The sequence below is a fragment of the Seriola dumerili genome, unplaced genomic scaffold (genome assembly GCF_002260705.1).
Source record: "Seriola dumerili isolate Sdu_G_001 unplaced genomic scaffold, Sdu_1.0 BDQW01000050.1, whole genome shotgun sequence".
NCBI classification, from domain to species: domain Eukaryota; kingdom Metazoa; phylum Chordata; class Actinopteri; order Carangiformes; family Carangidae; genus Seriola; species Seriola dumerili.
The window spans coordinates 2073920-2146008 of record NW_019174305.1 but is presented as its reverse complement, the minus strand read 5'-3'; the positions used below and the strand labels follow the sequence as shown (position 1 = coordinate 2146008).

General features: G+C 41.3%; 2 protein-coding genes across 2 annotated transcripts; one reads left to right on the top strand and one right to left on the bottom strand.

Annotated features, from left to right (window-relative positions):
• Positions 1–23415: 23415 nt before the first annotated feature.
• On the top strand, positions 23416–45681 carry frmpd1 (FERM and PDZ domain containing 1). The gene is made up of 15 exons (XM_022739914.1): positions 23416–23516; positions 25103–25266; positions 30112–30214; positions 30350–30395; positions 31657–31761; positions 33741–33836; positions 34270–34395; positions 34521–34640; positions 35359–35495; positions 36831–37050; positions 37170–37352; positions 38530–38674; positions 38777–40090; positions 42068–43125; positions 43822–45681. Exons 1-15 carry the CDS (start codon positions 23416–23418, stop codon positions 45586–45588), a joined length of 5685 nt encoding a protein of 1894 aa, XP_022595635.1. The 3' UTR covers positions 45589–45681.
• Positions 45682–50813: 5132 nt separating this feature from the next.
• On the bottom strand, positions 50814–69295 carry LOC111217914 (N-alpha-acetyltransferase 15, NatA auxiliary subunit). The gene is made up of 20 exons (XM_022739943.1): positions 69139–69295; positions 63666–63750; positions 63471–63575; positions 61260–61417; positions 60446–60580; positions 58697–58850; positions 58147–58266; positions 57945–58040; positions 57612–57718; positions 57325–57397; positions 56966–57135; positions 56699–56851; positions 55867–55995; positions 55516–55729; positions 55158–55351; positions 54960–55068; positions 54767–54865; positions 54425–54568; positions 53452–53549; positions 50814–53253 (listed from the first exon to the last, which is right to left on the bottom strand). The coding sequence occupies exons 1-20, from the start codon at positions 69190–69192 to the stop codon at positions 53056–53058; spliced, it is 2595 nt and encodes an 864-aa protein (XP_022595664.1). The 5' UTR covers positions 69193–69295; the 3' UTR covers positions 50814–53055.
• Positions 69296–72089: the final 2794 nt, after the last annotated feature.

The window sequence follows — 72089 nt, the reverse complement described above, 5'->3', positions numbered from 1 at the left end:
GATGTGATGGACCATTGCATTCAGAGTCAGGCTGGAGCTTTAAGCTCCTAACAAGCCCATGGAGGTTTTTCAGTCCTTATTGTAATTTACAGACAGAGATATTTCTCTGGTTATATTCACTCTCTGATAAGACTGTCTCATCCATTTATTCATTAAACAGACTACTGACAGTTACATTTGGACTCAATAACATCTTTATTCTCATTTTTTCTTCAAGTTATAATGAAAATGTACTTTGAACATATGTGTGTGTGTGTGTTTTGCTATTTGAAATATACAGTAAATCATTGATGTCTTTAACTGATATCACTGTATTTCATAATTGCACACTTCTTTTATTGCTATTGCCATTAAATAAACTCACTGCGTGTTTTACCCCGTTGAGTCATCCAGTTTCATTCTGCCTTGTCTCACCTGTTATGTCTTGTTTAACACTTTTGTTATCACATAGCACATGCCACCAGTGGGCACTGTGAGGCTGCTGGGTGAGGTGCCTTTATAGGTAATGTCTTTTTGTACAATTCAAGACGGACGAGACACACACAGACATGTTTAGGCTGTTGAACCTAATCAGATAAGTTCGACAAATGGGTCCGCGCTGCCGTTCTCCTCTCTGGTTAAAGCCATGCCAGTCAGTCTCACTGTACACTGTAATGTTTAGCTGGACTGAAAACATGCACATTCTTGGCACCTTCATGCAAACTGCTTCTCTGTAACTTAATGAACCCAAGTCTCATCCACCAAACCTGCGACATCTATGACGTTTTGTGGTGGTGACTAATTCAGACGCATCAGTCAAGATACTATTCATAAGTGGTGTTTGATTAGCTGTGCCCATTCAAATCATTCCAGGTCTGTAACAGAAAACTGTGATGGCAGATCCATCAAATGATTTTCACTGAGCCTGTTGTTTTGTCCTCTTTCTTTCTTTTGCTGAAAGACTCTGACAACATATCAGTAAATATATAGGACAAGTGAATATATAGATGTTTCAAAAAATTTCAGGAGATGTGTATTACCTTGGAAATGTTTGTTAATACTGTAGTGAAACAGACCTTTAATGTGTGATTGTGTGGTTTAAAAAAAAAAAAAAATCTCCAGTGATTCTGACTCTCCTCTCCTCTTCCATCACGTCTCATTTTGAATCAGGAGTAGGTCCACCATCTAGTGGCTGCATCTGAAACATATCAGCTTTCTTAAAAATGTACCCACTTCATTCTAAATGCAATGGTCTTAAACGCAGAACATAAAATAGTAGTCATGTTGCTTCTATGGTAACACAAATAACTCCAAGCCAGTCATTTGAAGTTCATCCATACCGTGCTAATGATGCTAATAAGGCTAATGACAAAGAGGATCCTCTGTTCTCCTTTCATGTCAGCCACAGAACAAGAACAACATCTCCCTTCCTTAGGACAGTATTGAATGGATTTTGGCTTCAGAGCGTAGCTCAATTCGCTTTGAAAAACTAGGGTTTTTTTTTTTTTTTTTATCATGAGAGAGGAAGCAACTGGAGCAAGTGAAAGAAAGCGGGAAAAGGATTGTTTGGAGTCAGAAACACATTTCAAAGGCTTCCCCAAAAACAGCCTGCGAAATCTGAGATGAAACCAGCTAATAAAGCGCCACAGTGCAATAAATAATGCAACAAGAGGAAACAACATGAAAGATCTTTTCATCTCCATATAGAGAGGAAAGGGGAAAGGAAGCAATAAGAATGTGTATACGCTCAGTTCTGTAGTCAATACAATAGTTTGTTGGACTTTTCTTTGAAACTTTGGAACATTTGGTCAAGAGGAGAAATGTATTTCTGGTTTACAGTGTTGACGATGTGTTCAATTAAAGCTGTGGCAAAAAATGAAAAAAAAAAAAAGACAAACTAAAACACGTTTTAGTTAAGCCTGAGTCACAAGGGACAGAATGACCTTTGACTCCTGCCGTCTGTCTCTTCTTCTGTATGTACTGATCTTCAAACATCCTCGCTTGTATGCTTATTTTCTCTTTGTTTGATTAGTCTTGAATTTGTTCTTTTTGTCATCAGTCCATGCGGATAAAATCCTATCTTTCCCCTCATTTTGGCCCTAGAATATGCTTCTCCTCTCACTGCAGCCCGTTTCCCTCCTCCAGTTGAAAAGCAGAGCCAAATTCTTATGACTCAGTACAATCAACAGGCCAAAAAATCCCCTCGCACCCACCCAAAATAGTTCTGTCCACCAGCTGACAGCCAAGGACAGAGATCAAACCGACCACAAAGCGCGGGGGTCGAAACAAGAGCAACAAAAGAGTTTCCTCTCCTAATCTCTGTTAAATTAGACTAGACGTGCGTAGCAGTGTGGGCTTCCTGGAGAGGATAAAGGGGCTTGAGTAGTGACTGGAAGTGGACTGTGTGGTTATGATATTATTAATAAAGGCGGCATGGAGGGTGGACAAGTGCTGAAGCTGCATGTGTGTGTGTGTGTGTGTGTGTGTGTGTGTGTGTTTGTGTGTGTGTGCGTGCGTGTACATGCATATGTGTGTTGGTGGATGAAAGTGACAGAGAGAGAGAGAAACAAAAGGAGAGAGAGGAAGCAGCGGTACAGTTGTGTAACACTGACATCTTGTGACCAGATGTGCAAAGTGAGTCACTAACTTTATGTTGGACCACAGAAGGCAGTTGATTCCTGTTACATTTCCATTCCCTGAGAGGATTGCTATACTCAGACACCCCAACTGAGAACCATAATTAACACTGCACAAAATAAACAAACAATTTCCTCAAAACTGTGTTAATAGATTACCTGACTAACTATTACTGGTGCACTACTGTGTGGTCTCTTCAATTAATTAAAACTACTTGACACAATAATTTACTACCAGAGATTCTTATCTAATTACGACTTGCACAGACAGGGGCAAGCAATATGGATAAAATCCTGTATCATGATATATATACTACTCTGGAATATGGAGATCAGATAGCCAAGGCAGTGATGTGTTTTTGGCCAATCCAGGAAAATGTCTACCTGATAAATCATGGTACCTCATATTATGATGCCAAAATTATAAATATCCAGTAACATCATAAAACACTCCCTCTCACTGACTTGCAATATTGCCCACATTCAGATTCAGCATATGACACCTCTAATTTGTCCCATATAATTTTGATTTATGTTACATGTTTTAGTGGCTTTAAGTTTGGCCCAAACCACAACAGAACTCTGAAAATACAACCAGCTGTTTTTTTGCTTTTCCAGTGTTTTACTTATGTGCTGCTCTCTGTATAAGCGTATAAAACACAAAATTAAATAATAAAAAAAGATAGATCCACAAGATTTCATGATTATGAAGGACCTAATTGATAGTGTATTTTGTGGTGCAAATTCCCTTTGTGGTGGTGGTTGTCAAATTAAACATTTGTAGTGTGGTGAGTGGCAGTAAAGAACTGACGCCAGTAGGAGGCGACAGAGGACAATTAACGGAGTACCTATCTATCTATCTATCTATCTATCTATCTATCTATCTATCTATCTATCTATCTATCTATCTATCCGACAATGTTGGTCTATAGTATTTCAGTTCCAAATAAAAATAAGATAGCCTACTATAATAAAGATAGCTGCCATATTTGTCTTCCTCTCTAATATAATTTCTGAAGGGAGGAAAGTTACTGTAAATCAGCATTAGGTCTTTGTTCGTACAGTAGCCAGCCTCTTGGGGTCTTGACGCACGCACACACGCACGCACGCGAGCACGTGCATGTAACCTACAAATCCCTACACCAAGCAGACAGACAGAATGAGAGGCGCAGGTGTGTACTGAGAGCTCGCGGTGTGTTTCACAGTTTTTTTCTTTACGAAGCGATACACTCGTTATCACTATCAAAACTTTATGCGCGCGCGTGAATGTGTATATGTGTGTGTGTGTGTGTGTGTGTGTGTGAGTGAGTGAGGGAGAAAGAGAGAGAGACAGAGAGCGAGTGAGTGAGAGAGAAAGAGAGAGAGAGACAGAGAGAGAGAGAGAGATGGAGGAGTGTTGAGGGAGTGAGAGAAGATTACTGTCGCTTAAGCCTCATGCCTCTCACCCGTTCGCATCTCACCTGCTCTGGGACTTTATCAAACGCACCTTTTGATTTCGTACAGGCAGAGCTCCGTGTTCCTCGTGCCGCCTAAACGCCAGGTGATATGGATTAACTGACTTCCTCACTGTCTGAGGAAAGGTTCGGCTTTTTTTTGCAGCGCTTTTCGAAGTTGTTCTACATCCAGGACGGTCGGGACGGCCCGCCCAACGCTCAGGAGGGGATTAGAGAGGAGATACCCGCTACTCAGTAAGGTCTTTACACCTCATTAATATACAGCCAACTAGACTGACTAACAACCACACATTACGTGCCAAAAATAGATGTTTGTCAATAGAAATTTTATTTGTTTCCCTTCAGTACCTCGCTGCAAGCTAGCTAGCAAATGACGGTGCTTTGGCTCGATGAACATCATTATATTTCTAAAGAAAAGATAAAAAGCTAACTTATGCTCAGAAGTGTCCCATTTAAAGTTCATCAATTAGAAAAATGGCAACCACCTTCTAATGTGTGCTCCAAATGAGAAAAGTCTCATTATCAATAAAGTAAATACAAGCACCTGCTCCTCCACCCCCCACCCCCGCCCTCCCAAACTAACTAAATAAATAAATAAATAACTAAATAAATAAATAATGTACTCCAGCTAGGGGAGTGCAGGTGAAAGGTGCTACCCATTCACGACCTCACCTGTTTAAATACACCTAAGTTATATTATGAAGGAGGGGTGCACCTTAAGGGGAGGAGACAGGTTGATAACAGGGACTTTTAAGCTTAATTGGCTGAGAAAGGACTGGAAGGTATGACGGAGGTGGACCTAGTGCTCCAGATGTTTCACTTCATTCAGTTTAGACACAGACTGAGGCATCCCCTGGCTCCTTTCAAAGCAAATGACTCAGTCATTTTCTATATTCAACTTCTGCTTAAGAATTGATGAACAGACTAATAGTACGTAGTCTGTGTGAAATCAAAATGTGTTTTACTAATGCATCACTGCAAGCAGGAACATGCACAGCCACACAATCAAACACTTATTGTGTGTGCGCGCACACACACACACACACACACACACGCACACACACACACACACACACACAGACACATTACTACATGCATTTTACAGTAAGATGTTGCTCCAGATATTTTGCTGCATCATGCTTCAGCATCTTGAAACACAGTTCACTGTGTTGCTGCCATTGTAACATGCCAATATGGAGCACATTGTGCTGTTGTGTAGGAGGCCTGGCTCCATCTGCATGTGAACTGTATGTGCACAAATCAGTAGGTGTGTACAATCTATACATGTATCTGTTTTTCATGAAGAGATACGAGTACAAAGGGAACTCTGACACTCGGCGCAGAATTGAAACAGAAGAAGAAGAAGAGGAAGAAGAATATGAGGCCGGCAGCGTTCTGACGGCCCTCCCAGGCTTTACTAATTTATGATGTTATTTTTAGGCTCGGCTACATTTTTGATGCTTCGTATTTGTCAAGTTTAATACTGAGAGAAAACTTGGGGTGTGTCTGTCAACCTCTTTGTACGTAACTACGTGCCAGGAAAAAACAGGACACACTCATACAAGCACACTTTCAGACAATGTGTGTGGATTCTTAAAAGGCCCTTATATAATAATAATAACAATAATAATAGTAATAATAATAACAATTATGTTATTAGCATAGCATGTTTTAAGACCAACATCAACAAAGTGCTTTTTATATAACTGCATGCATACACTCGCACACAACTGCAATGTTCAGCTTTAGTGCCTGATGAAACCAAATTTCCCTCAGCTCCTTATTCACTGTCAGAGCCTCAAAACTTTACATTCAGTGGTAAAATAAGAAGCAGAGTCAATTTTTTTTATTTCTTCAAACTCATTAAGTTACATATTGAACTATTGACCCCAGAACTCAACATCAGACCTCACATTGTGCTATACTTAGGCTACTTTTGAAACCTGAATATTGTAAGAGGTAAATCCTTTTAAAACGTTTCTCAAAACATCTCAGGATGTGAAAGGGTCAGAAAATTTTCCCAATGAGCAAAAGCTAGAGCCGCCACCAATAAAAAAAATGCAGCTTTCCCTGACTTATTACTGCACAGTGGTCAATCAGAAGTAAAGATGAACTGCTCTAATGAGGTCTAAAAGGTTTTCGGTCAACCTTAATCTCCTCTGCCATAAAGACAGCACTTTCGACCAAGTTTGGCTTCAGTCTGAAACTCCCGATTAAAGGGTTTTCCGACAACAGCAGAAATAGTTCTTTAAGCACTTTTAGTGCAGTTGGCCTATCAGAGGTTATCCATCAGTTCTTATTGGACAGAGATAAACAATAAACTGATACCTGCCTGCTGATTCAGTGAACCTTTACTTTAGATTTTACCTCCATGGATTCTGAAATGTGCAGCTGTGATAGTGGCAACTTAACCCAGTGTAATACCTAAGTGTGTAACAGCACACATCATTTATAGTTTAACACATATCTCAGTTTAGTAGTTATAGTGTGGTACTTTTTTAGTATGGGGAAGGGAAGGGAAAACAAAATGAATGCAGAGGATGGCTTGTTCGTCATTTATTTAAAAAAAAATGTAAACAATAAATCTCATTGTCCATCATTCTTATTCAAAAGTCATTGCCATAGGGTCAAGCAAGAAACTGAATTTCGATATCAATCTGTCAGTAATGCTTCAGCATTATTATGAAAGACTCAAACTTGCATACCCACAAATACAAAGTAAATACTATGTTATTAAGACAAGTGTAGTTGCTGACTTGTTGTAAATAAATCATTAGGGGCATCAGTGCAGTTTAAGCTTACTGCATTTACTTCTACAGTTTATGGTTGTATACTCAGTCAAGAGTCACTATTTGAAGTTTTGCACAGTTACATAGCTTTATGTAGACATGGAGATTCATCCATTATGATGTGAGCAACTGCAGTGAATAATAAATCCATCCATCCATTTTCTGCTGCTTATCTAAGCTCGGGTCTCAGTGGCAGCAGGTCAAGCAAAGTAATCCAGACGCCCCTCTCCCTAGCAATGATTTCCAGTTCCCCCTGGGGCATCCCGAGGCGTTCCCAGCTCAGATGAGATATGATCTCTTCTGCGTGTTCTGGGTCTACCCCAGGGCCTCCTAATAGTTGGACGTGCAGGGATCTTTACCAAATGCCCAAACCACCTCAACTGGCTCCTTTCATTGGAAAGGAGCAGTGGCTCTAAGGCGGCTATATCTCTAAGGCTGAGCCCAGCCACCCTCAACTCATTGCAGTGGTCACAAACCCTGAAACACGGGTGTGGGAGGAGTTCGGGGAGGCCATGGAGAAGGACTTTCAGTTGGTCTCAAGGAGATTCTGACAAACCATCGTCTCAGGAAGGGGAATCACGGCTTAGCCCAGGCTTTTTTTAGCAGGGCACTAACTCAGAGCAGGGATATTGTTGACCAGTGGAAAGACCACTTTGGGGAACTCATGTGCGACTCCATCTGAAGACTCGGGGTAAGCCTCATCCATATACTTGGCAGATGTCGCTGAGGTAGTCAAGAAGCTCCTTAGTAGCAAGATTCGAGGAGTGGATGTGATTTGCCCATAGATGCTGAAGGCTCTGGATATTGTCGGGCTGTTTTGGCTGCCACACCTCTTCAATGTTGCATGGAGGTTGGGGACAGTGCCTGTGGACTGGTAGACCAGGGGGGTGGTTCTTCTTTTCCAAAAAGGGGGCCGTGGGGTGCGCTCAAACAATCAGGGTAACAGTGCTCAGCCTATGCCAGAGTGCTTGAAAGGAGGCTCTGATTGATTTTTGAACCTCGGATTCAGGAGGAACAGTGACGTTGCAATAACATTGCAAACAAATGCACTCTATATAGATTATAATGTTTCATAGCCTGGTATTGTGTACAGTATGTTGGCTCAGTGGCATGGCTTTCTGGGACTCTTGAAGGAACTGAACCACTGTTAGTGAAATTTTTTCCATCTGTGACCAGTGAAAATGTCTGCTCTGAAAAACATTTGCTCCTGGGTGAATAGACCTTTGTTTGTTTGTCTTCCTTGAGACATAAAATAACTTAAGTTTGGTTGAACAATGTTGGCACAGTTTTTGTGCAGTCTGCCAATCTGTGTCAGTGTCAGTGTAATGACTGAAAACCCATAATACTACCAAATGATGGATCTGAGGCTCACCCAGCCCTGTTTTCTAATTTCCGTTTGTCGTACCGTTATGCAACGACTAAGGCTTATTATTTTTATATTGACTAATCTGGAAATCTAATCTGAAAACAATGAAAAATGACAGTATCACAGACCACAAGTCTGACAAACAGTCCTAAACTCAAAAACGTTAGACCAAGACAAGCAGCATATTGTCATATTTTAGATGAATATGTAGAACTATCAAATGTTTGGTGGGTTGGTTTTTGCTTAAAAGTTAATTGTAATGACTCAAATAATTGATTAATTGACTGAGCTAACAGACAGCAGCTGTCTTACAGCCACACTTTCTGCATTGAACTGGTACTGAAAATATATTCTGTTTATGCAAATATGTAGAAATTGTTATATATATATTTACTGTATTGTTTTCCACTTCATTTTTTCAGAGTATCTACAGAGTGTTTGTTAAACAGTGCCAGAAACTTAATTTCTGTTCTTGACAGGCTAAGATAACTAAGTAAATAGAAGCATAAAGAGGCATGAGAACTATTTTTCAAATGGCCAGCTATAACATTTGGCAAAAGGACACATCAAGTAAACCAGTGTCAAAAATCACCCTCTTTAATGGACTTAAGTTACCAGAACCAGTCTAACTGCTCACATGTCAGTGGATTAATTACCCTACTGATCAGTAAAGCCAGTGGCTGTGTGTCTGTGTCTCACTGACTAATGGCAGTTGATGCCTATGATGTCTGTCTCTGTCTTCCCTCTCTCTCAGTATTATTAGACAGAACAAGATGGAAGTAGCTAGAGATTCACTATCTAAAGCTGCTTTCATCAGTCAGTTCACAACAGGATTTGTGGAACAAATAGATAGGAATAGACTTTGCAACATTAGACAGACAAAAATACACATGAATGAATATGATAGCACTGGTGTTACCTGGTATCCTATTTTCATGTTTGCCGTAAACATCCATTTACTCTATTGATGGAGTGGAGAATCGAAGTTAAATGTGTTTTCTGAATCAAAGCCAGCCGTCTGCCCTCTGAGACTCAATGCTCATTATAAATTGCAATGAATCAGCTAAAGAGAGAAATACAACACATTATCTAAAACCTTCGTTCTGTTTGGCTCTGTGTACAAAACCAGTAAAACAAAAGACAACAACTTTGTCCTAAAGTGGAATAACTTTAATGTAGGTTACATGTACTGTACTTGACATTTTATCATGTGTGACTTAAGAGACACACAACCACACATGTATACCCACTGTTACACAGCCACCCACTGTCTGTGTCAATTAAAAGAAAGACATTTACCTGAAAAGGTCATTAGGTTACAAGGATTGTGTGTGTGTGTGTGTCTGTGTGTCTGACTACATTGTGAGCTGCTAATTGGATTGGGTCCCCTCACTGCCTTTACAGTAGTGGACATACATGTGCAGTGTAAAATACAGCTAATTTAATTAATCAGACTAAAATGTATATATCAAAGGTTGTAGAATAATTTCTCATTTATTTAAAAAAAAAAGCAATATTCTGTCACATAGACAGTTTCGATACAGCTTTTGCATTTGCTGTCTTTTCCAGGAAAATAATTGGTGAACAGGGAGTGACGTGTTTTGCAGTCAGAGTCCTGTGTTTCGTGGATACCTGCAACAACCCCAACTTCCTCCTAATTCGGAGTTTGTAGCTCTTTATACTGTCACCTGACTTCCTTCTTTGCTCCCATTGTAATTACTACAGTCACTACTACAGATCTGCTTGCACAGTCAATTAGTAAACTTGTTTTTTACAGGAGGACAGTTTTGGTTTGTTGATGTATGATGTATGAGTGGAGCCCCACTGCATGTTTTGTTTTTAGCTTTGACCTGTGTGGTGCTGGTCTAAGTGCAACTACAGCTTGTGGTTAAAGATGAAGGACAAATAAATAGGGCACATACTTGTATGTGCATGTAAAAACAATAACGAATCATCCGCATATTGAGATCACTCTAAAAACATTTGCTGGTCAGCCTTCAGATTTATCCACCAAAGTTAGACCATTTGAGTCTCTGTAACAACCAAAACTTTGATAACAGCATTCCCACTGTAGCCTTTAGGTCTTTGCAGAAGTCATTTCTCCTGTTAACCAGAAAAGATACTTGCAAATGGTCATAAACTAACATGAAGTAGTTGCATATTGCTTGAAAGAATGAAAGCAACATGTGCAGGAAATTAGCAAAATTTTGTGAATACAGCTTTACACTGCAAACAGTATTTTTAAAATCTGATTTTCACCTTTATTTTTGTATTATGAATTTGTTTTTATTATTGTGGCCAAATTTATAACTTGTCTAGTACCTGTTAAATTAACGATTAGAGTTTGTCTGAGGTTTTTTATGAGGGTGGCCTGGAATGTTGTTAAATTCCACCCCTGGAAAAGAAGTTCCCAGATTTTTTTAATAATATGGTTCTAGTTGTAAGTCGTATTTCCACATAAATAGAGTATGTGAAACCCAGTTACTGATAATAGCTAAATTAGCTTCATATATGAACCCCAGAATCATTCCTGAGTAATATTTGAAACTCAGGTGTGTGACACAAAGACATATGTTCTTTAGGTTTCCCTACCAGTCACACCCCTCACCCTCTTCTTGCTCCCTTCTTGTATCGCTCACATTTCCCTTTCTCATCGTTCCTCTCGTTGCTACCTCATGTGTTTTCTCTCTCTCTCTCTCCCCCCATGTCTCTCCCTCTCTTTCCCCTCATTCTCTGTCTTCCTCTGTGCGTCGGTATGCCTGTTAGTTGTTGTTAGAGTGAAGCGGCTGCATTATCTAGATACATTATTGATGCACGCAGCACTCTGACCAACGCGCACACACACGCGCGCACACACACAAACTTCATCCACTCACTCACATAATAAAAACATACATACACTCATAAAATCCAGCACATCGTTGCACATAGACACAAATCATACACACAATCACAAAGAGCATGTGCCTCGATTTGTTTTTGAATGTGAGCGGCTGCAAGAGAGAAAAGAAGAACGGCAGCACACGTGCATGCTGCTGTTTCCTCATGGCTGAGAGAACACAGCTGATTCTCCTCTGTTTTTAAGAAAAAAATGAAGATGTCATGCTGTTTGAAATGCACACACCAAAATTAAGCAAACACCCCATTCACAGCCACATGCTGAGCTAATAGTTTAGCGTTGTGTGTGCTTGCTTAACACCCTCTAATACTTTGGGAGGAGCTGGAGACACGGAGGAGCTGCAGGGAACAATCAATCTTTAAAAATAGCTAAAGAATGATGAAAAGAGACGGATTCAGAAAAGCTGAGAAAGACAGCAGGAAACAGTGAGAGGAGGGAGAATTATGAAAGAGAAAAGTACTGAGGGGTGAGAATTTGAGTGGTGGGAAGGCAGAAATGGGAGGGAGGAGGGGTGGGGGACAGAAGAGTTCCCAGCATCTCTTTTCCCAGGGCTTTGTAAGGGCCTCATTAAATATGGATGGTGTTTGGAGCAGTGCAGGGGCAAGTGGGACTCCACAAACAGCACAAGCAGCCCGGGCAGGCCCATCCTACTGCGATGGAGCCCTGCTGTCTCTTTTGCCTCGTCTGTCTCTGTCTTCCTCCTCTCATCCCACGACTCACTTCTCTGTCTTGCCCCTTTCTTCCTCCCTCCTTCGCTTCCCACCCCATATCCCTTTTCCGACCTTTCTCTCTGCCGTCACGTGTGTCTGTCTATCAAACTCTCAGATGGGAAAGTTTGTCTTTTTTGCTGCCTGGCCTGTCTGTTCTTGTCTTTTCCCTTCATTCATTTTTTCTTATCCTCCTCTTTGTGTCCTCCTTTCATCCCTGCTCCTTTCCCTCCCTCTATGTGCCCCTCACACTCTGTTTCTCAATCTCTGTGATGATTACCGAGTTGTTTGATAGGTGCATGTGAATGAAGAGGGAAGCACCCCTCCATTGTTAACTCTCTTCATCATAGCTTTCTCATCCTTTCAGAAGAAAATCATGTGTAGTGCACGGAACAGTGATATAACAGATAATAATACTTCTGCACTGGCACTTACTTTTCTATATCCTTCTACTTGTGTATGTGATTGGCCATCCATCAAGCTACGGAACGGTCTTTCCTCATTCCTATATGAAATTATACTGACGATGATTGAGACTGCAACCACCCTAACTCTTAATTCTGCTCTCAGGAGATGAAGACGAGTCACCCTGGTCCTCTTCAGCAGAGCGATGGACAGACAGAGAGCAGAGCGGGACTGTAACTGGCGCCTTCATGGAGCCCTGATACACAGGGCAGAGAGCAGGTGTGTGTATTTCTGTCTTTCTGAACCAGTAATCACAAATGTGAAACAGATTGTACACAGAAATTAAAATGACAATATTAGAGCATTAAGAGAGCGTAAGGAGAAAGTGAATTAGGCAGGCAGTCTGAGTTATAGTTTTAGACTAACAGGTCTGTTACCCTAAACAGACCTGTAAGGTTGAGGGGAAGCTCAGTCTAATCTGGCTCAGCGGGAGTGACGCACAAACGCACAGCCTGCAGACACACACTGTAATCCCATTTGCCTGCTCTGTATGTTATTGTGTATATCCATGTGTGTGTGCATTCAGAGCATTATGCTAGAGTAGTGCAGCAAATTGAGAGTGAAAGTTTCAGCATATGTTTTCCTGCCTACTAGAAAATATGTTCATTTACCAGAGGGCTGTCACAGTTTGAAAAATCAAGTTCAAACAAATTTGACATAACACATAAATCGTTCAAACTAACTTGAACTTGAACTCCGGCTTGGTCAAAATTTAATATCTCGATACAGCTCAGGCCAGATTTTGGGTGTTTTTTTTTCTTTTTTTTGCAGGGGACTCTAACACTTTAACACTTTTTAATAATACACAATTATATTATTGTAGTAATTGTATGTTTTTGTATGTTTTTTTTTAAAAATATATAATTATATTACTGCATTTTATGTTTCAGTTATAAGTGATGCTGCCACTAAACACCAGTTCAAAGTTGTCAAGGTGCAATGTACAGTGAGCAAAGCAGTGAAATCAGGGTTGAATATTAACTATAACCCATATAGCATATTTCAACTCAAGATGACATTTATATACTACAGAGGAGTCACATGGCGGATGTATGAGTGGACGGATTGTTGTTACACAGGAGTTTTGTATCGCCACATATAAGCCACAACAAAATACAAAATTGCTTATATGCTTATTTTAAGATGATTAGTGGCTACCATCAGATTTTTGTCAGAAGCCATAGATAATTATGAATTGATTATCTGGAGGCTGATAGAACTGTGATCAGATTCATGATATCAATAACTTACATGGTTCGTAGTGGTAACCAGCACCACTTGTGATTTTTAAATCAGCCCCACCTTTTCAGTCTCTCACCGCCTGCTGTGCATGCACAGTCACATGATTATTGCAAATGTGTTGTTCATACAACCCATTCAAACAATATTAAGGTGAGCAAATGGGTGGGGAATTTATTGCAGAGGAAAAGTAAGGCTAGGGTATGCTAGACGAAACTAGCATGATAAACTACACTATACATTACAAAAACTGTTTATGTGTGAAATGCAAAGAGAAGAATATGGATAGAGGGAGAACAGATGACTACATGAATGAATGTACAAGAGAGCGTGTAAGTGTGGGCAGTGGAGGATAATCTATAAACTCTGCTGCAGCCCCATTATCAATGTGTGTGTGTGTGTGTGTAGTTCTCTGCAGCATTTGTTACACTGCCCAGCCCCAGTCTCAGCATTAAAGGAAATCCAATGTTTCTGACAGATGACATCAAGGTTTCCTGCAGCAATTTTATAGGAGAGGTGTGCCAACTGAAATAAAGGCCGTCCAGAAAGAAAAGTTTTATACATTTGGAAAAGCAGAGGCAAACGGCTCAGTCAGTGACCGTGAGGTGAGGGTGTGTGAGCACAAGCGGAGGAGTGCAAGCAGCACTGCAGGTCAAAAGCCAGGCTGAAATTAGCTTCATAGTCACCAGTCGGACCAGCTGTACCCAGTATGGTTTGAATCAAGTTAAAGTTTGATTCATTGAAATAAGATGTGGCCCAGCTCAACTCATTATTTATTCACATTATAGTTATGATTTTTTTCAGTAGGTCTGTGACAATTGCATAAATGACTCTGATCAGAGAATTATTATAAAGAAGACCACAGAACTTCAGCTTGACTGTCTCATGTCTGGAGGAAGAACCACCTCTGTTAACCATTTTCCTGGGGAAACCCTAGACATGACATCATGTTGGGATATTTCCAGTGCAGCTACAATGGAATTTGACTGGAGAAATACCGAACCACACTGCACCTGTTTGGTGTTTTGGTAACTCATATATATGTATTATCTTTTCACGCAGATAAAATCTAATCATCACTAAAGATATATATATATATATATATATACAGTATTTACTAAAATGTTGTTAATGGAGATGTTATGATGTGAACCACTGTGATGAAATATGTTCAGTATGTGAAAAAATTGTGATTTCAGCTTCAATCGTGACTTGATCAGACCTTGGCAGCGCCAAGTCTCAGCTGTGTGGGTGTGGACACAGTAACACAACCATGACAGATGAACATGCCTGGTGTGTAGAGGTTGTCCAGTTCATTCAAAACTAAAATATATTTCAATCAGGGGAGACATCATTTCGAATTAACGAATAAACTTTTATTGCCATGTACAAAACAAGAGAGGAAAAATGAGCGATGTGAGAGTCTTTGGTGGATTAGACCAGATCATGATGTCATCATATGTCTAAAGGGGATGAGGCTGTGTGAGTATAGGAAACCCGCCAAAAGAAAAGAAAAAGTAATGAACAATGACAAACAGGCTCCATATATCAATCCTTTGCTTACAGAGGACTTCTAGTGAAATAGGTAATGAGAAGGCTATACAGAGAAATACATGCTGAAAAGAGAATAATTATGGTTTCATTAATTATATTCAATAATTGGTGAATGAGGTAGCATTCCTCATGAAGTGAAGATGACATCGCTGTAGGTCTGAATAATCTTATGGGGAGGCAGTTCTGTATTAATTCAATCAATCAACCAATCAATCAATCAATCAATCAATCAATCAATCAATCAATCAGTCAATTCTGAATAAATGTGAAAATTAAAGATGTGGTTGAACGCGAGAACAAATTCAAGCTCAGTATGTGCAACACAATGAAAGGCAAGGACCAGACTGAGATGAAGGTCATGAAACCAATAGAAATTAAGGTCAGTATGCCAGCTTAAATAAAATGTTAAAACAACCTTATGGTTCAACAAACAAACAGAAATTAAGGTCAGAAATGACAAACACAATGATGAAGCACATAAAAGGTCAGCAAAGACCAAACTGAAATAAAGGGTAATAAAAACAAACAGAAATTAAGGTCAGTAAGTCCATCTGGCTAAAGGAACGTTAAGGTCCAATGACCAGAACAGAAAATACAGTGTTGATGGGGTCACACGACCATGATTCAGCATGTAAAACATAAAGGTCAGGGTAAGGACCAAACTGAAATAAAAGGTCGAAATACTAAACTGATTCAGCTAAAATAAAATTAGGTCAGATAACCAGAGAGAAGTTAAAGTCAGCAAAGGCTAACAGACATGAAGGCCCCACAGCCAAACTGAAAAGTTATGCATGATGTCACAAAGACCATGCTGAGGTAGAGATGATGAAAATTTTTATAATAGTATATAGTATAGTATATATATAGTTTATAAGATTGTATAAAGTATAAATATGCCAGGGACAGCCACCAANGAAGGCCCCACAGCCAAACTGAAAAGTTATGCATGATGTCGCAAAGACCATGCTGAGGTAGAGATGATGAAAATTGTGTTTATAAGATTGTATAAAGTATAAGTATGCCAGGGACAGCCACCACCAGTTGAATGGCACAAGCAGTTGTAATGACCAGACCACCACCAGTCACAATGTATGCATGACTTACTGAGGATTGGGATCACAACCTTGATGAGACAGCGCTGATGTCATGCGATGTAGGAAAGGTTTAGAGATGCCTTTCTGTAATTTAACTCAATTCTGCTGAATTGAAAATAAACTAGAACAAGAGGGTCAAAACATATATGTTAAATGATCCAGCAAACAATCAGGAATGTATTGAGTTTTAAATGCAGTACGTCATTCAATACAAATGAACATGCAAACTGTGATTGTCGAATAAGTGTAAGAACATGATCCTTGATGAGGAGAAACCGGCAACTGCTGATTGTCACGTGACGCATGCAAAGAATTCCCAAAGCTGGATCCAGATTTACATACTTATACAGTGCAAAATATGAGGGAGGCCAGCACTTGCAAATCATTGTCCCAAACCCCTACCCAAAAGCCATGAATGGAGGGCATCCGTGGAAAATGCTGAAATGAATCAAAGGAATACACCAGCACATCTTCAGGGAAGTGAGGCCATTCAGTGATGAGCAGATGAGACCAGATGCACAAAAGAGCGAAACCGTCATCTGGATGGGATCATGTGGATTGGCACTAAAGACGCCATGTCAAATAACAGGAGATGAAAGAGTGCCTGAGGATAGAGTCAGGGAGCGAGAGCGACAATATAATATTATTATATTTATTTATTGAAGTCTGATAGGGGATGCAGAGCACCTAAAAATGTGTATCAGTAAGGGCAGAGATGAGCCTGAGCTAAACTGAGGAGGATCTATCAGGAGGAATCGTAGCATTGTAGCAGATGAAGAATGAAAAGGATCTTGATCTCTGAGACACTTTTTGTAAAATCTGTGGACCACTGTGGCAGCCAAAGTCTCATGCAGCATGAAGTAGCATATTACTTCAGAATCCACCTACACTGAAGAAATTCGGCAAGATGGGCGAATGAGGACAATTGCCCATACAGAAATGTAACATATGGCATACAGCCCCATATCAAGAGTTATGTTGCTATACATTTTCCCCATCTGGATAGTGAAGACATAATTTACATGTATGAAATACCCACAGCAAAACTTAAACAGTTATTAAAAAATCTACATGATGACTTATATTGTATAAATGTTGTGACCATTAATGTTAATGATATATTTTAAAGAATATGAAAGCAATATAAATGAAACATTCTACATGCTTGTGTATGTTTTCTTATCAATTTAAAAGATACATGTCTATCTTATACAACTTATAATATCAACATTTTGACAAGCTTTAGGATGGATGTATATAACATATGTCTACAATATAAGCATACATATGCTACATGGTAGACATATATGTCAATATATGCAATAGTTCCAATTCTAATAGGTTTCATAGAATTTAACGAATACAGTATGTTTACTTCATATATATTTCATATATAAATATTCAATATGTGTACATATATTACATTTAAATATGACTGAAAGCATCAGCTTGATGTGACATGACATGGCTTGACATGAGGCCTGGAAATGATGAGCAGCTTGCAAAGTACGAGTGTGATTGGGCGTGAATGCTGCTGCAGCGTGGAGCCTGGGTGGTGGCGATGGTCGTCTAAGATGATGCAGAGCTAAAGCAATGCCCACGGTTTGCATGAAGTCAGCCAGGGAGTGTAGTCTGCGATGAAGTGACTGCGAGCAGGTGCGGCTGGAGCAGCTGAGTCTTGCCTCAGAAGAAGCGGATACCCAGACGGATCACACTTATTGTCTGAACTATTGTCTGGTTCAGAAAGAGGCCTGAGGCTGAAGAGAAGTTGAGACGCAGGAAATCTGCTCATCTGTTGGAGCCACTGCACATAGAGCAAGATGAGTGGTGCCGCCTGCAGAATTGGATGCGATCTCCTGCGGCATGCGTGCTGGGATTCATAACCTCTGTGAGAGGATCATGATCATGGCGTCAGACGGGGGTGAGGAGAATGTATGCCGTTCGAAGCAATACGCACTGAGGGGAGAAAAGATTTTGAAGTTTGACTGGGACAACGTGATTGGCTGGTTGAGATTGTGGTGAGATCTGATTGGTTACCGACAACACCTGAAGTCATCTGATTACAAGAAGTGGCTGAGAGAGAGCGGGAGAATTGTGAATGGAAGAGGCAAAAAGATAGTCTTCCTGATTGAAGCATAAAAATGTCAGCCTTTCATTATAAAATTAATTATGGATTATGTTGGAAACGAAAGATGATGCACAAAATAATATGACAGCATAGTGAGACGTTGTTGATGTGTAATTCTCTTGTGTTGGAAGCACAGAGAAACAAACAAATGTGAGAAATCTGATTCCTCCCAAAGCTAAACAGTAATCTAATAGAAAGAGAGGGAGAGTGACACACAAGCAAGGGATTGCATGGTGAACAATGGGACAGCGGCACAACAATGATTTAAAGAGACAGTAAACAATAATTTAGATAAAAATCCAGGATCAGTGGGAAAAGCTTTTTTTTCTCTTAATTTTCCATGGAAACTGAACAACATGTCAAAGTAACAGAAGCACAGGGCAAACCTTAGTGCCTGGTTAAATGAATAGTCCAAAATTTAGGGAAATACAGTTGTTGGATATCTCTACATAAGATAAAGAAAATAATATAACAGGCTTATAAATACTGAAAGCAGAGAGCAGCATCTCTTTAACACTTTCACAATATGTGCACACTGTATCTCATTTCATTTATTTAATAAATAAAACTGAAATAGGTACATTAACCTGAAAGATGATTCAGCAGACTTGAACTTATTTCTTGCACCTGTCCTCTCTGTGTTGTTGCCAGATTGGTTTTGTGTTGTAATTCTGCCAGCAACAATATCCAGGTCAGTAGGTAGTGCAAGTACCTGGCAGCACATGCTGTAGCTGTAGATCCTTTATAGAGGTTGTGCCAATGATTCAATTTGTTTGTCAAGATAAACCTCCACTTGTTTAACTACTTGGATTTTTCTGTTATCTGGTTTTACTTTTTCTAGTTTGTTCAGAAATCTGCTATATGAATAAAGTTATTATTATTATTAGTAGTAGTAGTAGTAGTAGTAGTTTCTTATAAGATGATTAACAAGATTGAAAAACAAAAAAAATATTTCTGCTACACAATTTTCCATATTTACCCTTGCATTACTGGATAATGTCTCTCTTGATGATTTAAAAAAGCAGAAATGTTGAGAACCATTATATTAAAGGTCTGTTTTTTCTACATACATTTTATAATTATGGCACAGAATAACAAAGAATATAACAGTTTTGCACCAGCAGCTCTTACTCTTTTTTTGCCTTTACTTTTGACTGAGATGCAGCGGCAGGACCGTGCCTGTATCTCTGTACTGGACAAACAGAGATGAAACTCAGCTCCTTGCAAAAGTACAAGCAAAATGTGTTTCTCCAAATGTCAGCTCTTCACTTTGGAAGTTTTCATTCAAACTCTGGTGCAGACCAAACACTGGACCAAGACTGATTAAAATGAGGTTTTTGAGCTGTAAACTCAGGTCGTTTTGACAGTTCTGACGGTTCGTTTCCTGGACCCACCACAGGACTGTGTGATCAGTGTTTTATTCTCTGTCCTATGGGAGTTCCTCATTAAAAGCTCTATCCTTCACTACTGTTACAATACAAGATATCTTGTTTTGAGCTGTCCATCATTATTTATCAGATTTGAGTTACAGTTACAGTTGCAGACTAATTATGCTCACAACCACCCACTTCTCTGCTGGCCCTTTGGCTCTAATCCACCAGAGAGGAAAAAAATAAATGCTAAGATATCTGTAATAAGTCAGTGTGGACATTAAACAAACTACAGCTTAAGGGCAACAGTGTTTTGTTCTTTGGTGAGTGTAGTGAACTACAGGTGTCAATAGAAGCACACAAGCCTTCTTTTCCAAATCTTTCCACATGCCTCATAAATCTCTCAAATGGACAATGAGACAAGAGAAAGAGAAAATGCTTAAAATCCAATCTTTGTATTATGAGAAACCAATAGTGATGACTTGAAGAGTCAGCAATGGATGCCTGATGCAAGAATATTTATTTAAGTGTAAGGTTGAGAAATGCAATTTGTCTTGTGATTGATGTGAGAAGGAAGTACAGTATGATATTTCCTGCATCCTCTAATATTACACCTTAGAAAAAAAAAAAGTCTGGCAACATTTCCTGTCTCGTCTTGTCTCATCATGGACACTGTGGTTGCTGTACAGTCTCAAGTCTGTTTCTGTGGTCAGACCTCTGGGCTTGTACTTCATCAGTATAGTCAATCAAAGCCACTTAGGAAGGTAAACACGTTTATGGGATTACAGGGGATTGGTTGTGTATGAAGGCTTTGTCCCAGTGTTTGACATTTGAAATGCACAGACATTTGGCTGTAATCCATCCCAGATTATCCACTTTTAGGAAGGAAGTAACTCCTCTGGAACTCCGCGATTTCAGAGCTTCGGGCCCGTTACGTCTCTTTGTATTTGTGTATGTATTCGTTTCACTCATGAGGTCACCGTGCTGGGGAGCTAGTTGGATTATTCTGACCCTAACAAACCTGAGTACACTGCATTGTGTCTCTGTAACCTGAGACGTGAGATACCGCGAGCAAAGCAAACAGGAAGAGTGATGTGTGGACGAGCTAGAAGTGAGGGGCTGAAAGGATGAAAAGGGAGAGAGAGAGAGAAGCAGGAGAGGGGCATTCACAGACAGATGGATGGATAATGTGCTTATGACTCAAGATCCCCCAGGAGACATTGCTGTCTGGCTGTGTCACTCACCACTTTCATCACTAAGCCCTCCCCCTTTCTCACCTTCTATCATCACTTGTCTGTTTTCTCTCCTCCTCTCATTCAGTTTCCTGTGCTTGTCACATCATACTGTGTCTGATGATGCACTGGACATATTGCTTTTCTTTTTTTATACAGACACCTAACCCTAATCCTCCCCTCCTCTCATCTCCTCTCCTCTCCCCTACTCTACTCTACTGTACTCTACTCTCTTGCTCTCCCTCCCCACCCTCTTGTTTCCTCTAATGGATGGTGCTAATGCCCATCATCAGCGACGTCCTTCTGGGGGAGATTCCTTCCTGCAGCTGCTCACTGAGGCACACAGCGGGCCTGCTGAGATCATTCACTCATTCATTCCATCCATCACTTCATAAATGCGTGCATTGATTCTGCTTTTTACCCTTTTCACAACACTTTTGCATGCATTCATATTGTCATCCTTGCATTCATTCATCCATTCATCTTTTCATTCATTAATTTGTCAATTATGTGCTTAATAATTAATCTGTCCAATGACTCATTTCTTCTTAATGAACGTATACACCTTTTTCCCACTGTGATTAATCCATTTCTCAAATAAATGAGTCATTCATTCATTCGTTCACTTGCTCATTCACTCTCTTTCTTTTCCATCTATCATTCATAGTAAGGTGATTCTACATGAACGCTCACTGTCAGAATATCTATTTCCCAGTCAGTCTAGTAGATTCAGGCTTTGATGATGTGAAAGGGGTATCAGGTATCAGCTAATGACCAAGTCTTTGTATGACTGCCTCAGTGTGTGTGTGTGTGTGTGTGTGTGTGTGTGTGTGTGTGTGTGTGTGTGTGTGTGTGTGTGTGTGTGTATGTGCGTGTGCGTGTGTGTGTGTGTGTGATTTGTGAGAGGGAGATTCTCCCTTTGAGAGCAAATAGTCTAGTACTTTAGTATTTCTCAGTGATGCACCATTAATCACTCACTATAACGAGAACACAACTTTGTTTTGTTTTGTGTAAGTGCTCCTTGCCTTCCTCACTGGGAAATGCATGTTCAATTGTATATTTGGTGTTTAGATTGATAAATCTCTATTTGTTTTTTTGTATAGGTTCCATTTATTTTCATGTAAATTTTTATACAATACTCATATGCGCACATGTATATTGGAAGAGTGACTGGTTGCTGTAACCATTCCTCCTGTCCGTTCTGGCAGTGCCTGTGTAGCACTATTACAGCGTAAAAGATGAGGGATAAAAATGTATTCCAACGTTAAGCTAAAGCTGACCCAAGGTGTCAGCAGCAGATTCTTTTCTTTTGAGCGTGAAGTTCTTCATACACTGGACCTTCGCTGACATGAGACTGTCCGTCAGTAAATAGTGGCACAGGAAGCCGCTGTTTGTTTCCCGTGTGAAACTCAATATTGTTTCTTTTATCTATGATAGTTTCACAACCTTAACCGCATGTTTAACCATGACAGGGGGCCCCGGTGGCTCACCTCGTAGAGTGCAAACCATGAAGACTCAGTCCTTACCGCAGCAGCCCTGGTCTAAGTCAGGCCTGAGGCCCTTTGCTGCATGTCATCCCCTCTCTCTCAACAACTTTCCTGTCTCTCTCTCACTGCAGCTAGAAAAAAGGTAGCGACCAACCCCCCACCCCCTAAACAAAGAAAAAAAAAAAAAAACATGACAATGAAGGTGAGTCATACCTGCCACTGGATTGATACACTCCTATAGGCTGTACTTTTGAATGCATGTGGACCACTCCTCGATCTCTGACATCATGCTTGAGGGTAATCACAGTCAAGGACAGGTAGTGAAAATCCAGGAAGGATTCAAGGGTAACATTTGCCAAAGCCTGTAGGCCTTATGTGTCTGTACGCTAGCATGAAATTATCTAAAGTGTTGCAGGGTTCCACAAGGACCCATTAACTCACTACTATAGGCCCATGCATTAGCCTGACTAAACCACACTGACACCAGGGGAAACCCAAGTCCATTACATCCATCTCACCAGTCACCACGGCCTGTCAACAATCATTTATAAAAAACACCAGCCTCACAGCAAACATAAGAGGGATCCATTTGAAGGAGACACCATCGTTATTGTTTATTAGGGACTACTGATATTGATTTTTATTTAGATTTGAATGCAAAATGCAAGTAATTGCCTCATAACTCTGGCTAAGCGCATCTTAGGCTGCATGAAACCACTAGTGACATCATTGTTGGCCTCAGCCCAAGTCTACCCAGAGGTCCTATTTCCAAGCCTAATGTGTGAGTGTGTGTGTGTGTGTGTGTGTGCTGTGTCTCTTAAGCACTGTGGTTTGCAAGTTCTTAAAATTGCCGGGGACATTTTGATTGTAAATATCTGATGAAGCCAGAACTTACTCTTTGCCCATTTTCCTTTTCATTACATTATTTATCATATGAATTTATTACTGATGTGGAGCCAGTTAACCTCTTGTACAGTATGTATGACTCCTTTGACCTTTTCTCCCATGGCAGGTAAATGGAGGCGCAGGACAGGAGCCGCTCCCCATCCCGTAGGACCAGCCGGGTGGAGCAGGTGGTGGGACGATGGCTGAGACGGTCCCGAGACTTAGGCAGCAGGTCTCACTCTCTGAGCAGGTAAAGCTCTTCTCTTGTTCAAATTCACTAGATTAGATTCTCCATTTTATCTGACCTGCATGTCGTTGGACTGGGGGGTGGAGCCTGTGTGAAAATATAGAGATCCTGTCCACATTAATTGAGCCAGAAGTCATTTTAATGAACTTTTTCCACCTGTGCTATGTTTTGCTACTGTCTCTTGTATCTCTTATTTTTGTCCTTATTTTTCCAATATAAACAAATATGAAGTTGTTCACACAGAACTGATCAAATTGCCAGAGCAGAATTGGAAATATGGTAGTAAGATTGGAATTTACTGAACTGGCTGGACCACAACAGCGGGGCCAGCCCTATAAACAGAAAAGTCACTGACTGACTGACTGACTGATGAAGTTACAGCAGCTGAGTGTTGGAGTTTCCGTACTGGTCATTGCTCTTTCAAAATTTCAAAAGGATTTGGCACAAACAAGCAGTGTTGCCAACTTAGCACCTTTGTTGCTAGATTAACAGACTTTTCAGACCCTTTAGCAACTTTCTTTAAAAAAAACTTATCATGCAACGACAATGCAATGACAACCTAGCATCTTTTGGGTAAACCTTAGCTACTTGCCATAGAAGAGATTTGCCAGATTTGTTGACCCTAAAGTGTTTGGTCAGCCATCCCCTCCGCAGGCACACATCTCTATGCTGACCGAACAGCAGATGATGTTGATGAGCTTCTAACTCTCTCTCAGAGTGATCATTTTACAAGTAGCTGAAAGTGCAGTACAGTTTAATTTATGTGTATGGTTATTTTGTCAGATGACATAGTTGTAAAACCAGCATTTTAGCGAGCATCAACCTCCGGGATGAAAAATGAAGCCAACACAAAAGTACCAAAAACTGCTGTTCCTCCAATGACCACTTGAGTCTGGCTCCAGAGGTGAGTCAGTCCCCATAGCCTCTCATGTTAAAATGCCCGACAGCAGAAATAAACATGTTTACAGCCTGGTACAAAAAACAGTCTCTTTAGCTGAAGTAATTTCCCCTTAATGACAACTGTACAGGGAGTGGATTTTTATATAACTCATAGTTATGCACAGCTGAGGGCGTGGCCGCTTTGAGGGACAGGTGGGACAGCGCATGCTTGCCACAAACCCGGCTCCACACACGCCCCACCACTTTTCCCTTTTTCGGATTAGCCGGGAGTTAGGCGGTGTCAGGCACTGCCAAGATGGCGATGGCGGAGCAGTTCACTGAGCTTCAAAACTGCTCTTCAGAAACCTATGGGTGTTTATGGATTTTAACAGGATTTTAAGCAGGAAGTGACTGCTGGTTAACACGTAGTCTTAATGGGCTTCGTTTCAGTCATTATTTCATACTTGTTCCATTGTCTGACAATAGAAACAGAAAAACATGTAAATGAGAACAGCTTTATTGTGTGTATTGTTGTATTATAATACTGTATATGTGAGCACAGAGAGAAGGAGAGAAGCAAACAGATAAAGAGCTGAAGTAGGCAGAATGCAAATAGCCTTTGACGCGGTACAGCCATACACCAAGTTTTGACCGAGTCTTGTTTTTCTTTCTGTCCGCCTGTTCCTCTCCAGAGACCGGGTTGCATTGGATGGGAAGACAGCAGAGTCCAGTGGCTCTGATCAGAGGAATTACCCCTTCCGCTTTAATGTTCAGATTCAACGGGACGAGACTCTTAACTCCCATGGCCTCACTCTCTCCTCCCAAACCCCCATTGTGGTACAAGAGGTCACCCCAGGTATGACGAGACTCAAAAATGTCAACATAAAAGTGGGAAAAGGAAAATTGACATTATAAAGAAAAATCTCTTAAATTTGTATGGAGAAAATATTACACGGTTATTGACAGTTCAGCTCCTCCTAAACCCAGCTGTCTGTGTTCTGACAGCTGATGTTTATAGCTGATAATGATGTACAAACCTTGTTGTGTTTAAACGTGGTTCTTCTGTACACAGCTATGTAACATTCTTGTCCCTAAACCCAATGCAGCGCTCACCCTGCACAACACAGGAGTAGAAGACAGCACACAGTATTACTCAGTATCAGGGAGATAGGTTTAATAGCTGACGCTGCAGGTTCAGCTGAGCAATGTCTGCTTGGTGCCTCTCCACCAGCTCTGACTCCTTCTCCCACAGAGATCCCATTCTAACAGCCAAGAGCCAGTTTCCATTGCCAGGGTCTGCAGTGTGTTGGTCTGCCTTGTCAGTACCGTCTGTCCAACAGGCACAGCTGCTACTATTCACCTGGGCGCCCAAGGGAGCTGCCCTCCCTGCAATCCAAGTGAAGGCGGAGTAGCCCAGGAAAAGAGAAGCTGTGTCTCCACATCCTCCATAAAAATGAATGTAACCTGGTGAGGAGTTCAGCAAATCTATAGCACCTCGTGGCACACCACTGTACTTCTGGGTGCCTGTTAAGGACATCCCAAGGGTCCCTTTCTGGAGCAAAACTGGCAGATACTTGACTACTGACATACTTGAGCGTATTGAGTGTATTGTGCAGTAACAAGAACTGGAAGCATTTTCACTTAAATAACTCCCTGCAATCAGATGAATTGAAGCAGAACTCTCATTTGCTGGTCTGAAAATGAGGATTTTTAAAACTATTTAACCCACCTAAATACATTATTATTTATTTTTAAATGTAAAATCAGACAAATAGCTTTACTGTACAACACTGGCATTTGACAGACCATCCTGTTAAATATTTTCACTTCTTCTAAGAACAGAGCATTTTTTCATCTCATTCTGCCTGTTGTCTCTAGAACAGGACTCTAATGTTGCATAGAATAAATCTCCACAGCCATTGAAACGGTGGAGCTGTGCCAGACCACTGCAGGCCTCTGGCCAGTGTACAAAACAAACTGTAAAAAGTGGAACCTCCAAGGGAGGCTGATACATGCACACAAAATCACATTAACAGAGGAAACGTACTGTGGCTCTGATGTTGTGTACGTGTGTGTGTGTGTGTGTGTGTGTGTGTGTGTGTGTGTGTGTGTGTGTGTGTGTGTGTGTGTGTGTGTGTGTGTGTGTGTGTGTGTGTGTCTGTTTAAAGCATCTTTAGGATAATGAGGAAGCAAAACAAAAAAGAGCTTTTAGAGCTAAGAAGAGGGACTTTTTAGCCCTTGATTGAGGCTCTCAGGCAGCACTTCCTCCCAGGCTTTACACTGTCCCCGAAAACCTCTTCCAATCAAATGCCTAAGGTGCTTTGTAATGTAATACATGGGCATGGTTGGCGTTAGGGTTGTGATTGGGCTCTATGTAAAGGAGGTGTGCGTCACAAGCTCAAGTCAATCAACAAGTCCTCTGAACTAAATACATTTACAGGCTGTGTCAGCTGTATCTCACGGTACAGCTCCTCTAACTGGTTAAAATCTAAAACATACAGTATAAATACAAGGTCTTTATACTTTTTGCTCACAGGTATTTTGTGCTGCCCTATTAATAAATCTCACTAACACACAGACAAACAGTTACCCATGCTGACCACAGACGTTATTCCCTGGCTGCTGAAAATGTTGTCGCATTTAAATCAGAGCTGCAGTCTTACAGTCCCTCAGTCAGTGCAGGATTATTCTCCTCTCAGAGGTGAAGCCCTGTGTAGTGAACCAAATTGCTGTCTCTGCTTCTGTCTCTGTTTTGTTTCGCAATGTCTTCACTTAATCCCTCTCATATTTTTTGGGGATGTTCTGATACCGCTGCCTTAAGAAATGGTTTTAACAGCTGTATACTACTGACCCTGTAAGGATGTGCTCTGATTGCTATCATTATCGTGTTACAGGGCTCAGTAAACCCTTTGTAAACCATGAAAAGATACATGGATGAAATAGATGACTGTCAATCCTCAAATCAATAAATAAATTAATAAATCTAGGATTAAATAACACTTAATACACTAGATGTCCTAACACAAGTGCCACACCTCAAAATGAATGCCTTGCATATTGTATTCATTGCCTTTTTACTGGTTGGACTTTCCATTGTAACATGTTGCCAAATTGCCAACATTTTGCTAACGGCTAATGTTACACTATTTACCAGAAATCAATTCTTCCACGCGGCTCTTAAACAGCAGTTACACAGTGGCTGCACAGCGCAACTTCCTGTGTAGGCTGTTGTTTTAGAGCAGTGAATTTACTTCCAGGAAAACTGCCATTTTATCTGGGTGTGAAACTATGAAGGTTATTAATAAATTCCATGGTATCAGATCAGTGCATAGACTTGGGTATTCACTGATACCCAATACTGTATTTTTGCCAGTATCAGGGGCATTTCCAATACTTGTCACTCTAATATTTGTCATGATAAAGTGTATTGTTCTATATTGTGATATGTCCAATTTGGAAAATGATATTCATTTTTATTAGTGTCTCGATAAAGTTGAATCTTATTGTTTTGCCAGTCAAGAGCTGAAGATACATTTCACACACCCCACAGGTAATCATCATGAATACAGATATAAAAAAAGAAATCTAATCTACAGTCATCAACACATTTCTAACTCTTACAATGTATTCAACCAAAACAATGGCTAGATCAGAAGTTACAAAATCTGCTTCACTTTTGTAGAACCAGTCAATAATATTGATCTGCTCGCTCTTGTGCCCAAACCACATCAATATTTGAAAATGAACAGATGATAGCTGCCATCTACAGAGTGGGATGTTTTTTTGGAATAAGGAGATGTTTATGTTTGTATGGTCTGTGTTTTTTTATTTATCATATCCAAAAATACTGACCTACTGTAATACTGACTGCTACACAAGCACTATTTGATTTTTTTGCAAGCCAGTCATGTAAAAATGATACATAAGTATTACTCATACATAGTGTTTATCACAGTCTGCCTATATTTGTACTGTGAAGTGCAGCTTGCTGCAGAGACGAGGACCTGAATCCCCCTGTGGTCCAGGGGCAGATTACCTCGCTTTCTCCTGTCTGGCTAAAGTCTGCTCTGTCACCATCTGCTTGTGCCTGTCTCACACACACACACACACACACACACACACACACACACACACACACACACACACACACACACACACAAACACGCACACAAACACACACACACACACACACGCACAGACACACACACATACACACACACACACACACTGTTGCTCATGTCTCCAGTGGCCCGACTGAGCCTTGGCTCAATTTTGCCTCTCTCTGTCTCTGGCACGAGCTGCAGCATCTTGACAGTGAAATATGAATCCATTATTCAAAAGCTTTTTCAGAGCTATCAGCTTCCAGTGTCACCTGTGTTTTCTGTTCATTTGGGATGAAACAAAAAGCAATAGCTTGTTTCACAATTAAATAACTGAGCAGTGAGTGGTTACTTGATGTTGTAGATAAAACGTTTGCTGAAGGTGATGTTAATGATAGTAATCAGGGGAGTGATAGGGGGAAGAAACTGTCATTTTTCTATACACAGTGTTTACACAGGTTCCATAATGTCACATAATGTTCAACATTTGCACTGTAGTAAAGATACCTAAATAATCTGATGAAAACTATGGTAAAAACCATGATCTTTGCTTTCCTGCCTTGAATTGCAATTTGATTTATGCACCAGGGGTTTGTCATTCAGCACTGGTGTGGTACACAAAAATACTATCACACATTATCACCTGTCAGCGTGACGTCGCCACAACAGACGTGGAGCGGGAGCGAGTGTGCTGGGTCTGTGTGGGATTGCACTTTTAATATTCTCCCAGGATATTCATTGTAAAGAAATAAACAAACGTAATAAAATGTAAATTTTGCATAGATGAAAACAAATCTAGAGCTATAGTAGTTAGTATAAACTGAAATCTTTACAAAATTCAGCATATTGGTATGAAGCACTAAAATTTAAAAACATCTAAAATTGTGAAACTCAGCAGCTTTAATTCAACGCCAGTCTCCATCCAAATTCTTCTCAGTTTCAGTTTATTTCACTGCACTCTGTTTCACACAGTCTGCAGTACTGCAGTACACAGAGCAGTGAAACACGCACAGTAAGGGACAGCAACATCACTGTATTTGGAGCAAACATCTTATTGTAACTTTTAGCCACAGCTCTGCTGAATTGAAACAGTGCAGACTCATCATTCATCGCCTAATTCAATGAATACTACTGTGTCAGTACAGTATAATCTGTATCAGCAGCGGTGACAGCAGCCATTCAGTGAAGTTTAAGAGCAGATGCCAACTGCTCTTCAGCTTCTACACTGGTGTACTGTGTGTTAAAAACAAAAAAGATAATAATTTGAATGGTAGTCATGTAGAGAATAAGTGATTATTTGGGCCTTAATTGTGCTTACACAGAACCTTAATCTTGTGCTCATATCATGGACAATAAAGGAAAGGTAGTAGAAAGGTAGTAGTACCGTAGTTGTTTGATATACAGAATATTGAACAAACAGTTATTGGATTTCTGGGACGGTCAGGTTTGGAGAGCTCTCTAAAAAATTATGCGTCAGTGTGAGATGAAAGGAGATCACCAGAATACAAGCTACTGCCTGTCATCAACCCTGGTCGCAGTATGAATGCAGGCCAATTGAACACCCTCAGGCATGACGACACAAGGACATTTTGTGTGCGCAGGTGGTCCTGCAGATGGCCGGCTCGTCCCTGGCGACCAGCTTGTGAAGATCAATAACGTTGCTGTTGATGACCTGACCCCGGAGCAAGCTGCTGAAATAATCAGGTCTACGCCGACAGCTGCATTCACAAACACACACGCACATGCATGATTGTTTGTACATGCACCACAGAATACTGTTTAACATTAAGTTATGCACATCACGTCTAACCTGGTTACCCTCCCTTTCTTTTATTTCAGGGAGTGTCAAGATACGTTGACAATGACGGTCCTCAGAACAATGCTGGTGAGTCCACTGTTTCCAACACAGAAACACATTTACACAAAGTTACACTGATGGACACTTAATTGGATAATGGCTGGTCCTCTGCCAGCAGGACTTTAGATGAACTTAATGTGTTTCTTGTTTCCTATTTACATTATGTTATAGAAACACACATCAGCATGTACAGTACATGTACACATGAGCGCATACTGTACATACACAGTGTCGATACACACACTCTAAAATGCTGTTGTCAGTAAACCCATTAATCAACACGTCAATGAGACTTGGGTTCATTGGCAACAACGATCCTGTCACCAAGGTCTCACCACTGCATCACTGTTTACAGTGACAACGTGACGCCCGCGTAAACTCCCCTCACACACACATTCAGATAGACAGCTCTTCCTTGACGTATGTGTTTGCAGTAAGGTGAAGTAGATCAGTAATTAAATGGCTGCTCCTCAGTGATTCTCCTCAGTAGCTCTGCTGATGGAGGCACCTTTACCATCTGATTTATAGCTCACACCTCCTCCAAGAAATCATTATTGAGCTGCAAGGAATTATTAGCATTTCCCAGAAAATATTCATCTCTGTCATGAGCGTTGATGGTAACGAAACATTAAAACAGAACCAATTGAGTATATTCATTATACTCAGATAGTGACATAAGAGCAGGAGAATAGTTTGACAGTTTCTGTTGCCTTCAATACATGGACTGTAACTGGTTGTGCAGTGATGAAGGTGCTTATGTTTGTTTTCAACTGTACTTGTATATCTCCTAAATGTAAATCCCCTAATGGAACTGCAAAACTCCTAGAGTGTATTTGGATGCTTGTGTTGTATTGACAGTGGGATGGTGTTGTACCATAATCATTTGTCTCATTTCACTTTCCTTTTTCTATTTTTTAGTTAAACAGCCTTAATTTAAATAATTAAACCTTAATCTCAACATACTGCATTGCCATAATGTACCTGATGTCAACATTGTTCTCTTTGTTAATTATAAGCTATTGTTTTTCTTGAGTAACATAAGGTACGGAACAACTATATAAAACAACAACCGTTTTTTAATTGCTTCACTTCTTAACTCATTAAAATAATAAAGTGTGTCTGGTTAAACTGCTGTATGGTTGCTTTAATTAAATACAGAGCAAAAGCAACAGACTGTATGTATTCGTTCTCCTCATATGTCCCACCACCTCACACAGCCATATTCAAACTGATTGATTATATATAAAATACTATGACAACCTGATTTATTGATTTGTGTTCCTCCCAGGGCCCAAAGTCATCGTTCATCACACCGGAGAAGAGGGCCAAGCTCAGGTCCAACCCTGTCAAAGTTCACTTTGCTGAGGAGGTGGAAGTCAATGGACACTCTCAGGTGAGTTTGAGAACTCGTTGTCCCCCATCTCCTACTTCATTGTCATCCTAAGATCATCTTCATGCAGTGTTTCCTTGAGACCGTTGATATTCATCACATGCATGAACAACTTGAAACCATGTTACATAGATGTTGTTGGGAACAGGTATCAAGACTTTTGACATTTTCTACAAATGTTTATTGGCACAACTAACTTCATTACTTTTGAGCACTGTGCTCCATCAGTTCATCCATCATTTATCCATTTACCAAGATCTATATCTGGATTATGACATCTGATCATCGGCCTTTACATTTACAACTGTTATTAAGTGCTGTTAAATTATTTCTGCCTGCATTGGGATCGGATCTCAATATGCAAATTATGTATGCAGAGCTGATGGACCTGTCAACAAACATGGGGCAGTAAATCAGGTGAAGCAACAGTGCTTTATGGGCTCTTCTTATTTTTCTGTGCTAAGGAAAATCTTATCTGTCGCTTTTTGCTGAGGATTCTTGAGATAACAGGAAAAGCCAGAGTTCAGTGACCTTTCAGCCTAATGAACTGATTTTCTTCTAAACAAAGCATCCAAACAGACTATATTTACACCTGATTAAGAACTGATCACACTTTGAACCACATCACAGTTCTCTGTGCGTGTAGATCTCCAGATACAGATCACATGTTAATACCAGATGTAAATGGTGTCTAATCATCATGGGATATTGTTTATTTTTGTTTGATATTTCACACATGTCCATCCTAGCCCCACATGTCCATTGCATAGTGTCAGAAGGATATTTAAGTAATGTTTGTTTTGCTTCAACAACGTCAGACCAACTTATACTTGTATTATCAGTTAAGGCAACAGTTTCCAACCTTGAATCAATGCCTGTTTGCACAGGTCATGAATGAACTACATCCAGCCCATATGGGCTTACAAGACACCATGAATTCATATAAGCCTAAACCAGAATCCAAAAATGGAGAACCCAGTCAAACAACTTTCATAATCAAATCTTCCGTCCTTCCTTCCTTCCTTGTCTACTACAATATTCATCACTCATTTGTAAAAAAGAAATTGAGTAAACACTAATTAAATACACACTTCTATTCCACCTCCTATCTTTTGAGAAAAAGTTATCGAACTTAAAAACATCAAACTAAACAAGCTTTTCACTGATGGGGAGTGATATTTTATGATTGCTCAGTATTATTCCATACTGTGTGCAGTTTTCTCCTATCAGCCTTGTTGGGCAGAGTTCCCATCCTGCCAGCGGATGTGAAATTAGCTGGATGAGGAAAACCACAGAGGCTGGAGTGCCCATTACTAATCACAGGGAAAACACAGATCAATATCTGCCTCATCCTCCAGTCCTAATGTCTGTGATTACAGGACAATAAGCATCCGATTAGAGAAGAGAGAGGGAGTTAGAGAAGAGACAGAGAGAATGGGGGGTTGTTAAAAGGGAGAGAAAATAAAAGAAATGGAAGATGGGAGGGTGACGAGGGAGGGGTTGTCTAAAATTTGAAAGCTCTCCATTTGAACTTCAAAACATACAGACATCAATGTTGCATTAAATCACAGTGTCAATACAGAGGAAGACTTTCTAAAATCATAGGAGAAGAGGGATGAGGCAGGGAAAGATGAGTCACCACGGTGAACGAGCCTGGCAGACAGAAACAGGCCAGGGGATATGATGTGAAGAAATGCTCCATGAGAAGAGCTGAAAATCAGACAAGGCTCACGTCTCGCTTTCATACTGTGAGTGTGTTTTAATGTGCAGAGGTTACATTTGATATATTTAATATATTGAAATACCCAGCCCCTCCCTATATGAGACAAACATTACATACACAAACATATTTTCTATGTCATATCTCTCTGTCAGCTGTGATTTATAATCCTCTTGAACCAGCAGGTTTTACGATGCTCACATTTTCAGCTGACGCCTTGCTTCACCCCCGACCCTGACTCTGACCCTTGTCTGGTTTCCAGGGTAACTCGCTGCTCTTCCTGCCTAACGTTCTGAAGGTTTATCTGGAGAACGGGCAGACCAAGGCCTTCAAATTTGAACCCAGCACCACAGTCAAGGTAGATAGACTACCACACTTACATCCACTCCGACCTTAAGTTTCATTAGACTGGACACTTAACAACTGTTATAGAGTTTTGGGGGCTTCAGCGATGACCGAGACTCATAATCTGTTTATGAAATGATCGAGTTCTCTGTGATTTTTACCTAAGTCAGAAACTATAGCTAATTTTCATGCACACTTCTTTGTTGGTCCAAATACTCTGAAACTATAAACTATAACCATATAACAGAGACAATATTGAAATTAAAGTCTAATTTAAAAGCCCCAGCAGTTGTGATTCTCTCAGTCTTTATCAGTACATCAGGATCCTGGATTTGCTAACCCTTCAAACTTCCCTTCAGACTTTCCCTTCAAACCTCAGCTCAGCAAATATGTTTCCCTAATGTTATAAAATATTGTCTCACGATGTGGTTTTCTGTGCGCATCAGGACATTGTGATGACACTGAAGGAAAAGCTTTCTCTGAGCCGTATCGAACACTTCTCCCTGGTGCTGGAGCAGCAGCACAGCATCAGCAAACTACTGCTGCTACACGATGAGGAGGGGATACAGCAGGTACACACACACACACACACACACACACTAATAACAATTTTCCACAATAATAACAATTTTACATTTACATTACATGGCTCTACTGGCAAGTCAGTTTAATCCTGCATGTGTGTGTGTGTCTCCAGGTGGTCCAGAAGAAAGAGGCCCATGACTACAGGTGTCTGTTCCGTGTTTGTTTCATGCCCAGAAGCCTCCAGACTCTGCTGCAGGAGGATCCCACAGCCTTTGAATACCTCTACCTGCAGGTAGATTGATGACCCACAGACAAACAGCAGGCTGCAGCAATTAACTCTTCATATAACCAGTTTGTTTTGATTCTCATTAGAGTTCATAGGTTTTCACTTTAGCCGTAACATAATTTATTTGCCTATTTTCTTTGTTCTTTGTTTTAACATACTGTGTTAGTAGCAGTAGAAACAATGAAATCAGCTGCTTTGCCGTCATCACAAACTCACAGGCACCATCAACAGAAAAAGGGTTTAAAACAAGTCTCACCTTAGAGGGATTCTGAATCTGAATCAAATTACTGTAGGAAGCAAAGTTTTGTAAAACCTCCAAAAAGTCCAGTTACTGTATTGCTGCAGTTGACACATTTTAGCATGATGTAAATCAGCTGACAGGTCAGCTTGTTTTGAAATGTGCCACAGTTTTATTCCTGTCCTGTAGTTCCTTGATTCAAATAAGGAAAATAAGGGTTTTGTCTCTTAACAAGCAAAAACCTGAACTGTACACATACCATCTTGTATGAATGAAAGAAACACTGCTCTGTCTGGCTCACCGTTATGAAGTAAAGTCAGAACATCCTTCCTACTGAAACATTACTTTGTGAAAGTTATGGATATTTTCTTCCACTAGTTTAAAAATCATGAATGGCAGATTATTTTTCAAATTATATTTTTGTAACTTTTTTCTATCACTTTTTAACTATTTTTACTGTTTTCGTTCTGTATGTGTTTGTCTTAGGGGGTGAATGATGTGCTGCAGGAGCGATTTGCAATAGAGATGAGGTGTAACACTGCCCTGCGACTCGCTGCCCTGCACATTCAGGAGAGGCTCTCGAGCTGTGGACAGTCACCAAAGACCAACCTGAAGATCATCACGTGAGACATGAACACATATGTCTGATCTTTACACCTACACATCACTAAATTCAACTATAATTAACACAGGACTTTAATCCTAGTCAAGATCCCAGGGAAAAGTGGAATTCATGCTGGTCCTACTGTGCTGCAGGGACATTAATGAAGCCAAACCTCATCAAGTGTGTTATAGTAAAATCAATTCAATCAGCATTTTAAGTTGTATTTTAGTTATTTTGCATCAGTCATATCAAAATTACCCTGCTTGAAATGTAACAGAAGAGTATTAGGCCGGGAACACACTGTCTGCGTGGTGTGTGCTGGCGGCTGCAGAACGTCTTGGTTTTCATTTCAGTGACCATGTTAACGGGTTAGAGCAGACACACTGCCTGATCTAGAGATTCAGAGTTTCACCCTTTTTTCACATGTGATGAGTGCAGTTCTCAGCAAAAAGAGACAGGGAAACTAAAGTTTCAATGTCTAGGTAGAATCTGAATACATGAATATGTCACAGACATGAAAAAATATATATATATATTTTTTTTTTACCATTTTAGCAGCTGCATGTGGAGACAGTGACATTTTAGTGACATTTTCTGTCAGAAATAAAACAGAAATTAATTTATAATGATCAGAAATCCATAATTGGAGTAGCCTGCTGATGGCCATTATCCAAGATGTAGACAGATAGAGCTGGCAGTAGCGGTGACACAGCAGACATGCAGTTGGTGTGAACATACATGCGCATGCAAGCTGCAGCCCCCATGCACACGCAATGCAGGCAGTGTGTTCCCTGTGGTAGTTTCTTAAAGGTCATAATTCACATTTTTAATATTCATCCATTAAAGTCCTTTTGGCTGTGGTTCATGACCATCTGAAGTCCAGCCAAACTGAGGGCTGCCACCAATGAGCTATTCCTGATCTAATGTTTCATTACATAACCTCACTGCAGACAAGAAACACTGTCCAAATATAAAGTGGAAGCAATAAGCAACTACTATACAAATGTTAGAATTAGTCATTTCTCTCTGTCTTAAAACTAAATATTTTCCCTGTTAAATATACACTGCATGCCATGTACACACAAACAGAGATTAGGTTCCATCTTTTTACTTAGAATACACATTATATTTCTGAACATGTGCACTGTAGTACAACTGGAGTCACCTTTTTAGATGAGCATCAGTGATGCTTTTTAAATAGATTTTATTGTCTTTAAAGAGAAATATGTTTTGGCGTGGAGCTGGATGTTCCTTTCATACACATATGTACAGATCCTAAAATCAGATTCAGCTCTCCAACAGTCTTGTACTCACAAACAGACTCTCTCCATCTGTGTTTTTGTGTTTGCTCCAGGAAGACGTGGGGCATAGAGAACTTTGTGTCATCCACATTGTTGAGGAACATGCGAGAGAAAGATCTGAGGAAGGCCATCGGCTACCACATGAAGAAGAGCCAACTGCAGCACGATCCTAAACAGAAGGGCCTGTCAGTGGATCAGACGAGGATAAACTACCTGGAGGAGCTGGCTGATCTCAGGTCGTTTGGAGGCAAATCCTTCAGTGCCACCATGATGGTAGGTTTTTGGACTGTTAATTGTAGCTGTATATTGATTCTGTTTTTTCTGTGTCTGAGATTTTGTTGACTGAACTTTCAAGCGTCTCTCTGTCCTACAACCCCTCCCCCACCTGTCAGCTCCAGGACAGGGAGTCGATGGTAACCCTGCTGGTGGGGGCACGGTATGGCGTGAGCCAGGTGGTCAACCACAAGCTCAGCATCCTGTCCACCCTTACAGAGTTTACCAGCATCACACGTATCGAGCTGCTGCCTGAATCAGAGAAGGTCAGCCTGGTCAAAATATACCTGCAGGACATTAAGGTAAGAGCAGGAATCCACACACACCTAGACATCATCAAAAAGCCCTTTTATGTCGAAGTAACTGAATCAGCAGCAGTGGGTCATATTGAGCACCAATTACCATTATTGGTTCACCTCTTTGTTGGTGCAATTTGTCTGTATTTTGCATGTGTTAGACAGTGATGGATTTACATATTAAATATACATATGTCATACTACAATTTTTTTGATTCACCTACACTTTGGACACAGCAGATTTGGCCTCTTTGGAGGTCTGGATGCTAAAAAAAATCAAAAACCACTTCCTGCCAGACCTCTTTGGCCCTGTTCAGACCTGCATTAAAATGCGTTTTCGGTGATTCAATCACAAGTGGTCTGGCTCTAAGTTCGTCAGTTCACACCTGGCATTAAAATCCATCTTCAAAGTGCATCTGGAGTGACCACTTGTGATCGGATCTTACTTCCTCGCTTTAAATGAAAATAAACAGGTATGCGTTGGTGTTCTTAGCCAGTCTGACTACTGTGTTTGGGAGAGAGAGCGAGGAAATGATGGGCTGAGTGAGTCATTGTGCTGTCCGCAGCTCAACAATGAAATAAGATTTTATTTATTTGAAATGATAAAATATTTTCATTTCATTATAAACTGTGTTGGGACTAATGAGACTGTCAGTGGACGTCAGTAGAGTAGGCGGTCCTTCAATGTGGCCCAGGACACATTTGTGTTCACACTGCTGTGAGAATGTGAACACATGTTGTCCAGACATGTGGTCTGAGTGATCGGATCTCAAATGTGCCCTCAGTGCGTCTTGGGTGCGTTCACACCTGTACTTAGAGCTGTCAACCTGTGATCGGATCACCTGAGACAAATGGTACAAAGTCTGAACAGGGCTAAACTGCTACCTGCCACAATAATAGCTTAAGAAATCCTGCTAATTAGCATTCAGCTTAAAATGACCTAACACTGTTTTTCAATGAGTAATTATTTTCCTGACCTGTTTACATTATTTTGTGTACCCCCTCTTGTATATGATGTGCAGACATCAGCTTATAAAGACATATAGTTTCTTTTTCATCAATATTATGACTGTCTTGGATGCAATAGGATTACTCTATATTAAGTTTGTTTCTCTTGTCTTTCTATATCCTCTCTTTCCTTGTCTAATCTCATATCATTGTGTCTCCTCTCTCTCACACAAAGCCCATCACATTACTGTTGGAGTCAGTGGCAGCCAAAGATATGTCCTGCCTAATAGCAGGGTACTGTCGAGTTTTTGTTGACCCCAACCTCAACATATTTCCCTGGATAGATGAGTCCAAGAAGCACAGAGTGTCTGCTGAGGAAGGTACAAAGAAAATACACATGTACAGTCTATACATCTATCACTGACTGCAGTTCCAAATCCTGGTGTGTGTTTTCATATCCATGCATGTTTTCATATCCACAGGTTATGTGTCCCGATGTGGCAGCGACTCAAATGACTCATCAGACCTGGACATGGAACCACTAGTGACCCTGGTGTCTGTCAACGAAAAGCCCTGCCCTCGTGTCAGATCCTCATCAGATCCAGATGGAAGAAAAAGAAAAGACAGAAGGAGAAACAAAGATGGCAAAGAAAAGGGAGATAAATCTTGGGAAGATAAAAAACAAAAGGAAGAGAAAGATGCTGACACTGAAAAGGGAAAGAATAGAGAGGGTATGACTGAAGACACCGGGCACAAGGAGGAGACAAAGAGGGCGCCAGATGGTGGACAAATACAGATCGAGGTAACAAACAATGACTCAAGGGAACGAGAGGAGAAAGTGGGAGAAGAATGTGGAGGTGGAGGGGAGGCAAAGGCAGCAGAGGAGCAGCCGTCTGCATCAGAAACATCAGATTCCTGTCACACTGACTCTCGTGTCCTCACCAGCCCGTCCAGCGACTCCCTCGATGCTTTGGAGGAAGATGATTTACTGTCGTGTTCCTCCTCCTCCGGCCACCCCAACGCTCCCTCGCAAATTCATCCCCACGTCCACTCTCACCTTCAGCTTAATCCTTATTCTCATAGGCAGGTTCAGTCTCACCTCCTCGCTCCTCCACCAACTCACTCCCACCCCCTCAAACACTTCACAACTCACGACAGTGGGGGAGGAGGCTGCAGGAGATCAGGCGATGGAGCCGATCCTCAACTCATCGTACCTGTCTCCACCTCTCAGAGCCTTCACCACACCCTAAAATGTTCAACTTACCCCGAATCTGATGACAGCTCTCTGTGCTTCGCTGAGCTCTCTCGCCTCGTGGACTTCCTGCCGAGCCCCCCGGAGGCCAGTGAGGATGATGAAGATGAAGAAGAGGAGTTAAGTAGGAGGAGGAGATTGTTCAAAGAAATGGACCAGTCGGTGAGAAGAGCGGGTGAAGGAGGAAGCGTAAGCGGGGAGGGTAGTTTTCAAGAATTTCCACTACCCCTCTCCCCACCCTCCCCCTCCTCCCACATGGAGTTTGTGTTTAACTTTGACCAGAGGGACGCTCGCTGCTACTACAAACTCTGCTCCAACATCACCCCTGACAGCGCTCGCAGCCTTCCCCGCCCCCTGCTCCATAGAGAGGGAGAAGACTGGGAGGAAGTGAGGGAAGGTGGGGGTAAGGCTGAAGACCTGGAGCCGATCCCCATCCTCCATCCACCTCCTGGCTTTGGAGACAGCAGCTCCGACGAGGAGTTTTTTGATGCCAGAGATCGCTTTACCTCACCTGAAGACCCAACCTCAGGCGCCGTGCCAAGAGGTGATTTACTTTTCATTGTTCACAAGCATTTACTGTCATTGTCCTGTAGAGTGATAAAAACACAGGCTGTAAATTGTGCTTTTGCTTCCATCTAGTGGTTGAAGTTTTTACCTCATGAAAACGATACAATATTGTATATTAGAGAAATGTGGCATTACTGCCAGGAAAGTAGCGGACTGCACGTCTGACCACACCTAACAGTGATGGTGGATGTCAGCCTATAGAGCCTGTAGGCTCAGTGCAGCTCTGCTCTCCTGCCACAAAAGATACAGCATTTAATCCATTACACTTAACTGTCCAAAGACATTTATTAGTCCAGTGGAAGAAACAACTAAGTACACATACTCAACTACTGTATAAGTACAATTTTCAGGTATATTTTTACTCCACTACATTTGTATGATAGAGTAGTATAGTAGTATAGTAGTTCCCAGTTATTTTTACTTTACTTGTTCCCAACTTTTTTGAACCTTTCGGACACTACAGTGTGTTACTGGGGCCCGTTGTTGCTTGCTTCACATGTGTGTGAGCTGTTTGCAGTTCCACTAAATACATATTTCCCTTATTTCCCAGACCAATTCATTTAAATGATTGTTGGGGGTCAAAGAGGTTAAATTATTCAATATTTCACAAAAAGCAATGATTAGATTTTACTTGTAACACATATATCAGTATTTTGCTTTGTTTTTACTTAAGTTATGGATCTTATTATAATGCACCAACCCTGCTTAAAATCATATTTAGTTACATCCATAGTATATCCATGTCTACACCAAAGTGTCATTCCTGTTGATTCTTTGATTGGTACTCATTCAGAGCATCTTTCTTTTTTTGCCTGCAGGCTCCAAATAGCCACAGCCATAATGGCTGAATCCAAATGTTCTCCTTCCAGACCTGTGAACAGCGCTCTCACTGAGCTTTGTTATATGTACAGTGAAATGTGCTCTGTGTTTCAATGGATAAGAACTGAAATTTGTGACCCTGTTACTCATTTCAAAGTATTTTTTTGAAAGGTTATTAATGCTGTTGATGTTGGCAACTTATGCATGAGACATGTAGATTTGCTACACACCTTGTCAGAATGTGCAGTGACATTTTCTTTTACATAAGCTGCCAAACACAACATCATATAAACATTAAACCTCCAGCTGAGGATCTTCACACCACAGATGGACAAAAACCAACATTTGCCTGTCTAGTCTTGCAGATTATAACAAATCCAAAGTATTCAGACAACTCATGCTCTGTGTGTGCAGTATGAACCCTACCACAATAATGAAAAAAGCAAATGTCTTCTAAAATAAATATGGTACATTCATTCCTTCATTCATTCATTCATACTGCTTATTCCTACCCAGCTAACATTGGGTGAGGGCGGGGTTAATACGGTACATATTATTTTTTTTATTTTTTTACATTGTCATATCCATATCGCTTTGGATTATGGATAATATTCCAAGCAGAGTCTGGTGAGGTCTGCAGCCCAAGCAGACACTCTGGAAGTCTGCAGAAAGTCCACTTGAGTCCACCTGTGGACTTGAATGATTGTGGATTTGGAAAGCCCTCAGCATCGCCCTCAGAACACATCCAGAAAGAAAGGCCAGTTTATGTTGCCTGAGAAGTGAAACCCAAAAACATGTCTTTACAGCTAGTGTATAAGTAAGTGCATAATAATTGAAGTATTTATATAAACTCTTCTCTTATCTGCATTTTGGAAGCTAGAGAATAAGAAGACACTGTTAACGGACACTTTAGTGAGTAAATCAAACTGAACCAATGGAAACTTCACTCCTGGTGATAACAGTGATGTACAACTCTCTATATAAACCCATAATCCAAAGCGATAGATAAACCTTTGAACAAAAGTAATACAAAAGTTTAACTGATCGTTAAGTTAATTTAGATTATCTGTGTCGATGTTCTGTGCACACACATAGAACACACTTTGTTTTTAACATGTTTCTTACTGTCCTTCAGATATCTGCACAGAGATGAAGCTGGACTTTCTCAGCCTCAGTGACATCAGAGTCTCTGTGACTGATGGAGACAAAGCTGGAAAAGCAGAAGACAAAGAAGGAGATGACGAGGAAGGAGGAGGCAGAGAAACGTTGTTCCAGCTCAGGAAAAGATCTCGCAAGCGTCGTTCCTTCATGGAAACTGATTATACCTCTATGGTGTCATATCCACAACCAGATCCAGAAAGATCCACAAAGCAGGACCTGGCATCCAATAGGCTTCATAAAAAGCTTTTGGCAGAAGCCAATGATGCCCAGATGCTGAGTTCAGATCCTGAACCTTCAGCGCAAACCCAGAATCCCAGCCCTACTGTCTCCTCCCTGACTCACTCTGAAGGGGAACCAGCTCAACTCGAGTCAAAACCCATTCTGTCAAAAGCCTGTTCTCATGGACCGGGCTCTTCTTCTGGTTTTGGGTCTCATGAGCAGACTAAAGACCCACAGTCCTCTTCCAGGACCAGGAAGCAAGAAATGGAAATGGAACCTGACACGATGGAGTTCAAATCGGTCACAGATCTGGTGAAGGCTGCATCTCCTACCATCACCGTTGTCCGCTGCCGGGTGGATCCGGACGGGAAGGAGAGTGCTGACCGGAGGGGTGATGGAAAGGAGGAAGGGGAGGGACAGGAGGATATAGATGAGGGGACAGAGGAGGAAGAGAAGGAGGAGACAGCAGGTGTGTCAGGGAATGGGCCATTCACTAGTCATATGTTTTTTCCACAGATGGCTGAGGAGGACGGCAAAGGGGAAGATGCAGGAGAAGAGAGGATAGAAGGACTGAGAGGGAACGGTTCACAGAGACCACTCATAGGTGCTGAGGGTCAGTCAGAAGCCAACACACTGCCGCCATGCTTCATAGATCTGAATAAAAAAGGTAGTAACGGCTTTTTGGGATCTCATCTAATTGCCCAGGAGCTGAACTCATATGAAGAGGAACATATGCTTGAAGGTGTGCATGACAAGTCAAGCCCACTGTCATACTCACCACCACCCCCTCCACCCTCATCCCCTCTACCTCCAGTACCGGTTTCTCACAAATCTCAAAGTGACTGTTTGGTGAGGGAAGAAGAGGGAAGCACAAACATGGAAACCTCGACCACAATGTCTTTATCTCCTTCTGAGGAGATGTCACTTAGCAAACAAAATCACACAAACAAAGCACAATTACATTTAGAAGTCACGACCAGTGTTAATGAAGATGAAGCCGTTGGCATTGTCAGTTCTACCATGAGTAACAGCGATGACAGCGCCAATTCTGACAATGTTTTCGATGATGACGAGGTGAGTAATCCTAGTTCAAGTGACAAGAAAGACGACTGGAATTTGGCAACAACGCAGAGCATCAGATCTAATTCAGCCACAGCAGGTGAGTCACTGATGAGCATTAAGTCTCTAACCAGCACCGAAGCTCATCCAAAAATTCATTCAGTTAACTCTGAGTATACTCGTGCTATAAACTCTATCACGGCAAAGCTTGGAGCTGCGACTAGCATCACATCTCCAACCTTTAATTCAGGTACTAAATTGAGAAGTGAGGAGACGCATGAAAACGCTTCGTGCTCAAATCAAAATATAGATAAACCTAGAAGTGTTTCCACCATGCCAAGTGTTGAAGCTAAAGAGAGTTTAGCTAATTCTGGCTCAGTGAAGGCTAACACAGCCATGAGCCATGATCTCTCCAAAGAGCCTCCTTCTCCAACTCACTTCCTCTTCCAGTCCTGTTCCCCGGGCATCATGGGCCGGTTATCTGCCTCAACACTTAGGGGGAAGATTCAACAGTTGCCCCTTTATTTATCGCGCTCCCACGAAACCCTCCACCAAGCTGGGACGGGGAGCGTAGCCCAGAGTCCTGTTGCGGACAACAGCAGCAACAATGTTGAGATTACCATCAAAGTCACAGATGTTGATGATGTCACACAAACTATAGATTTTGAAACGGGCACAACCGCAGAGAGAGTGGATTCAGACGATTCAGATACAACAGTCACAGGCTCAGAGGTGGACGGGGAGCATTTTGTGGAAATGGCCTCAGCAAAGAGTTTTGATTCAGGTTTAGAGGTGAGGGAAGTAAACTCCCCACTTCCTGTCCAGACTGAGCCCAAACCCCAACATCGAAATCAGCATCTGTACTCTGGACCAGTCGAGGACACACCGGGACCAATAACAGAGCCTCCAGCACCCATAGTGAACAGCATCCAAAGAGATACTTCAGGCCTAAATATAGACACTCCCGGCCCCATAACAGATGCTCCAGAACCAAACATGGTCACGACCACAGCTGAAGACACTCCAGGTTACAAAGTGACCAATCAATCACCTCCCATTCGGACTCCGATAGTGGTGACCACGCAGAATCTAAATAGGCCAGGACTTCCTTTTCATAATCAGTCACAGACAGTAAGACGGACCAGTAGCGACAGGCCTTTGATGGGTCTTTGTCGACCTGCAGAGCAGAAGTCAGACTCACCAAAAACCCCTTCCTCGGGCTGCAGAGTGTTTACAATCTGTGAGGATCCATCTCAAACAAAGACTGCAGCCGAGGTGGGGACTACCCCGCCCTTGAAGCCTGAGTTCAGCTGTAGCTCTGTGCTAGCGTCCGGATGCGAGTCAGTTGTGGAGGGGGTGCAGGTACCACTGGATGCCTGTGGTTGCCCGGCGGTCTATACCAACTGCTTCAGCGGCGGGGACAGCTTTGATGACGAGCTGACAGTCTACGAGTTCTCGTGCCGCACACAGAGCAGCGGTGTGACCCAGACTTCAGGAGCGGTTCTTCCTCTCATGACCTCCCCACCTGTCCCCTCCTTTCTCTCCACCTCCTCCATCCACTCTCCCTCCTTTCCACGCTCCATCCTCTTCTCCTCCTCTACCTCTGAGCTCAGCCCTCTGCTCTCACCGCTGTCAGACGCCTCTGACTGTTTCCTGTCTCAAACGCACAAGGACACCATCAGTCGGTTAGGTCAGCAGCGCTACCCGGAACCCCCGACAGGTTTCCAAGTACTCCGCGTAGACGTGGACCAGCTCCTCTCAATTCTAGAGAGTAGCGGTAGTGACCGATCTGCGGTAGGTCACGGAGGTCGCCACCCAAGGGACACCTGTCCGGCTCATTTTACAGAGAACAAGCGGGTGCTCCAGATAGAGGCCCGACGGCTGATGTCAGGCTGTCAGAAGGTGGTGGGGATTGGACAGAGCCCAGAGGAAATGCTTCACTCCCTGGCAGTCAGCTTCCGGACCCTGGTGGAGCTGGCCGGCATATGCCTCTGGTTCTCTGGTTGCGACAGGTGTGACCGGAGGAACGCAGAGGCGGTTGCAGGTCTGGCAGATGTGGCCCGCTCCTTCAGGGACTTCTGTCTGGCAGCGGAGCGAGCCAGCAGCAAGCGCAGCTGCCAGGACCTGAGCATCAAGCTGCTCGCCAAACAGTGCACTGCGCTCACCGCCTCCGTCTTCTGCCTCACCCAGCTGTTTCGCACCCTCACTGCACTATGAGTGGACTGCAGCCTCTGAAGACTTTGAGATGACCTTCAAGCAGCCTGTGGTGTGTAACCTCAGATATACGCCCACAGTGAGCCACGGGGCAGTGTGACCTGGGACAGTCACTGTGTTTTGGATGGGCGGTAAAGCGGGAAGTGAGGTTACCTAGGAGCTCCATCACAGTTCAGATGATCACAAAAACTCTCAACATCATAGAGCCAGGTTGCACATTTGTGCAGTCAACAGGGCAGAGGTCATTGAGGTGCATGTGGTGACTGACTATATGCTGTGCACGTACTGTAGCCCACAAACCAAACAGTTAGGCAACAACCAGACTGTAGGGTGTAAGCTGCAAAAGCAGAGCCTGCTTGCATTCCGGTATTGAGGAACTGATGTACTTGAATGTATTCTATGTTGTCTATTATGTTTATTAATTTATTATTTATCTAATTGATGAGTTACTACAATGTGTCTGAGCAAGCAAGGAATGTAAAGATAAGGATGGAAGAAATATGGAAATGTTTACAGGCATACCTTAAGAGGAAAAGTGGTGTGTGAGAGTAGTGGGCCTTTTACACACACGAACACACACACACACACGAACACACACACACACACGAACACACACACACACACACGAACACACACACACACACACGCTCATGAATCAATCTTCATCCATTCATACACAGGCCTTTCACTTGACTGACTGATCATGTGAACTTTTTGAGTCCTCTGATAAGAAACACTGCAGTTTACTGATGCTTCTCTAACTGTATCTTTATATTCTCCAGGCTGTCAGCGAGGACTTCTTTGAATGTTACTGTTTACAAAACCAAAAAACTAGAGTGAGAATAAACGTAATCAAAATCACATGAATCGATCCTGAAGTTTGCCGTTTTATAAATCTAGTAGCAGAATGCTGATGTATGCGCATTGTATGACTTTATAAAACAATCATTTGAATGAGGTGCAATCCTTTTCACATTGAATTTGTTGTCATTTTGCACAGACGTTTGGTACGTTTTATCTCAGTGTAATGCATTTGCTAGCTTTTCTCTCCTTGGTTTGTCAGCACTTGATTTGTCCACCTCCAGGTGAAACACTGAACCCTCCAGTGCATGGTGATGTGGATGTTGACCACTGCTCTTTTCCATACATCTATTTATTTTTTCTATGTAGTACTAACATTTGTCCATTGAGAACAAGAATCTCCTTTCTAAATGAGACCTGCTGAAGATGCTGCCCAACAGATATTTATGGTATATAGTTGTATAGTTTAATGAGAATTTAAGTTTCAAGCATTGTACATGCACTGGACACTTATGTCTGAGCTTTTGGGACAGTCAGGACTTTACACTGACTTAGACCACACTGTCCCTTACACTAAGTGCATTATTACTACAGATTTCCCAGTATGGCCACAAATAGTAGTAAACCAGTGACTGACTATGGGCGCAGAGAGCCCGAGCAGTGCAGGTATGCAGTACGCAGCACTATTGGCTATCTGTACGTTCTGTCTTTCTTAGCCTTGATTGACATATTGAGTGGGAGGGTGTCAGACTGATCCAGTCATTGGTTGACAGCCTCTCCTCAGAGATCTTGAACTCAACTCATTCAGAATAAGACACGTTGATCACAAAACCATGTACAACACTGATTTACCTGAAGCTGTTGTATTAGAGCATTTTCACTTGGAATGTTTCTTAAAATAAAAAAGGACTGACGCACACTGGACCTGCATGTTCACTGGAGAAATTAAAGTTATCAGAAATGATTTCACCGTACAGTACTGGGAACACAATATATTGCAAACAGTGTTTCTATTTATATTTATAATGGCGATTGAGACACTTTATTTGTTGACTTGTAATGTTTTGTTCCTTTTGGTTGTAACAGAATCTGATTTTTGCAGCAGAGAAAAGCTGAATTACTTTTACCACTTTCTCCATGTGGAAATTTCCCCAAACAAATAATGGAAAATCTTTTTATTTTATTTTATTTTTAAAATCATCATCTGTGCTCACGAAGCATGCTGTAATAAGCCATAAAATGCATTGTTGTTTCATCAGGGATTTTATCTGTGAATGACTGAATGATGACATCTGCTCTTGCTTTGTAATGCTCAACTTTCACCATTAAAAACAATGTCAAGATTTTCTCTTCAGGATTCTTTTTTTTTGCTCACCCACTTGTACCTTCTTTGCTCATGCAGCCAGAGAGCCACAAGGACAAGTTCATTTACAGGCAAGACAGAAAGTCTTTACACTCCAGTCTGAACAGCAAAGAATTAGCAGGTATTTCAAAAAGTAGTTTGGTGATACTAAAAATAGACTAGCACACGGGAGATGAGTGAGTGCTTACACAGATACCTATTTATTTATGGAAACTCGGATGTGATATTGAAAAAAAGATTGCAATTACACAGTGACTGGTGCAGCGTTCTGTATTTCTATGAAATGACACTGACCTATTACATTTTGTGGATGACGCAACATGAGCTAAATAAGACTTCTTGATATCCTTTATAACATGTTCCTGATATAAAAGGTATTATCCTTATATGGTCATGCAATGCAACACTAAACCTGAGCCAGCAGAACAAAGCCTCTTACAGGGAAAAACCCACTGAAGGTGGTGCATGTAGGTCACTCTGTGAAACATTAAAACATCCATCACATCACATCACATTTCTCCAGCTTTAAGGAGACTGCAGTCGTTACATAATTCTCTACACTTACTGAGAAGAAAAGGGAAGAAAGGAGTCGATTTCTTTCTTATGGGGGCATTAAATGATTTTACCACTAGAGGGCAGAAACATTTAAAAACAAGCAATTCTGTCACTACACTACACCACTGTGCCACCAAAGAGGAGCTTGGTTTCCATCATAACATGCACCTGTTTTTGAATATACCAGCAATGTACTTAATGTGAGTTTTACAACTGCTGCCTGGAGCCAAGTATTCAAGTGTGTCATCGACACTTTGAAAATTTCTATGTAAGTGGTATTTCTATGAACAAGAAAATGACAGAGGGTGTTGAGTTTGTTTTTGTTTTCCAGGTCATATCCTTGGCATTGAAAATAAAATTTGGCATTGAACTAGTGACGCTGAAAAATACTGACATCATAAAAAAAACTGAAAAAATACACATGAAGAAAAACTCTGAATTATTATCATAAGATAATAAGATTGTAAGCTTGTGGGTGTTTTTAATACCTGTGCTTTATTTTTCAGTGGAACCTTTTTCAGTGCCAATACACTTTTTTCCAGTACATGTTTCAATGCCATTGTTTCTTTTTTAAGTTCAGGTTTTGTTTTCAATGCCAAATTTTAATATTACCATTCTAGCCCCATAGAGTTGTGCATCGGTTTGCATCACAATCTAGAGGGATTTCTATTTGCCTTATCATGACCTAAAACCTGCTGGTTTGTCTTTAATTGGATTCGCAGCAGACAACACTATCTCACAGTATTTACTGGTCTTTCACATTTATATCTGCTGGAGGGGTCTGTTCAAGGCCACAAGGGTAGGTCAGTTCTTACATCCTTTTTGTGGATATTTTGACAATGTTTTCATTTCTCTGAAGTAATTATGGGGTTGATCAGGTAATTTTTTATCCATCATCCTCTTTCATGAGTCATGTCTCTGGTTTTTCCCAACTTCAAGACTGGTTGGTGTACATTTTATTGTGTGACTGTGTAGAGGAGAGCAGACAAAGGTGAGGCAGTGGCTAAGATCTGTAGTATTAAAATCAAACAGAAGCAATAATAATAATGTCACATACATACATTTAATTTCACTGCACAAACCTAGAACCTAAAGTAACCATAACCGGCTCCTCATAGGAGTAAGTAACATAATGAAATGAAAAGCTAACCTGGTTAATCTACAGAGCTCTGAGCCACAGGTTGGTCACTCCACTGTCTGCAGGAGTGGTGACCCTTCGTCTGGGTGGGCTGGATGACCATGGTGCAGGAATCATGGCCATGCAATTTTCAAAGGCTCCCATCATGTGTGCATGTAAGAGCCAATGCACACAGTATATATTGCCTACACCAACATACACATAAAGCCTCTTGGTTGGCACTTGGGTTGGGTTATCCAAATGTCAAAGTAATTTCTGTACAACAGAGACACATGACAGAGAGGAACACTAGAAGCCCAGGTGGCTTGGATTCATTAATCATCATTAATAGTGAGAAATGACCCTAATGACTCCGCTGCTATTCCAGACATTTGCAGTTCACTGCTCAACAACTCTTTGTCATCTCTTGATTTGAAGCTGTGGAGTGCTCTTCACTGCCCCCTGGATGCGCATGCGCCGTTGTCATGACGGTGCACAGAAACTTGTCTTTAAATCTCGTGACGTTATCGTTGCCCGTCAGCGTGACGTCACCACAACACCTAGAGGCTGAAGATGGACTAGAGATGCTGAAACCCTGACATGTATCCTGTTCAAATTCCCTGCATTTGCCATCGTTTATACAGTCAACGGTTTGGCGTCACTGGTGTAAACAACGACACAGCGAGACTTAAGGGAACAACATGCTTTCTGTTGGAGGTAGAGTCCGACCACAAGCTGCTGGTAAACTTACCACAGCGTTGACCAGCGTGAACGAAAGGAGAGAGAGATGCCACAGACTTTCTCCAACTTTGCCAACACGGAGGTGGAGTCTGAGGCTGGCGAGTTGACCAATGACGAGCAGGCATCAGTTTCTGGACAGATAAACACAATAAATGAATCTGAGAATATCCTTTCTGATACACATGTTGTAGTTTCACACCTGTGTTTTCATTTTTCTACCCGTTAGTGGCTGTTGTTAGACAGAGACAGTTTTTAGGATTATTAGGGAGCAGGGATTTCTCACCTTCATGCTGGTTTAAACTCTGCAGATTGCAACAGATCATCCTTTTGGATCAACCCCACACCACAACCAGATTCATGACCACAGCGTCACCCTCACCTGGGCAGCCACAGGAGCAGGGTGGTGGTGCCCCCTGTTGGTAGATTTACTCTGCAGTCATGTTTCTGTCTGCAGTATCTGTGGATACTGCTCTTCTATGTCTCTTAAGACTCTCAATGTCATTTCCACCGTGTCTAGCTGACACGTTTTTACTTAAGTGTGTTTAGTGTCTCTTTAAGGTAACACACAAGCTTTTTATGAAAGCTACATGTTGATAATAGTTTCTCACAAAATAGTTGCTCACAAATGAATGGTCAGTCAAAGAACATCTGTTGTAACAATGATCCACATCTGGATTTTTTTTATTAACATTTGGGATCTATGCCAGTGTTGATACAAAACATCACAGCGGGAAGCCCAGAGACCCAGTCTGAACAGATTACAGCAGATTGAATCTGTGCTTTGATGTATTTGGTACAATTCTGGTTCACCAGAACCTGCAACTATACCTCAGTCCTCAGACCCGGTCGGACACAGAGAAGGAACTGTCCAATACAAATTCTGTTGTTGAACATGCCAGTAGATGTCATTCTAACAACAAAAAGAGCAAAATATTAAATGAACTTTGTATTTTCAGGCCATGCATGTACTTAGCAATATGACAAAAATAAGCTTTACAATTGGGCCTCAAAAATAAACATGTTATGAATTAGTGTGTGTGCAGAGGGGACAATAGAACAGGTAGCAAAGTGAAGTGCTAAACTTGTTCCCTGGAGGCCAGTTACACAACTGATCTTTGTCTTCATCCTAGAATATGTTGTACAAAAATTTCAGACCATTTATGAGAAAAAAAAAAGTATCAAAATCATTTGCATCTTGGGTAACGAAAGAATCACCTTTAGCATTTTTTATATTAGAATGAAACTGGAGAAAAATAATACTCAGCTTGCGTCGATTCAGCTCTGTCTTTGAGTCGGTTGTAAATACAAAACCTTTTAACTAATAAACAATGTATTTTATATACAGTGGCTACATCTGAGGACCAAGTGTGTGACGAGTCTAAACTGATCCATGCCAACTCTCCCTTTCACAACACCAGCAGCTCAGTGAGGGGAACAGCGGCTACACATACACAGATGCAAAGAAGTCAGCTGTTTTCTTTCATTTGGTTTTAATACAAAATTCCAGAGATATCATACATCACCATCTCAGATTTCATCTTTCACATTAGATCCCAAATTAGAGGAAAAAGGGTAAGAAAAGAAATTATTGGGAAAAAAGGGAGAACAGAAGAAGTAAAATAAATTCCAGATGTTTTTAGTTGCTTTGTAACATTTTCACTTCTGTCATCGTCGGGCAACAGGCTTCGATGCTGAACTCTGACCTTTAGAGGAGCCATATCTATTAGCAGAGAGGAGCTCTCTGAAGTAAGATGTACTGGATGCTGGTTTCCACTTCGACTGTCAGAGTCGCCGTGTTAATGCAGATAAAACCATTTCGAACAGTGACAGCAGCAGCAACACAAGTGACTCTGCCAGGAGGCTCAGTGTAACCACCATCAATAAGAGTTTCATGGATCCATTAAGGACAGAAAGGTGTCTATGGTATTGCTTAGATCTATCCAACTCTCTCAGAACTATGTAAAAAGGTTAAGAGTAGCAGTGTATTTGAAACGGAGCACAACACACAACCTTTATTCTGTGCTACAAGGTGCTCCATTATAAACAGACAGGATTACATATTCCCATGTTGAACCAGGAACAATGAGGGAAGCACAGTCTGACCAACAAACTGTTCACATGTGAGGGCACTTTCTCCACTTTCTCTGGGCTGTGGCCCCCGCAGAGATCGGGCCTTCCTCACACACTCCACTGCACTGCCACATGTAGATCTGCGGTCTACTGGAGCGTTACAGCAGATACAGATACACCTGTGGTCACTGGATGTCCTCCGTTTCTACTTTAGGTCCTCAATAACTCTTCCTTCTCAGCTTCCTACAGATCTGTCAGGGATCAGATCCACTCAGCTCAGTCTCCCATCCCCAGTGACAGTTGTGTCCTATTTTCATTTAAATTAGCTTTTCTTTTAAAATAAGGGAACACAGTATGCGACAGGCGTGTGTCGAAGCAGCACTGAGTCAAACTCGAGTGGTTGCTGTTACCGTTACTGATCATCTGAGGAAACCGACAGTCCGTGTCACAGTTTATCCCAACAGGTTGCCATTAACTATTGTTTGTTTTCATATTCAGCATGGTTGTCAGCTTGATTAAAAAAGTAAAATGGCCGTTCTGTTATCTCCCTCTTTTCCCCCCCTTTCCCACTAATATACACAACTGCACACATGCACTCACACACACACTCAAACACACATGCCCTCAACACACACACAGTCCTGATTTTCACCATGTGGGAGAGAGCCAAGCCATGCCAGGTCAGACCCAATTAAGATGAGCCAAAGAACAAAACACCCATTTTTGCTTCCCGTGTTTGGCTCTACAAAATGGCTGCCAGGCGTACCACAAGGCTCCGTGCTCGGCCCAATTCCTTTTCTCATCCGCTGTTGTTCTGTCGTGCTCACATCTCATTGGCTAGCTCCTCCGTTTCCGTGGAAACGTCTCCATTGGCGATCTTGGTGTTCTCCTCATATCCAGGGGGCATGAAAGCTAACGTATAGGGGTAAAGCTTGTGACACTCGGCGCGGTACGGCTCCACACGGTCTTTACAGTCGCCCAGGACACCGCTCCGAAGACCCTCCAGGACCTCCGTACAGATCTGAAGGGGTAGGAACAGGATAGAAATTAAATTAAAAAAAAATATTTTCATATAGGGGGTTGTTTTTCTTCACAGTCCACAGACCCGTTCACAGTAACATATACATTTTACATTACAGGGATGGTTGTTACTGAAGCCAACAGCTGGTTAGCTTAGCTTAGCATAAAGACAGAGAGGACTAACTCCATAAATACACACCTGTATGCCTCTGTTGTTGAGTGACTCATCTAGTGCAGTGGCCAGCTCCGCTGCCTTCGTTTCTGTCAGTGAGTCCAGATACACCATCATCTTCGCAGCTGCAGGAGGGAGACAAGAAAGTCTGAGGTGTCTGAAGTGTGTGTGTGTGTGTGTGTGTGTGTGTAGGAGTGAAATCCAACATTTTTACGACTAAAGAGGAGGAATATGACTTGAAGAAATTACATCGTTTTTTGGTATCTGCAAGTAAGAGATTATTTTGAGAAAGAAAATGTGTGAAAATGTGTCCTCTGAACAAAGTAGAGTAGGTGTGACACTGTGGTCGAGAGATTTCAGTGTTGTACGAAGGTTTGCTGATGGGCATGGAGGAAAAGAGCTCAACCCTCTATACTAGAAAGAAATAAGAACACAAGAGCACAATCAGTAACAGATGTGTTTCTGAAGTTCAGTCGAGTGCTCTGCCTTAAAAAAGAAAAACACAAACAGTGCTTATATTCTCCAGGACTAAGTCAGGGTACACTTGTACACTCAAGAGTGGATCCTCTACTTCCATCCTCACTCACAGAAAACAAAACACCAAAATACTAAGGCCTAATAAGTTGTGAAAGGACTGAAATAAACACACACATCATCACAACAAAGGTTTAAAGGTAAAAGTCATTTAGACTATGTGGGACTACTGCATTTAATTTATCTATTCGGATGATCTCTGAGTTTCGGGTCGTCTCCAGAATGAATCTGACACCTGTTCTAGGCCAACGAACAGTAAAGAGGAGAGTGAGCCATGATTCACTTCAGTATATACAAAGCATGATGTGCGTTTTTAGTCTTGATTGTAGTTGTGTTTAGAAATTCTTTTCATGTGGCCGACATGTGAACAACATTGGTGCTTGAGAATCCAACAATATAGAGTATAATGAGGGGAAATTTGCAATAACATTGTGTGAATGTGTGCGTGTGCGTGTTAGAGGCCTACCAGCCAGTCGGTGTGGTATGGAGTTGGAGTGCTTGCTGAGGTAGGCCTGGTTGAAGCTCTTAGCATTGCTGTCTCCAAACAGCCGGGTGATCTCCTGCTTCAGCACCGTCCTGACCACCTCCGGCAGGTCCTTGCTCTCCGAGACTGAGAGGAGGGAGGAGAGGAGGATGAGACAGAAGGAAACAATGGTGGAAGGAGGAGTGTAGAAAACAAAGACGAGGATGAGAATGGCGATTTACGGGGAAAAAAAAAGGAAAAAGTTAGGTTAAAAAACAACAACAATTTAAAAAGATCTACTACATCTGGTGGCATTGTGGTATTATTCATCAACCCCTGTCTTACCTCCTTTAAAGAAGCGTACTAGACACTGGTGTAGCCATGGGTGGTCTGGGTCAATGGCCAACGCTCTCTTCACTGATTGGAGCATCAACAGGTATTTTTCTGAAAGGAGACATATTGTAAGTGTGCAAAGGAGAAATGAAAGATAAGCGACATAATATCAACACAGAAAATTAAAATGAGTTTGTGCTCCAACCTTTCCTGAAGTAGATCTCAAAAGCCAGCAGGTGTGTGTCAATTTTGTCTTTGACCAGGTGTTTGAGAGGCATCAGGAACTTGACAGCTTCTTCCAGTGGATTTTCTACCTGTAACAGTCACAAATAAAAGGAACTTAAATAAAGAAACTTTCCACACGAACTTAACAGATTTAGCTCTTGAGCTTTCTAACACTAACCTTGACCAGTTTGTCCGGAACGAGCTCCTCTTTGGGCCCACCGATCTCCTCATCATCATCCTCCTTCTTCTTCTTCTGGTTCTTTAGCTGCTTCTCCTTCTCTGCGTTCTTCTTCTCCTCCTCCAGCTGTGCCTTCTTCTGGGCTCTCCGCTGCTTGTTCCTAAGCTTCTTCAGCTCTTTGTCCGAGAGATTCGCTACAGAAAACAAGTGATTAGTGGTTTTAATCTTCTCCTTTTCTTTGTCCAGCAGAACATTTAAAGACACTGAGGAACTGATTGGACAGCTCGGTAGCGTTAATAGGAATGCACGTCTGACTTTACTCTCTACACAAAGACATGTCCTGACTCTGTCCTCTCACCAGTGTCGGCCTGCAGCTCCTTGCTGTCGTCAGTCAGGGGATTGTCGTGGAGGCTCAGGTAGATCTGGATGGCGGTGATGGCAGCCTTGTAGTAGAAGGGATGCATCCGGAGCACGTCCTCCAGCTTCAGTAGGTCCACGTAAGAGCGTAGCGTCATCTTCCTCATGCAGTAGGTGTGGAAATCAAACTGATCGTCTGTGATCTCCACAAAATGCTGGTGGGAGAAGAAAGTTGTCAAAAATAACATATCTGATGAATACATAAAAAGACTTTATGCAGCTGGTAAAAGAGTCTTGTTCCAACATAGCATGTTAATTTTGCAGAGTATAATCCTTGGCGGGAAGTACTCACCCTTTCAATCTCGTGGCACTTCTTGAGGGCTTCCCCAAACTTGTTCATTCCCTTGTAGGCGAGTGCACACTCTGTCTGGAACCACATGCACTGCATCTCATTCAGATTCTCCACTGCTGATGCTCCCTCCTGGACAAAGACAAAATAAAAACATATTGATGAGCAAAGTGAATGACAGACAAGGACTTGGTCAATGATCATGTTAACTAGTTATTTTGACATTTATTACCAAGCTTTTATTATCCTTTATGTCTAGAATTATGCTGACACTCATGACCAGGCTTGTTTAGGTTCAGCCTGTATGTGAACTCTTTTGCTTCTTATTTCATTAAAGGCACCAAGAGGTCTGTGTTGTCACAATTAAACAGGATTTTAGGAGAAGAATATGACACTTTTGGAAGAAACAGGTTTTTGCTGTAAATCACAATGTTTACAACAGAACTAAGGACCAATACTGACATCTTCTGTATTTTAAAAAAAGAAAAACATTTGTAGTACATTGAGGTAGAGCAGATTATGTTAAGTGGGCATTTACATTACAAGGCCAATGTGTTGAGAAACATGATAGTATGTACTATAAATGAGTTGCGCTGTTCTTGCAGAAGTCATTCTGTGTGTGCATTCCTGTCTGAATCAGCCACAAGTCAATAATCAGTAAAGAAAAAATCCCACCCTCAGTTATTTATACTTCTAAGGGCCATGGGACCAAGGTTGTACTCCTTCATGAATGGACTTAGCGAAAAATACATCCATGACTTGTTTTCAGAAGTCTTCCTCAGCTTGTCAGCTGTCAGTGTGTACTTGTGTGCACAGCCACACGTAGTTCTCTCACCCGTGTGAACTTGGAGCACATTTCCTCAGCCTCTTTGATCATGCCAGCCTTCAGCATGTACTTGGCACACTTGGAGTTGATGAATCTGTCAGCTGTGTCTAGAGCCTGGGCCTCATCCATCCACTGAGCAGCCTCTCTGATGTTCCCAGCATGCTACAGGAGGGAAAAGGTCAATACAACAGTCATGAAACAAGATGGCAACTGAGAAATGCTCCTCAGTTACATATGGAACAGTAAACAAACACACAAATGTGCAGGATATGGTACCTTGTAAATCTTGGCTTTGATAAGGAAGAGTTCAATGAGCGTAGGCGTGCTCTCAATGGCTGCGTTGATATATTCTAAAGCCAGTGTCTGCTGGCCAACCATATCGTAGTGCTGTGCCAGGAAGTACTGCACCCAGAGCAACGTGGTCGGTGGCTCCTCCTTTCCATCATCTGTGACAGTAGAAAGCAGATTTGTAAGTTCATGCCTTGAGGCTTGTAAACAAAAGACTGCAACAGCTAAATTAATAATAATAATTTAAAAGATGTACATTACACTACATGTGTGCAGCAACTCAATATTATTGGTTGAAAAGAATTAAATGAATGAATTCAGAATCATAAATCAAATTTTCTCCTCACCATTCTGGCTGAACATTCTACAGCTTTTTAATGAGGTTTCATAGCTGACCACCAACTCCTCTATTATTGCCACCTGCGAAAAAAGAGAGGACAAAGTTCATCATCTCACCTGCAGCAGGAAGCGAGGGAATATTTCAGAGTAACTAATCTAACACAGTAGTATCTTTCCTCCGGTTTGACCTCACTTCCTTCAGTGCATCATGTCAGCTGGTTTTAAGTGAAGTGAGGACAAAGTGTCACTGTGATTTGGATCAGTCAGCAGACATCTCTAGCAGTAGTGCTGTCACCTTTTCTTTGTCGTTGTACAGTGATTTGAGTGTGGTGAAGACAGGCGGACAGCCTTTACTGAAGTTCATCCTCAGATATCTGTCAAGACACTCTCTGAACTTCTCACCTGCAGACAAACAGGGTGAGACATACGGGATCATATAACATATTTATGCATATTCATTACAGGATTTTTTTAAATTGAGGAATAAAATATAAAACGAAAAAGTGAAGGTCCAAATATCATGAACACAAATGAATGAAAACCTTAACAATTAAAGATGAATACAGCTACTTGTCTGGTATTATATTCTGACCGCATGGACTGGGAGGAGATGTATTATTGGTCTCACCAGAGAGGAAGTTGAGGGGCAGCCGACGAGGAACCAGTCCTTTGGGAAACTTCTCCCAGGCTTCCTCATAGATCTTGTGTCTCTCCTCTACACTGCCTGAAAGGGCAAGAAAAGTCAGTACAGTGTTGACAGATGTGGCTTGTGTACATATTTCAAAGGTAAGTGATGAGAAGATGATGCTAGAAAGAATAGAGTGTCATACTTGGCTTTAGGGCATTCTCCAGGCCGTGGTAATAGGACCAGTTCTCTGGGTTCCTCTCCTGCAGACGACGGTACACTTCTGTTGCTTCGTCCAGACGCTCCAGCTTCAACAGCAACTCTCCTACAGAAGCATGAGAAGAGGAGCTCTAATGTCTGAGTCCATGCTAATGTACAACTTGTTAGAAGCTGCTCAGATTCACCCTAAAATGAATCAACTGTAATCTTGAGAGATACAGACGATTAAAAAACAACCTCACCCCAGTATCAACACTGTCTTAGTGCGATGCAGCTTGTACAGAGCAACTAGAGAGTAAAGGGTAAAGATATCTCACACTGTGTACAAAAAGCTAAAGCTAAGCCATCACCTTGTGCTTAATCATATCTAAGGGTCTTTAAACTGTAATTACTTAAGTACACACATATTTACTCTTTCAAAACACCAGGGTCATGTTGAACCCACCAATTGAAAACAAAATTAAACTCCTTGTTTTCAATTGGTGAGTCAGGCTCTGGTTTCAGAGTGGCATTAAGAGTATGAAGCAGTGACCCACCTCGTGTCTCCTCCACTGCCAGTTTGTCACAGATCTGCTTCTCATAGTTGGACAGATGCTCGAGCGCCTCCTTATAGAGGCCTGCCTCCCTCAGGACCTGGTTCTGGTACAGCAGCAGCTCGCTGTACTCGTAGTCAACTTTGTCTGGAGATGTCTGGACAGACAACACAAGGGGAGGGGGGGGGTGTCAAGCCCTTTTCAGACATGGAATATGTAACACTGCACATTTTCACATCTGTTTCATTCTGCTGTGTTTTACAATATCCCACAGGATGAATGACATGACGCTGAGTTGAGACCAATTCATGTTAGCTCACATGCTGTATATAAAGTGTTTTGCTGGATATCGTTGGTCAAATTATTAATGCAGCTGTATGAGGGTTGTTTTTCATAAAAAATGAAGACTGAGATAATACATTTATTTCAGGGGAGGATGTGCATTTAATCTCTCTCTGCATGTTGTGCTGCTGCAGCCTTTACATTAGTCTGAAGGCGCTCAAGTCATCCCTGTGCTATGTTGAAAGAAGGGCTGTCACGAGAACTGATACTTCGGTACCAAGTTGATGCCAAATTCTGAAAATGTGTTTTTCTTCAGTACCGGTGTTACCAAAGGCACCGTGTCACAGGTGGAAACACCTCAAACTTGTCTAAGCAGCTCAAAGGCAGAACCCAGACCTGTACACAGAACTCAGGGTGAGTGAGTTTCCCGGCTTTAACTTTACATTAACATGTCATTAAATTATTCATGTTCTGAAATGTTACTGTTATTGTTTGTGAATAGCAACAGCTGACATCTGTTGTAGCAACACTCCACACAAAACATTTGCACAGACTTGGCTTGTTTAGTGACAGCTCATAACGTGAGCTGGGTGCTCACAACATTAGTTGTCTACTGTCATCACTGCTCAGTCTAATAAAATATAATACTTTTTAAATGAATATTTTCATATCATGGGTCCGTCACCTTATCAGTCAATTTAAAATACGGTACATGTGCGAATGTTATACTGTGTGTGGAGCAGCCTCCGTTTTCTGTTTTTGCTTTGGTATTAAGAATCTTGGAATTTCATTGGTATTGGTACCAACTGCCAGATTTCTGGTATGGTGACAACCCTAGTTGAGAGGAATATGAAAATGTCGCTTGTTCAGACCTCTTCAGATTACTGTTGTGAGTTTTAGGTATAAGTGACCAGGGTGCTTATTAGGACCAAAATGTTGAATTGCCATTGTGTATGTGTATAAGACAAAGCAACAGTAAAAATAATGGCTGGAGCCACTGGGTGGACTTCTATATCTTTACTTCTGAGGAAACTCAGCATCATACTTGGAATATATGCGCATTTGTCTTTTCACACCAGCTTGTTGTATTACTAAGTTGGTACAAAAGCAGGAAGCAGACTGGTCTTATCAGGATCACACCAGGGAGCGAGAGAGAGAGAGCTGTATTGTGGCTGTGACCGACGTGGAGGCGACAGAGACAACACCCTTATTTGAGACTCTTTAAGAGGAAGACTGGCCACAAAGCACACACTACAACTCTGATTCATCAATCAGTAAGTCAGACAACTACTACATGACAAGAAATATCAACAATTCTGTCACTCATCTTACACTGCAGTGTGTTGCATGGTCTCTCTTCTTGGCCCTTTGCTAAAGCATTTTCTCAGTTCTGACGCCACATCTGACCTTTTCTAAGAAGGTTGAAAAGGACAGACTTTCTGCAAGTGCTAAAGTCTAACTGTGTCCAACCTGTTGTGTTTTCCTAAACTCCTCGATGATCTTCGCAGCCATCTCGTAGTCCTCCAGGAGGTGATAAGCGATGGCGTATCCAATCCAGGAAGCCCGCTGGGCGGGACGCAGCTGCAACAGCTGGTACCGTGTCTCCTATAGAAAAAGAAAAAGAAAAAAAAGGTCTATTTAGCCATGCTGAACATCAAAGAATCAAAGATGTGAAAAAAGATTCAACTTCAGATGTGTAGCTGAGGAGATGAACAGGGGGAAAAAAAGTGAGGCAACGGTTGGCAGCACAAAGTGGAGAAGAGCAATTTTGCTGATTCATGGTTCTGACACCAGGATGTTTCTAGCTGGCTCAGAGAGAACTTAAAAAACAACAACAAAAAAAAACAAAACACCTAATACGCTCTGACTCAGAGCCCCGCCCTTTTCCCTCTCCCATCCATATTTTTAATCCTTTCAACCACACTTTCATCTTGCCATTTCATACCTTGCACTAAATAAGCATCTAAATCCCAGGCTGTGTCCCAAGAGAGCTGTTCTACATTGTGAAGACTGACTGCAACCTGATATCTGCCTGCTGATACACTGCGTCCGCTCCAAATCAGCGCCATACTGCTTCCTGGACCAGCCAGAACGACAGATGGGAGTGTGAGCTCTCAAGAAAGTTCTTTCACCACAAATTGTTGAAGCCCGTTTTGTTCTTGTGTTAAAAAGAAAAGTTGCCATATTTCTAAAAACCTGACTCTTTTTGTCTTTCATTATGCTGATGAAAAGCAGAATTATTATGCAACCAGATACAACCCATCCACCCTCTGACATTCCTCACCCTGTAGCCCTCCAGGTCTCTCATCTGGATCTGAAGCAGGGACAGGTCTCGGAGGATCTGCAGGTTGTCCTTGTCCCACTTCAGAGCATTGCGGTAACACTTGATGGCCTCATCATACTTCTTATCCGAGCGCTGCAGTAGACCGTAAACGTGCCAGCCTGGGACACACGGGAAGTTAAGGAACATACACACATAGTCGGTCCATAAAACCTGATGTTACCAAACTGATATCAAAAGGGGGCGTAATGTTTGGGGTGTGATTTTATTTCTTTAAAGTTGTGTCAACATGTGTTCAGTGTTGGTTGTGTATTGAATAGGGTTGAGTATCGTTTGGGCTTTTTCTGATAATGGTGAAAAAAGTGATACTTTTAATACAGTGCCAGTGCCTGAACCCATACTAAAGTACAAAAGGATGATCAACAACTCACTCGTGCTATGGGAAGTAGATTTGTGTCCAATGGACGACGTTCTTTGACCATCAAGTCAGGACAAGTCGTTGTGGAACGCACCCCTAATGTCACCCAATTTCCAGAGCCAGGGACACCCACACTGTCGACTGATGTACTTGGCTTGGGGTCAAGCAAACAGTCGAGTACAGTGCATTCCTCTGCTTTCGAGTGTGTCCCATGTGTCGCCAGATGCTTCATTAAATTTGACATGTTCCTCTCTGTGCACACAACTGTTTTTAAACATTTGTTGTCCCGGTGTTGGTATCCTTTCGAGTGAAATACAGCTACAGTTTAGATCATTTAGCTTTAAGCAGTTTAACCATGCTTATGATAGCTACTAGCTAACAGAAGACTACCTGCTGCCATCCGAGCAAGAGTAATGTTGACCAGCGATGGCACGTGATGCTTCTGCTGTCTGTAACGTCAGTTCTAGAATACCACAAGGCAAATATTTTAATTGACAGGTCGTATAGGAACTGGTGCCACATTGGCAACGGGTTTAGCTACCCAACCCTAGTACTGAACATGTAGGAGTTAATGCTGAATTTAATTTCCTCTCTGAGATCAACAATAATGATTCTTCCTCAATAGAACTTTAAAACTAGAACTCAGTCTGCTACCACTTCAAAATTAGAGGGGTAAATTTAAATTTTAGTTCTTATACTACACCCCCAGGGGTGTAGTAAAAGACTCTTATGTAGTATAAGAACTACACCCCCGTAGTATTCATGGCAGAAAATCGCAGCAGGGCAAGACAAACAGGAGAAAATGAGAAGCAGGAATGCATTATACCTACACAGAAAAAAATGGCTATAATTTGAAATCAATAACCGAATGCACAGTGACAAACAATAGACTTATATCACAACTGTGGGTGCAGATTAATCTCCCGCCCATCTTCTGATTATACAAATTGGGGGACCTAGCAATCAGAGTTGATTTTAGATGCTTACTGAAGTCAGCAATGATTAAAACTAATCAGGGATGAGACCAAAGATGTAAATTAACGTGTAGATTCTGGTGTTACAACTGTGTATAAAAAAACATAAGTATGACTGACTTCAAAAAGAGAGGAAGATTCTTATGGAATTCCATCAAATCGTGGTCCACTAGCATTAATGGTCAGAAAGTCACATGTTTTTGACAACTGTTCTCCTCACGCTTCATCTGTGATTCAGCTGGACTAGGTTTGATTAATTTTCTTGTCTGTGACTTTTAAAACAAAGCACTTCATATATCAGCATATATCTCCATGAATGCACACTACATAAACAAGACAGGTTTTTGCCAGACTCAAGATAACAAATGACTGGTGAAGCTGAAACGATAGCAGTGTGTCTGCTTAGAGATATGTTGACTTTAGTCAGGGCTTAGGCTGAGATAGCACTTATCTGCTGGAAACGGCACAGATTTCTCTCTGGCCTGGAAGCCGGAGAGAGACAGAAGCAGAAAAAGAGAGAGAGCGAGAGAGAGAGAGAGAGAGAGACAGAAGCAGAAAAAGAGACAGAAAAAGAGACAGAGAGAGAGACAGAGAGAGAGAGAGAGAGAGGATGTGCTGACTGTGCTCCACAGAGACAAGAGCTCCTCTATACAATGTGTGGCATCTCAAGGTCCTGTGGCATCAAACACAAACGTTCTCCCATTTTACAAAAGACACTGCTGAAAAAAGAATGACAACAAAATTGACAACAACTTAACTCAAGAGCATATCTCCTTCACCGGCACGTAAAAAAGTGTGTCTGGAATAAACAAGTAAGGATACAGACGTGGCTCCTGAGGTCGTTGCGGAGGCCTCTTCTCACCAGGTCGTAGGCCTCCTCCTTTTTCCCCAGACAGTTCAGGGTCAAGCCCTTCATCGCCAGGGTCTCTGAAAGAGAGACAAGGCAACAGAAGACAGTGTGGGACACATTGAATGAAAAGGATCTATTTTCCATACATCTACACTTCTGCTGCTTACCTCCATGCTCTGCAAACTTGGGGTTGGACAGGATTTGTTTGCAGAACTTGAGCCCGTTTCTGTACTGTTTGTGTTCGTAACATCGCTGTCAAAAGGAAGGAAAGACAAGTCACATTAGGCAAAGATAAAAAGAGTAATAATTCAGACAGAAAGAACAAGTGTAACAGTCACTCTGGAGCTCACAGCCTTGTCCCAGCTCATAACAACAAGCTCAGTCTACCAGGATCCATTCGATTCTTCCACATGATGTAAACAAAAACAGTGAAAAGGACATTTGTCTTTTTATTCCTTTTTTTGTGATGTGCACTAGTGAAATACAGGGTAGTGCCTTAAAGCATATGTAAACCACATTAAGTGCCTTCTAAGAATTATACTTTTTGGATGGAAATTAAATGATCTTAAAAAAACAAGGGACAACAAATTGTGAGTAAGTGAACACTTAAAAGTTTTGGTCACAAATTCAGAAAAGGTTAATGTTGGTGTAAGTCGACCAGCTATGACATTACAACAACGGAACATTATAACATAAGGTATTTCAAGAACGGTCCTATATAAACATTTAAAAAGACTTTTGTACATAACAGAGCTTAATGTTGAAAGATTTTTTTTAATAAAGACACACATAGTATTACACTACCTTCAGAGATTACCAGCATTTTGCCCTCAAGTTATATTTAGGTTTGCACAAACAGTACGCCACCTCTGTTTTTAAGCTGATGACTGACTGTCAGGGGAGAGAGAGAGGTAGAGAGTGAGAGAGCGAGCTAAGCTGGCAGATGACACTTCGCTGTCCCATCACCGACTTCACTAATGGTGAAAAAAGATGGTGTCAACGTCACAGACTGGTGCCAAGGTCAGTTATGAAATTACAAGTAATTCACTGTTGAGCCAAGTGAAGGATTACACCATTAGCTGAGACATGGGGCTAGAGGACAGAGGAAACATGTCCTGTCAGTAGCTTTATCTACATACTGCACTCTAACTGAACTGTACATATAAAGGACAATGTGAAACAAAAGCGTGCATGCTGGTGCATAAAAAGACCAACTGCTCAGTGGTGTAGGGGGCTAATGGATACACATTAAGAGGTTTGCATACACACAGCCAGCCATAAAATCTGCATCAATGGTACAACCTTGTCACCAGCATCTTTTTCTTACTGACACCAATTTCTCTCCACATGCAGAATCAAAACAAGAAGCAACTATAACAAACTACTACCCCAAACCTGTTACTGAACTAGTGAAAATATTTGGCCCAGCTCAGTACACCATTAGCCTGATTTATTCTATAATCAACATACTGACAAGCATGCACAAGGTCTCAGCTTTGCATTGAGTCTTGAGTAATAAATCCTTGTCCTTCTATGGAAAAATAAACGAAACAGCTGCATTGGAAATTATGCTTTTTCTTCATTGGTAATCCCACAGAGAAAAGATGGCATTTAACATGAGCCAGTGAATTTCACAGTGGAGTGGATGATCTGTGGCTGCACTGTCAATAACATTTAGAGAAATAATGCCAAGAATGCATAAGACCTCCCCTAACCCATGCCAGCCTATTAAAATCAAGCAGCACATCCCAGTAAAATATGTCGAATTTAGCATTAACAGTCAAACCACTGATCAAGAACTGTATGGGCTGATAACAATTGGAAAAATTCAGTTACATAACCTATAATTCACAAGTTTTTAAAACACTTAGAAAATGATGTCTGGTTATTTGAGTAATGTTGTTTTTTGTTTTTTTTTGGCATTATGTTTCTGTGTGGAAAAGTAGACTGGTAAAGAGAAAGATGCACAGTTGGTTTTCAGCTTGATGGACTATGACCAGCTGATCAGTCTTTCATGTATCCAATTATGTGCTGGTCACATTTCCACTGATGTGCCGCACGACGGTCGTGCTCACAACAACACAGACACAGCAATGCGCACACTCACAAACATGCCGTCGGTGTGGAAGTTCTTCACCGTGAGTGAAGAAGCAGCTCACCATTTGTAACAGATGTAAGGCCAAAGTAAGCCGTGGAAGAACAACCACGAAAACATTCAAAACAACAAACTTAATCAGACTCTTACACTGCTGCTGTGCATTGGATAATGACCATCAATAATAATAATAATCATTCATCATTGATGACCGGTCCAAAAAGTGAAGCGCTTTACAACTCTTCATCAGAAAGCAGTCACATGATTTTCTTTACCCTTATTGAGTAAGAGAGAGAAAGAGAGAGAGAGCGAGAGAGAGAGAGAGAGACCTTCACTTTGTTATTTCATAGTTAATAGTCAATGTTTTATTATGAACATACAATTGAATCGCTGATTAAAGAAAATTTATAAAATATTAGTGTATCTGTCAATTACAGTTTTTAGAAAGAAAAACTGAACTGTCCAAGAAAATTCCAATCAATGCATCTCTACTATTGTATTGTTGTATTAGACAGTAACCAAACCAAAGTCTTCATCATTGTATCACACTTTACTTTTATCACAACAATAGACAATGTGCTGTCAGCAATGTCAACCACAAATGAGTGCTCAAACAGTCACACATGCATTATGCAAGTATACTGATGCTACTACACAGTCACACATACTGTACTGCACATTTAATGTAAATTTAGCAACATTAACACCAGCAGCTGTGCTTATCCAGCATGTTCTCTACCTCACCCAAAATAACTCAGCCCCCTGAGTTAGAGAGAGAATGTGTCAGAGCGGTGGCTCTGAGCTGCAGGGCTCACTGCAAGGAGTCGTAGGGGCAAACAGTAGATTTAGGGAAAATGTTTCAAAGCTTGCTCCAAAGCACTGATGCCACTTTCATGGCATGTTGAAAGTAAGGTAGTGACAGGAAACATTGTTGTGGTTGGGTTTCAGCAAAGTACACATGTTCACAAGCTTTTTAGCACCTAGTCAGAAATATTTAAGCTATCAGAAACCCCAACACTACCCATAATACATCTAGACAGTCCTGGACAAAGCACTTCAACAGTAAGACTCAGTTCCACTGTAATGCTCTTGTCCAGCAGCATTAACTCTTAGCCAAAAACATAAAGGGCTACCCTTTGATGGGGGACGTGTTGCTACAGGTATCAGTGAAATTAAATTAAATACCTGGAAGTACAGTTATAAGAATTACATCCATCCAGGCTCATCACATGTCAAGACACTACACACAGCCAGTTACACTCCTTTGAGTCAGGATTGTACAATTCTGAGAGTTATCAGGCAGCAATAGTTTTCTCTTATGTCGACATGACTTTCAAGTGTACAACAGAGTTGTGTTTTTTACTTTACTTGTAACATTTGTTGATGCAACTTGGGAAGAATGCTACGCATTCCCCTTCAAATTCATAAACAGTAGGGATGTTTTCATGCAAAAACAAGACTGCAATAAAGTGTTGATGAAAATTGCTATTATAATGATATTACTGATGCAGGGTCCATCTTTAGGTTAGGCTAACAGTAAGGAAAAGTGCCCCCCCAAATGAGTAAAATGGAAACGCATCCAATTCCACTGCCAACCAGAAGTTGGAAAACTGCCAACTTCTAATAATGCATTTGGGCACCCAGTCTGGGAAAGCAAAAATAAAGAGGGGTGTGGTCACCTCCCAACTACAGCCAGGGAGAAAACTGTTTGAAGTCTCATATCACATTGCTACAGCAGAAAAGTTGATTACAATAATTTTATTCACACAACAATCTCCACCGGACGAAATCATTTCAGATTTATTAGCTGGAAACAAGACCTAAAGTTTACCTTATGTTTTTTATTTAAATATAAGTGTTTAAAATCATATTTATCAGCATTAGGACTTTTATGCCAACTGCATACTAAATCATGAAGATGCTAGTGCAGACATTAAAACTACCAGAAGACTGTTCAATCACCAGCTCCACAAACAAAACAAAGCAGTGTAGTCCACAGATAAAAAGATTTGGTAAGTATGGTTGTGGAAGTTATTCTTCATTTGAACTATCATTCACAAAGTTATTTAACTGTTTTAGCACAAATTAAATTCTACAATTAATGTGAGATCTGAAAAACACAATTTCAATCCAACACATTAAGCAGTGCCTTCCAACAACAATTCAGGGATACCTGCTCTGAGGTATTCAGCAAATACAGGCTCCAACTTTTCAAGATCCGGTGCATGTCACAGGGCTGTTTTCCCTGCCAGAGGTAGAGCCACTGAATGTCAGTTCTCTGCCAAAATGTTGATAAACATGCACCAACTCCCTGCAAAGCCCCTACCATTGGAAACGAATTTCAAAACAAGTGGTATTTATCTGACCTGGTGAGCACAAATAACTGATCGCTGCCAACGTTATACACACAGTTCCTAGAAAGTACGGAGCTGGATGCCCATGTAGAGATGTTAAACAACACACATCGACAACTGCAAGCATGGCAGCAGAGGAGGGAGACTTGTGTGCAGCAAAAGCTACGCTGAGTTCATAGACAGTTCAGCTACTGTCACACTGCAAAAATTAAAGCTACACTTAATCCGCACCTGTTCAACCATTCCTCTGACCCACATAAAACAGTGTAGGGAAAGCAAACAGCGGGGCGACACAAGGACTCGAACACGGAAGAGAGGGATGGATGGATGGATGGATGGATGGATGGGTGGGTTGGTAGGTGCCAGAGCAAAGCGGGCCTGAAGCAGACACAGATTTGCTGACACAATCACACCGGTCCTCCACTAATTTCCTCTAGTCTTTACACATGCGCTACCAGTTTGACCTAATCTAACCCAGTGCAGTGATGGTAATGTGTGCAGGCCGATGTCTCTCACACACAGCTTAAGACTGACAATTACCTAAAGTCTGCTAACCTAAGATATCTAGATGGCTAACGTTAGCCGATTAGCTAACGTCAAATGGCCAGCCAGTGGGCTGAGCTCGGATGGCAGGTTAACATGGCCCAGGTCTGGCATAAAATAAACGTGTAGTTCCAAACCGATACAGACACCCATTTTGCATTCAACTAACAACAAAACAAATGCCGCAACATCTATAATGGCAGCTTGAGAAGCCGACTTCACACCATGCACGACTGTTGCACTGGCTAGCATGTTAGCCATCGTGGGACCTAGCATTACTGCTAAGTTATTGGTTGTTGTGTTTGACAGGCGGTGAGGCCTGTCTCAACTAACTAGCTAAGTCCTGCTACATAAACCAGCACCAACGTTTATTTTTCTTGAGTGCTTTGTTTTAATCACCGTGAAAACATGTGTCCGAATGACCACAAGTCACGAACAACCATTTTAGCTTCACGTTACGGTGACAGCGCATATCAGGGCCGGGCTAGTTAACCCATTCAATGATGCCATTTTGCTAACCAACTGAAGCTAATGCTAACACCGGAGATCTACACTGACACTCCGCGAGACGCCGACGGACCTTTCAGCTCGTCACTTGTTCGTATTAACTGCAGCTGTCGTTAAGCAGCTCTTTAACGACCAACTCACCAGAATCCTCTTGAAGAGAGCGTTCTCTTTCGGCGGTAAAGTAACTGTCGGCATTGTTGCGGTTGAGATCAGTTTCCTCCTCGACCTCAGCACATGTAGCTAAAGTTAGCCCGGATAGTCCAGACGAGTAGAGCTGAGTGATGGCCCTGGCTCGCCTGCTTCAGCCGCTCCGCTCGATTGCTCCGTTTTCTCTCTGCACTCACTTCCTTCCTCACGTGGGGACGGAAGCTCCAACACCTTTCAAAATGGCGGCGGCAGATTCCGACGTAAGAGAACGACGGATGCGTTATAATTTTAACGAAGTTAAAGATGTCCTCCACCAACGTTTTAAGACTTAAAAAATATGAATGTTTATTTCAATTTATCTACCAGATACACTGTGTCTCCTACTTCGCTTGAAAGTTAAGTGTCAGACAGCTTAAGGTGCCTAGTCCACATAGGCTTACAATTAAGTAATTACATTACCGTCAGGGGCATAAGGACAAAAAGGAAAGGAAGCAACTACACTGCATACACGTGTCAAAAAATTATCAGATATAAACGTTACAACTTAAACATATGGTACTTTGATGTGACGATGGTAGACATTTAACAAAACTGAGCTATGTCAACTGTCACATATTAAACATGCACTGTATCTACACTGAGGCAGACTGGGGTGCTCAGTTCAGACATTTTCAGAAAAACTTAGTAAAAAGGACAGTAGAACATAAAATGCATTTCACTCTCAACCTCATCCAGATCGCACATAAACATAATAAATTTTCTATCCGCTGGGACTGAATGGAAGCGTCCAGTTTGCAGCAGAATCACAGATCTTAACTGAGTGCAACCAGACTTTGAGCTCTCCTCAATTTAAGGATAGTTTCCAAATAGCAGATATTAAAAAATATATAACTAACACAGCAAGGCAACTTGATTCAAAATATATATTGTAAAGCAAATTTAGACTAATTCTGTAAGTCAGTTTGCCCAATCATAATTATATTTGAACAATTAAGATTTAAAGAAGTCTGTTGTCAGGCATGTTAATTAATCTATTATACAGCACCAGAATGTCTCTCTTTTAATTAAGGTCCCGGCTCACATCCTATATTTCCACATATGGACAGTTCTGGGACCATTTTATGCAAAAGCAGACACAAGATTTAAACAGTTGTATGTAGGCTACATGTTGTAACCAAGATATTTACAAAGCTTTGCTACAAAGCTTTACATCTGCTGGTAGGGCCCCAGAGCCCATTTCCAAAAATGAGATGATCATCTAAGCTAAAACCAAAATATTTGTAACTCTCTGATTATGACAAAAGAACTGAACCAATATGAAACACAAACTTACATTAAGGTATCCCCTTTTCCTAATGTTATATGATCTGAGTTTTATCTTATTCATTTTTGTTGCCATTCACTACACCAGCAATTTACAATATTTACTCTGAAGATCGTGTTCAGCCTCCACCAGAAGAACTAAATCATCTGCATAAAGAAAAGTATCAACTTTAGAATCAGAAAGCCTGACCTCGGCACCTGCTGCTGAATTTCAGAGAACCTGTTTTAGTCATTAATTTACACAAATGATACTCAATAGAGAGCTTACGCAGCTTTATAAAATTTCACACCCATGTCAAATTTCAGTTTGGAACTGCCCTCTGGAAAATAACTCAACAAAATTTCAACATAAATGATTATGTAAGAAAACATTGAAAAATGGCTCAAATAAACCTCAAAGTGAGGTATGAAGTGAGCACAGAAGAGTTTTCCCCCTTCAGGAGATGAATCTGAAAACAATCCTGCAGTGTAAAACTCGTCACAAGCATCAGTTACAGCTTATTAACAAACGTTTTGTGTACACCACATGTCTAGATTGTTGTTATGAAAATCAACTTGAAACTGGCTTAAATAAACACTGAGTTGACCTCATATATAGGTTGCATATGTATGTATGTATGTATGTATGTATGTATGTATGTATGTATGTATGTATGTACTGGGGTGCTCAGTTCAGACATTTTTTAGAAAAACTTGAAGATCACAGTAAAAAGGACAGTAGAACATAAAATGCATTTCACGTTCAACCTCATCCAGATCGCACAGGAGACACTTTTCTTTAGGATTGTATGGACACGTATAATTTTTCCTGTTTGTAAGTAAGGACTGACAGAGTAACAGAAGCTTACTATGTTAGTACTTTGTCAGAGACTGAGTCTGAATGTATTCCACCACGAGACCATCCAAACAACATAAAAAAGTGGTCTGCTTCATGGCTGAAAGAAAGATGTTGTTGTTTGAGGCCCACACAACCACAAATATAGTCCAGTGACATCTATTAAAGGAAAGCACATAACATAAACAGTTTCTTTATTGTGGATCTAAGACACAGATAGCGTATGGACAGCACTGTGAACAGTCCCTGGAGTGAAGGGCCCTATGGTAGTTTGTCTCTTTACATCTTTGTGTTCCCCGACTTGTTGTATGTCTTTACAATGTGGACCTGACACAAGATACTGACAAAGGGTCAGACCAGGAAACACTGTGTCATGTCCACTCTGTCCTTATACTTTCAAGAGAAAAAAAAAAACGCTTCATTTCTTGTCACCAGTAAAAAATATGTTGGTGTTTTCTTGTGCTCGAATTGATTAAACAAAAATATAATGTTAATATTTTCCTATAGTGCTTTCACCATAACTTCATGAATGTTCAAACTTAATCAGATGGCATTTATAAAATGCCATTAAGAGCCTTGTTAGAAGGATGGTTTAATGATCGCAGTTTTTTGGGCCAAAATGTGCCATCTTTTTTTTTCTCAAAATGCCAAAACAGGTGAGTTTTGCTATCAGTCAACGATCAGTGGATGAAAAATGGAAAAAATAGAAATTCACATTGTAAAATAAATAAGCAAGCTAAAACATGATTAAAAACATTCAAACAAACATCATCCTTAAATTTCAACA

Excerpts from the sequence above, each read along its gene's own strand:
- frmpd1 (XM_022739914.1), top strand. The coding sequence starts at position 23,416 with ATGGAGGCGCAGGACAGGAGCCGCTCCCCATCCCGTAGGACCAGCCGG. Across the intron at positions 23,517-25,102 it reads TCCCGAGACTTAGGCAGCAG|AGACCGGGTTGCATTGGATG; the intron begins GTCTCACTCTCT and ends GTTCCTCTCCAG. Across the intron at positions 30,396-31,656 it reads CGGTCCTCAGAACAATGCTG|GGCCCAAAGTCATCGTTCAT; the intron begins GTGAGTCCACTG and ends TGTTCCTCCCAG.
- LOC111217914 (XM_022739943.1), bottom strand. The coding sequence starts at position 69,192 with ATGCCGACAGTTACTTTACCGCCGAAAGAGAACGCTCTCTTCAAGAGG. Across the intron at positions 58,267-58,696 it reads GGCAGTGGAGGAGACACGAG|GAGAGTTGCTGTTGAAGCTG; the intron begins GTGGGTCACTGC and ends ATGCTTCTGTAG. Across the intron at positions 55,069-55,157 it reads TTCCGGACAAACTGGTCAAG|GTAGAAAATCCACTGGAAGA; the intron begins GTTAGTGTTAGA and ends TGACTGTTACAG.